Source organism: Populus alba, chromosome 15 (assembly GCF_005239225.2).
Source record: "Populus alba chromosome 15, ASM523922v2, whole genome shotgun sequence".
In the NCBI taxonomy this organism is placed as follows: Eukaryota; Viridiplantae; Streptophyta; class Magnoliopsida; order Malpighiales; family Salicaceae; genus Populus; species Populus alba.
In genome coordinates, this window is record NC_133298.1 from 7792501 (window position 1) to 7864589 (window position 72089).

At 30.0% G+C, this 72089-nt stretch overlaps 3 protein-coding genes and 1 pseudogene across 5 annotated transcripts; all 4 read right to left on the reverse strand.

The window, feature by feature from the left end:
- Positions 1-5140: 5140 nt before the first annotated feature.
- On the reverse strand, positions 5141-6831 carry LOC118051021 (protein BASIC PENTACYSTEINE2). Of its 2 annotated transcripts, none has more exons than XM_035061527.2 (2): positions 6669-6831; positions 5141-6383 (listed from the first exon to the last, which is right to left on the reverse strand). In XM_035061527.2, the coding sequence occupies exon 2, from the start codon at positions 6310-6312 to the stop codon at positions 5458-5460; it is 855 nt and encodes a 284-aa protein (XP_034917418.1). In that variant the 5' UTR covers positions 6313-6383; positions 6669-6831; the 3' UTR covers positions 5141-5457. The 2 variants fall into 2 exon arrangements, with proteins under 2 accessions (XP_034917418.1, XP_034917419.1); XM_035061528.2 differs by having other exon boundaries at positions 5141-6393.
- Positions 6832-11556: 4725 nt separating this feature from the next.
- Positions 11557-13138, reverse strand: LOC118051022 (protein BASIC PENTACYSTEINE2). Of its 2 annotated transcripts, none has more exons than XM_035061529.2 (2): positions 12961-13138; positions 11557-12645 (listed from the first exon to the last, which is right to left on the reverse strand). In XM_035061529.2, the coding sequence occupies exon 2, from the start codon at positions 12584-12586 to the stop codon at positions 11720-11722; it is 867 nt and encodes a 288-aa protein (XP_034917420.1). In that variant the 5' UTR covers positions 12587-12645; positions 12961-13138; the 3' UTR covers positions 11557-11719. The 2 variants fall into 2 exon arrangements, with proteins under 2 accessions (XP_034917420.1, XP_034917421.1); XM_035061530.2 differs by having other exon boundaries at positions 11557-12655.
- Positions 13139-22548: 9410 nt separating this feature from the next.
- LOC118051023 (protein BASIC PENTACYSTEINE2-like) lies at positions 22549-24748 on the reverse strand (annotated as a pseudogene).
- A 16753-nt stretch (positions 24749-41501) lies between these two features.
- LOC118051024 (protein indeterminate-domain 16) lies at positions 41502-44298 on the reverse strand. Its single transcript, XM_035061531.2, has 3 exons — positions 43739-44298; positions 43244-43643; positions 41502-42597 (listed from the first exon to the last, which is right to left on the reverse strand). The coding sequence occupies exons 1-3, from the start codon at positions 43848-43850 to the stop codon at positions 41742-41744; spliced, it is 1368 nt and encodes a 455-aa protein (XP_034917422.1). The 5' UTR covers positions 43851-44298; the 3' UTR covers positions 41502-41741.
- Between the last annotated feature and the right edge of the window lie 27791 nt (positions 44299-72089).

Consider the following 72089-nt stretch of genomic DNA (forward strand, 5'->3'; position numbering starts at 1 on the left):
CCAGACATAGATTGGCTGGAAATTCCATTGCAGTCAATGAACTTGGTTACAGAATCAGACACCATGCTGGCACCACTTAAGAGAACTTTAGTCTTGAAAGGGAGATTAGTTGAAGGCATGCAAAGGAAAGATTCTGAGTTCGAGATCAGTAGCTACAACCTAGCTAGACGATGAAAGAGGCTTTTGATTTTGCCTGACTAGGCTCTCCCAAGATGAGATTTGGGGAGAACAATTAGCTCTTCAATCTCGAGACATGGCGGATCCAGATTGCAGATGACCAGCTCTCCTTCAACTCTCATTTAGATCCTGGACATTTGTTACTAAAATATTTATATCTGATCATGTGCACATAGCATCAAGTACAGAATTTGAACATGTATCTAACCTTAACCAAAAAAATAATTTGGAACTTTAAGATTTGCTTCTCTGCCTTGTAAGATTTTTTGTCAAGGAAAAGATTACTTGGAGATTAAATTCAAAACCCACTTGAGAGTTAATTAAATGGGACCATAACTGACTGCTAAATTATGAAAATGCTGCTGTTGACTAGGGAACCATGAGGCGAGCTTTGATTTTGGCATATTGATGACTTGGCTGGACAATGTTGATCTCCTCCTATCTGGCAGGCAGAGCTTGGACGGAAAATTCATTTGATCTGTCTGAGTGCCTCTATCAGTCTAGTTTAGACTTCAGAATTTGGAAAGAACAAGTAACGGAGAAAGGTCGGAGAAAACTATCTTTTGAACGAGCAGCAGCAGTGAAAAGATGACTGAACTCGGATACTCAGCTCAAAATCAATTGGGTTTTGGAACTTCTGGCTTTTTGTGTCTTTCTTCTGTTTTGGATTATTATTTTTTTACGAGGATGGTCAGCAAATGAGCTTTACAATTAGGTAATGAATGACAAAAAAATTGCTTTACCACCTAATCAAACAAGCAAACGCCAACACTTCCATTTATAACTAGCTATTGCTTTGGATTTATTGAAATACATTCACCCAATAAAAATAATAAATTTATTTTCAAGGATTTGTTAGACAGATCTAGAGTTCTTTAGATTTTATATAAAAATTATATGATGACCAAATGTTCTTTTTAGCTTTGCTTCAAGGTTGAATTATTACAAATCACAAATTATTCAAGTATTTATCCTCTAACAATAATCCACACAAACCATTAGTGAAAAATCTTCTAGATTTTTTTAGAAGAGAGGGATTGATATACCTTAGAGTGCTAACTCTTTTCTTTTATATTTTTAGTGTTTCTATACTATACTCTACTCACCTTCTGTTAGTAAATAAAAGACATAGCATTCTATTTATAGAAAAACTTAAAAACCTTATATATGATAAAATATCATTTTACCCCTTAAATAGTATCACATATATTATTTTAGACTAATTTTAAAAATTTATTCAATTCAAGTCCTTACTTGATTGTTTCTAGATCTAAAATTGTAATTCCCTGTATTAATATTATTTTAATCCTCAATTTCTAAAATTTATTTACAATCAAGTCACACTTGATAAATCATTTCATTTTAATTTATAATCAATGGTTCTTATGTGTGTGACCCATTAAGTTCCCTAACAAGTTGATATCTAAATATAAATTATAATTCTAAATAAATTAAACCATTTAATTTATTATCAATTTAACAATTAATTGACATATATTTGAAGATTAAATACAATGTTTAGCAACATGTTATGATCCTTTAAATATTAGAAAAGACATAAGTAATTTGAGTTAATCTTTCAGTGACTAGTTTTTCAGTGTAATCTTTTCATCAAGAATATTCTGATTTAGACATTATAGTATGAAATATGTCTGTTTTGTTAAATTATATTAGTTCTCAACATTATAATTATTGATTCTTTTAATAAGATTTTGAAACCCTTTTCAAAACTTATTCCACATTGACCAATAATTTCACAATCAATATTATTTAAGAATAAATGAAATATTTTTTCTAATTCATCTAGGATGATAAATTCATTTTTGTACTTAAATATCTTCATGTATTTTATGTTATAACAATATTTGCTCGTTTATTATTCTTAATTAAGATAATATGTGATTAGAATCAAAACATAACACTCCCTATATAAGATAAATTAGTAATCTCAAGTCTAAGAATCAATTACATAACTATCATATGGGTCTTTCTATAGATATATATGACCTCTCCATATAGAATTTTCTTACAGGTCAATTTAGTGTATATATCATCTAACAATCATTAACATATTAGTTTTATGTATCCTCTATACCTCATTTTATGAAAGGAATTGTTTATTTTTATATAAAAAAAAATAAACATAATATATAACGGTCTCAACAACTTTAATTAATATTTATTTTTAATAGAACATTAACAAATAATATTTAGAAACAAATACTTTGATGTAATAAGAATCTTATAATTATAATAACTTTATAATTTTTTATTTTGCAAAGTATTTGTTTTATAAATTTTATTATTTGTGTAAATTCATTAATTTTTTATTAATCATAAACGAATTAATTACAAGACACATTCATTACCATCACCAGCATGCGTACCTGCTGCCTAGAAATTCAAAATTCATCGTACAAAGTATATAGTAGGGCAACACATGAAAGTTGAGTTTGAAATTTTTAATGTATATCACGCAAAAGTATTTCAAGTTCAATTATGGCTAAACCAATCCAACAAGAGGCCCGGCACAACACTTATTCAAGCTGTACTCCAACAACTCCATGGGCAGCAGAATTGCCGCCGACTACGAGCTTTTTTAGTTGTTTAAGAATGTAGCAAAAATTAATTTTAAAATATTTTTTATAGAAATATATTAAAATAATTTTTTTAATTTTTAAAATTTATTTTTAATATAGAAAATCAAAACAATCTAAAAAAATTTTAAAAAATAATAATTAAAATTTTAAAAAAAAAATCATTTTTTTTTTAAATACAGTTAAATCACAATACTAAAAATAACAAATCAGTGCTACAATGTTAGACACCTCTGCTTGGAAATAGCTTTGAAAATTTGATTTCCAGTTTCGCTCGTGTAGTCTGATACAACTGAGATTCCAACCTCCACTGCAACCTCGTTAAGTACTTTACTACTGCCATCTCCATTCATCAAGCAGAATTTGCTTGTACTGATGCAAACACATCGCCCCTGCATGGTGGCAGCATAACGGCTGCCATCAAACTACCAGCACCGCTGCCGCTTTCACCGTCCCGTCACAACCATCAGCAACCTTAGCTCATCTTGTTGAACACGGCCATGTCTAACTCCACTTAATGTGATCATCTTGTTCTACTGTCATCACCACCATGTCACTACCAAATCAAGACATCTTTGGTAACATTATCATCACCACCACCAAATTCGTGGAAATGCAATGCCATTTTTATGCCTAGTGTTATCGTTCCCTTTAGTGTCACCACCTTTCTAATCTATAGCAGCAAAGCATAGGATTAAGTGGCATTTCAAGCATTCAAACAATCAACACTACAGCTGTTTCCAAACCCCTGCTTTATAATTTCACCAAAATCCGGCCAACTCTACCTTTTGACATTCAAAATCATAATAGGAAAATACAAAACTGTGAACCTTCAAGATATCAAAAGTCCAAAAGCTCAGTGTCTTGAAACTTTCACAAACTCAAAGCTTGAACTTTCATACAGAGGAAACCTAATATGATACGATATTTACCGTTGAATGCCAAGGCATTGCGCCACTACATAATTTACTTCTCAATATAATGGGGCGAGGGAAAGTGGGAAACCTTCTGATTGTGTTGGTAAAGCACCTAAACCTTCACATTTTAACTTCATGCAACTCTTAGTGCAAGTGAATAACCTACTGCTCCTCTGGTAGGTTCCCTGGGTGAATACTACCTTGGTATTAAGTACTAAGTTGCTCTGACATCCAAATATATCTCTCTTGACAAGAGCAGATAACTACACCAATCATTTTCACCAAATAGCATAGCCTTAACTTACACAGCACACCGTGCAGCCTGTGTGAATCAATTGTGGCACAACATAGTATCAATTGTCAAGATGAGGGATTTAAAAGGGTATCCTTCCTTTATTAGAGAGCAGATAGATTTTAAAACAGATTCCAAATACTTAATTTTCTAGGTTTATTTCACTCTAATTTCAACCCCCTTACAAACTCCAACCCTGCCAACAAATTTTCAATTCTATAGCTATCTTTCAGCAACTGAAATTTAATTAAAAATGTCTTTTATCCGTTTCAGGACTATAAGGAAAGCTCTTAGCTGTCCTCCATCTTTAAATGGAGCAAGGGACGTAGCATAAACTGGCCTAGCAAGTAGCACAATGATGGGCATTACAAAAATGGCAAAAAAGAAGAAAAAAAATTGCTATTTACCATCCAACCTAAAAATGAAAACTACCAGGAGAGACCTATGAATGATAGAAGACCATTGACACATGACTACTATGCATTCACCAGACAATAAATTACTGTCACATGCAACACCGCACATAAATCATGAGGACCTAAGTTATCATGTTATTAGAACCTCTTAAAGGGAAAAGAAGAAAAATATTCTCTAAGTTGGTTATCCTAGAATGAACAGACACAGTTGGACTCTACACCAACTATGATGATTAAACTACAAGTTCAACGATGGCAGAGAAAATGCAAAAAGAGCAGGATTGGCAGGTGATATGAATTCATGTAAGAGAGCTGAAAGATTTCCTGTTTATTCTAAGTTAGATGATGAGACACCAGGAATCATTAATTGCCTCTTAATCCACCATCTAACTAGCAAAACCCATCCACATATACTAATTTATATTTCAAAACAGTAGCAAGAATGCCAACTGATTGTTTGACTAAACCTTACTATCCTTCAAAACTTAGACTTGCTAGTAAATAACAAATTGCTCACTAACAATGTGGCAATCCTCAAGAAACTAACTCACAAAATCTGCGACTACGTCATAGGTAAGCCATGAACAATCAATCATTTTCACAGGTGTCCATAAAGAATGAGGCAGCCAGATTCATTAAAAACAGGTTTTTATTTCAAACGCATGCTGAATCAGATGAAATTGAATAAGCACATACATAAATAATAGAAGAATAGAGGAAATTTCTTAACAATTAACAATAGAAGGAAGAAAAATTCAATTACATAAGATTTAAAAGATCAAGAAAAATACACTACAAGGCATGAATCTATCAAATAAATCTCATCTACTACATCATTTTCCCTGGAATAAGTTTGAAACAGCTAAGACTACATGCAGAAAGACCATAAAACAACAGTCAGTGCCAAAAAGGCACAACTTCAAAATAATCGAATGCGACGGAAACTCATCAACTACAAACTACAATGCAAGCCCCTGCCAAGACAGGATGCATAAATATACACAAATACAAACATGCTGGGTTGCAATGTATGCAAGAGAAAGATCCACATGGTACATCTACCTGATAGTGACAAACTTGTTTGTACCGTGTTTAGCCCAGTGAGTTCTCAGATCAATGGGATTAGAAAAGTCATAGCCTTCACCAGCAAGTTTCTCTAAGACTTTCTTAAAAGCTCCTAAACTCATTTTTCTCCCTGCTATCCTTGCACCACGTCTTTTCATACTCATAGGCAAGGGATACACAGATATGCATGTCGTACAACATGCTGATTGCCACCCACCACAACCCCAACGATAGCATTGTTGAGGATTGCCAGTACACGAGCACACTGGTATAGGAATGACTGAAATGTCCATATTGATCCCATTTATCATAATTTCAGCAGTTTTCTTGGCAGACCTTACTCGTTGAACAGAAAGAGTATCCTCAGGCTTGGGTACTTGAGGGCCCCTCTTACCCTTCTTTGCTTTCGGGGATTTTGGGGCTTTCTGACGCTGCCTCTTTTTATTAGGACCATTTACCTTTTCAACAACACCAGCCTCTTCAACTAGCTCCAGCGGTTCATCCTTAGTTGAATAAGGTGGTTGAAACACTTGCATATGATGAGCTGAAGATGTTTCAGGAAAAACAGCCGCATAATTATGGTTTCCAGGCAAAACATTGATAAACTTTTCTCTCTGGCCAATCCAAGCTCCCCTCATATACTCCATAGGGTGCATGGGCTGCGAAACACCAACATCTTTATGGTTAAAACCTCCATTCATACTTGTCATGATTGCGGCACTACGCGAACCCAAAAAGGGTTTCTCAGGCATTGTTGGGGACATGAGCTGCAGACCCAGATTTCCTTTAACAGGTGTTGGTTCATAGTAACCCCAATTACGAATATTCAAACTGTTATCTTCATCCATTATTTCAAACTTGGACAATTCAAGAGAACTTATTTAACCTTAACACAATTAGTTGTCAGCATTGTGTTCACCTGAGAAAATCTCCAAAAAGATTACAGACGCAAAAATTAATTCAAACCCAAATCACAGAAACCAAAAAATTAATAAGCAGATAGTCAAATCACAGTAAAGTTTGTGCCTTGAAACTAGCAGAAGTCTCAATTAGCAGAACTAGTAAGCCAAAATAAATAATAAAAACATATGAGTCATAGCCAGAAAGTAAGATCTTCGAATTTTTGGATTTGTCTGATAAAATTTCTTTTAAAGAAAATAGACAGCCATTGGCGTAGTATTTTAGGAAATATAAAGCAACTTACTTGAAAGAAGACGTGGAGAGCTTTTTAGGGTTCTTGTTCTATACTGAAGAAGCACGATAAAAGAAGTGATGCACGCCAATTTTTTTATGTATTTACTTTTTACTCATTTTTGAAAGTGCTCCTTATCTAGGAATTTGAGAATGTTGGTGCGCACTTGCTAGTGTTTTGAGATCTTTTCGTCTCTGTTTCGTTCTCAGTTTGAATTTATTTTTCATTAAAATTTGAATTTTTTTAAAATTAATTTTTAATATTTTAGATGTTTTGATATTTTATGTTCAAAAAAATTAAAAATTAAAAATATTATTTTAATATATTTTTAAATAAAAAATATTTTAAAAAATAATTTTTATCAAACTCTCAAACACCCAAAATAATAGCCAAGCTTCCACACAGGTCCTATTATTTTTTTTTAATAGTAAAAAAGTAATATTTAGACATTATTAGTGTGTTTTAAATAAAAAAAATTCATAATTCAGGTTATATAACCCAGTAAGTCTAGTAAAATATTTTCATTTAATTATATAATAAAAAAAAGACAATAAATGAGCTGGATTTAAAAAAAAAATGATAACAATGACAAGAAGAAAATAAGGCTTATCAAAAAGAAAAAATAAAAAATCTGAATTTTAAAATAATTTAATATTAAAAAATAAAATTTAAAAAAATAACAAAATTAAAAGGCTCAAGTCAACAACAATTAACATAACAAACTCACAACCTGAGTTGTGAGGTTAGACCAACCTCATAAAAAATAAATTGAAAAAAAAATAATGCCTAAAAAAATAAAACACGTACAAATCCTGGTAAAGCTGTAAAACCTCGCAAGTTGGATCATACAAACAAAATAGAAGGCAAAACATGAAAAATAACAAAGTTAAATTTTAAAAAAGAATCTAATTTTAAAAGAGACAACAAAAAAAATATATAGAAAAAAAAGGTCTAAAAAATATACCCGAGTTAATCATCCATAATTATTGTCTCGATTATAAAATTGAGATAACCTAATTAAAAGGAAACCAAAAAAGATCATAAGCCTTTTATAAGTAATGTCAAATGATGAAATTATAATTAAAAAAAATAAATGAAAAAAAAATATCAATTTGTATTAACTTCTCAAACCTGTAACTTGAGTCATTAAACTAGAATCATCTCATCTAAAAAACCACAAAACCTAATTCCTAACAAATAAAATATTAAACGATGAAATTAAAGAAAAAAAAACAATTATACAAAATGATTCAAAACAAAAAAAAATAACAATTAAGAGAATGAGAACCAAATTAAAAATAAAAATAAATAAATGAGATGGCAACCTAGAATTTGGAATTGAATAGACAAATTGAAAAGAAAAATGAAATTCATATAAGAATCTAGAAAAATATCAAAATCAAAAGAATAAGGATTACATTTGAAAAAAATACAAATTACAATTATGGATTCAAAGATGAAATTAAAAACAAATTAAAATTTGCCAAATGAACCAAGAACAAAAATTAGAACAAAACATGAGGACCAAAGTTCAAGTAACAGTAAATAATAATAAAAAAAAACCTTTGAATGGCCGGTGCAAATTTCGAGGGGAGGAAAGAGAAAAAAAAAAGGACCACTAGTGACATACCATCACATAAATGACGAGAAATGTTGCTCCACGTAGAGGAAGACATCTCGATACTTCCAATGTCTTCATGGAAACTATCATTTAGATGTTAGAAGGCTCTGTACTATCATTAAAGGAATGCGGGTGCCTCCCACCCAAATTGCATGTTTTAGCCAACTTTGATTTTTAAATTATATTTTATAGTTATTAAAATATTAAATTGTCTCTTATTCAACTTGATAATAACTAAAAGACTAAAATGAAAATACAAAAAAATAAAAATCTCTAGACTCTAGTTAAATAAGTTTTTTTTTTAAGGGTAATTTAATTATTTAAGTGTATTTTTAAAATTTTAAAAGACTAACTTATCCCTTATAATATGACAATGATTAATAAAAAGATTATATTACCCTAATAGCCAATTCATTGATTTTTTTTAGAACCAATTCATTGATTTTTTTAGAAGGGTAATGATCCGTAAATCCTCTCATAACAAAGATTGTTTTTCCTTTTCTAATTAGCTTTTGTTATTAATATGACAAAATTACTTGTTCGATATAATGAAAAAAAATCTAATTTGACAAGGGTAAATATGTATGTAAAGATAATAATTTAATATGAATATAATAAATATTTATTTGAACTAATTCAAATAGATAAGTTAATGAATATTGTTAAACTTTATTGAGATATATGTATTATTATATGCTATATATGTATACTATTTATATTTTTTTGAATATATAGATGTATATGTATATTAAATGATGAAAATAAATATATAAATATATATATATATATATAGATTAGTTTATGTTGAATAATAAATAGTACTTGAGTAATAAATATTTAAAATTTTATGAATAAGATATAAATATATAATTTTTTTATCTAATAAATAATGAATATAATATAATAAAAAACCTTACTTTTATGTAGCTATTGTTCTCCCTAGATGAACGACACTCCTCTTACATAAACAAAGAGAGATGATGACTAAGAACATGCTTCTTTTCAAGAATTATGAACTCAATTACAGAAAAAAAATGTATACATATTATTTTTTATTTCATGAAAATTACTTTTACATAAATTTTTTCTTAAAATAATATTTTTATTAGTTATATTTAATTATATACGAAACATATCGTGAAATCCAATATTTATAGTATTATAGTTTTTTTTTTTTTTAACAAAGAAGAACCTTGAGACTTCCTCAAACCCAAAGGAGAAAATATGCTTTCACCTCAATCAGATTAATATTAGGCGAGGACGTGTGAAATATAACCCACCCTTTATTATCGCTACTTTTGGGTCGTTGGAACATTTTTTTTTCACCATACTGTAATTATATACAGGATTACTTATTGTTGTTATCGATAGAATATTTATGTCAATTAATATTTTAATTTTTTTATAACTCATTTGTACCTTTAATATTTTTTTAAAAAAATAGCTAAAAAAATATTCAAAAACAAGAATCAGAAAAAATATTTTCAAATAAGCTTTTAAAAAAAATTCCAAATTTAGTTGGACATGCCAAGTTTTTATTAATTTATTTAAGAGGCACTTAGAGGGTTAAATTGAAGAAAATAGGCTATAATTGAAGGAATTAACAAAGCAAGGATCAAATATAAAAATTGGCATGGCGTGAGAGCTCTTGTTAATTCAATTGGGGGTCTAATTGATATAATTTGATGTTTTAATAGCCAATTCTAAAAAAGGTTTAAAAATTAGAGATCATTTTGAATTTATTTGGGATTAGGCTTGTGTTTTGTTTCCACTACCTAGGTTAGGGGATAGTGCGGTATCAAGGAAACATTTCTTTTCTTAGTTGATGCTTGGTTTATCAAAATAAAATGAAATTTTATTGGTTAAAACAATAAAAACTTTGGAGATCAAATCTGAAGATTGGACAAATACATAACTCTTTTTTTTTTTTTTCTAGAAACAAGGACCAAATTGAGCAGGAAGAAGGGAATATTCATCTCTTTTCTTATCACTTGATTTTCTTTTCTAGTTTGATCATTTTATATTGATTTTATTTGAAATTTGATTTAATGGTTTGTTTTTTTTATTGGGTCCTTTTTTTTTTTCATACTAATCTTTTTTATCAGATGCTTTTGCTTTCCATTTAACAATTATAGTTTGATTTTGTAAAATTAACCCTTGTTAAATATAAAATGATGTTTGGAATAGGATAATGTGAGATGAAAAAAATATTTAAAAAATGACAAAAATACAACATAGCAGAAAAACACAATCCATAATAGGTTGCAATAATTACCTATAATGTTTGATTTTTTTCTTAAATTTTTTTTAGGTCACTTAACTTTTTTAATGTTCAATTTAATTCTTTCTTATTAAATTAAATTGAAATTGAATTTGATGTTTTATTTCAATTGATTTTATATGAAATTCTCAAGATGTTAAGAATAAATTTCAATATTAAGTTCATGCTTGATTTAACAAAATAAAATTTAATTTTATTAATTCAAACCAATTTCAAACTAGAATAAATATTCAACCTTTTTGTTTTTTTTTTAATATTTTTATCTCAACTTTCAGACATAATCTTTTGTTGGAATCTATAACTCAGTTATCATTTATTAACATAAATAATTCTCAATTTATTTATTTGTCTTTTCCAAGTATAAACAATTAATTTTTTTTTTTTTTGTTATAAAAATAAAAGTTAACAACGCCTGATCCTGCAGCGCGGGGCGTTGTTAAATAAATGGTACCAAAAACAGGTCCTTATTTTTCTAGTTCTATTTCACTCCAAATTCAACCTCCTTACAAACTCCAATCCTGCCAGCAAATGGCAGGCAGGACAACCACGGCAAGAACAAAAAACTAGCTATCTTTGTTAGACCATCATCCACATAAGAACTCGAACAAAAACGACGAGAGGCCTATGCATGATAGAACATCACCACAAGAGTAAAATGCATTCGTCAAACAAAATAAATCACTGTCACAATCTACACACCACAGTAGCCATGAAAGGACTTAGAACTATCATGTTATTACAACCTCTTAAGGGAAAAAGAAGCAAAACATCCTCTAAGTTGGGTTGTCAATAACAAGTTTCTCACTAACAATGTGGCAAGCCTAAAGCAACTACCTCACAAAATCAGAAACTAGGTCATGGGTCCATGAACTGCTCATTCATTTACACATGCTGCAATAACTTCAGAAAGAATGAGGCTGCCACATACACTAGAATTAGATTTTTATTCCAAATTTATTCTAAATCAGATGAAATAGAATACGCACAAGTAAAAAAGGTAAGAAAGAATCAAGGAATCACTTAACAATTAACAGTAGAAAAATCAGTCACAAATGAGGCAAGAATCTATTGATAAATCTCATCTATTACATCAGTTTCCCTAGCATCAATAAGTTTGAAACAGCTTAGAGTACAAGCAGAACAAGGATCCATATGGTACATCTACCTAATAGTGACAAACTTGTTCGTACCGTGTTTAGCCCAGTGAGTTCTCAGATCAATCGGATTAGAGAAGTCATAGCCTTCACCGGCAAGTTTCTCTAAGACTTTCTTGAAAGCTCCTAGACTCATTTTTCTCCCTGCTATCCTTGCACTACGCCGTTTTGTACTCATAGGCAAGGGATACACAGAAATGCATGTTGTACAACATGCTGATTGCCATCCACCACAGCCCCAACGATAGCATTGTTGGGGGTTGCCAGTACACGAGCAAACAGGTATGGGAATGACTGAAATGTCCATGTTGATCCCATTTATCATAATTTCTGCGGATTTCTTGGCAGCCCGTGCTCGTTGAGTAGGAGGACTACCCTCACGCTTGGGTACTTGAGCGCCTCCCATACCCTTCTTTGCTCTTGGGGATTTCGGGCCTTTATGACGCTGCCTCTTTTTATTAGGAACATTTACCTTTTCAACAACACCAGCCTCTTCAACTAGCTCGAGCGGTTCATCCTTTGTTGAATAAGGTGGTTGAAACATTTCCATATGATGAGATGAAGATGTTTCAGGCAAAACAGCTGCATAATCATGGTTTCCAGGCAACACATTGAGAAGCTTTTCTCTCTGGCCAATCCAAGCGTCCCTCACGTACTCCATAGGCATCAGGGGCTGGGAAATCCCAATATCCCTATGGTAAAAGCCTTCATTCATACTTGTCATGATCGCAGCACTTCGCGAACCCAAAATTGGTTTCTCAGGCATTGTTGGGGACATGAGCTGAAGACCCAGATTTCCTCTAACAGGTGTTGGCTCATAGTAACCCCAATTACGAATATTCAAACTGTTATCTTCATCCATTATTTCAAACATGGACAATTCAAGATAACTTATTTAACCTTAACACAATTTGTTGTTAACATTGTGTTCACCTAAAAAAATCTCCAAAAAGATTACAGACACACAAAAATGAATTAAAACCCAAATTACAGACTAAAAAAAAAAAAAAACTAACAATCATATTGTTAAACCATAGTAAAGTTCATGTCTTGAAACTAAAAAATTCACTATTAACAGAACTAGCAAGCCGAAAAATCAAGATAAAAAAAAGAAGAAAGAAAGAAGCATATGGGTCATGGTAAGAAACAAAGATCTTCGCATCCTTGGATTTGTCTGAGATTTTTTTATAAAAAAAACTGAATAGACAGTTACTGGTGTAGTATTGAAGCAAAGATAAAGGGACTTACTTTGAAGAAGACGGAGAGAGCTTTTTAGGGTTCTTCTCCACCGCTAAAGAAGCACAAAAATTAATTAATTCACGCCATTTTTGTATGCAATTACTTTTTACTCATTTTGTAAGGTGCACTTGCTAGTCCTGTGGGTCAATTGGAACATTTTCTTTTTCTCAAATGCCGTTATCTGTGTAAAATATTGATGCCTATTAACTATTTGAATTTATTGCATTTTTATATTTTTTTTTATTTAAATATAGTAATTAAACTAGCTCATTGTTCAGCGTTAAGCCGCAAATAATAGTAAAATTTCTTTTGAGCAAGAAAAAAATGTCGTGCTTTCTTTTTATAAAAAAATAATTTTAATCATGAATTGAATAATATTTCAATGAAATACTAAAATGAAAAAACATTTGTTCAGTATTGGTTAACTTCGACTTACTTTTGTAACTCACAGAAATAATCTTGAATTTTTTTTTGTAAAGTTTAACTAAATGTTAAAAAATAAAATAAGTAAAAAATAATATTTGAAAAAAAAAAAAAACTTAAGTCAATGATTTGTTTTATCAAAATTTTAAACCAAAAGTAAAATAGAAAGGAAAAAAAAAAAAGCTTGGCCATGTAGACTTGGGCATTATATATATATAAAAAATATATGGGACTAAGATAGCAAAACTAAATCGTTGATAATAAAGAGTAAAACAATATTTTTTAAGTTAATTATCAAAATAGATAATCAATGATAAAAAAATAAATTTGTATTTAAAAAAAAAATTGAGATACTAACAGTTCATTAAAAAAAAAAAAAGCAATAAATTGAATGTTATGACTTTACTTGTTAAACTTGTAATCCAAGTCATAAAACTAATTGAGTTAATTTTTTTTATATCTAAAAAAAAAGACAAAAAAAAAAGACTAGCCTACGACCAGGTATGCTAGGCCTCTAGAAGAAACAACTCAGGTTAATGGGCATTTAAGCCCAAGCCACACTTGGGCTTTTTTTTTTTTTTCTTTTCTTTTTTTTCTCTTCTCTTATTTAAAAGGGCAGACTACTTGCCATTTGCTCCTTTTTATTTATTTCTTTCAAAATATGAAGATGACTCATTGCCCACCAAGATAGACAACGAGTCGTCTCTCAGCCCAGATTCCAACCATCACTATGATGGTTAGAAAATTAGAGTTATGAGTGTTTAATCTACCAAACCTGTTTTCAATTCATTGAAACTCAAAAACCAATACTAAAACATGTAGAAACCAATTTAGCAACCAAATATGTCTAAAAAACAACTCAAATAACAAAATCGAACCGAATAAATTTTCTTTTCCTCGATTTAGATATGTTTTTTTTAGGAAAAATCAAGACTTCAAACAACCATTATAAGATTCTCCTTACCGAATATAACTCATTGACACCAATTTCAACGATTTTGGTGGTCAAAATAGGAATAAACAACGACTTTCTCTTTATAAGTCGGAATCCAGTGAGATTCTCTCTCTACTCTAACATAAATGGATTGAAAAATAAGAAAAATAAATTTGATACCAAAATTGAATTTCTAAAAACTAAAGAGATGAATCCTCTATAAATAAAAAAAGATGGGGGACTAAAGTAAATTTTTTGTAAGAGATTCAAAGTCACCACTTATGTTACTTATCATTTTTATTTTGTTCATCTGATTTTCAATCCAACCATTCCCTCCAAAATAATATGCAATTGGATACAAATTTGGGCTCATAAAGGTTTAATTGTACAAAAGAAAAGTTTAAAAACTAAATTGAAATTTTTATAAAAATTAAATATTTCAATCCTAAAATTATAAGAGAGTAGAGTGAAAATAAAAATAAAAGCCTCACATGCTTTAGATTTATACTTAATTAATATAATTTTGATGCTCGATTACAAACTCATCTCCATGCATTGCACCTATCAAGAAAGAAGTAACTAGTGGTAGATTTCACAAAAATATATATTGTCTTGTTAAATAATTAAAAACAATATTACATAAAAAAAAAAAAATCTCGCCCCCCCTCCCTCCTCTTAGCATACTCTCAATCCCTTAACATGTTCCTTTTCTCAATCTCTTTTAAAAATAAAAATTGATAAAAAAAAACATTAATTCTTTTTTTATGTCCATTGAACTTTAAATCTCACTAATATAAATTATCAACTTATTTAATTGTGTTTAATTAAAATATTCAAAAAACTAAATAAAAAAATAAGTTTTCATCTACCTTTGCATATCCTACTTATAATTAGCTATCTTTATTAATCAACAAGAAATCTCATATCCAAAGTGGTTTAATTTCTTGGTTTTTCATTTTTTATACCAAAAAAATAAAAATACTAAACTAATCAAAACCCATTTTTCTTAGTCAAAGTTTTGTACCTACTTCTAATTCATTAATGGCTATTCTTTCTTTCAATGTTTTGTATATGAAATCAAAACAACCATATCATTTTTACACATTAACAAAAGAGAGTTTGTTGTATATCACACTTAAATTTTTTTTTTTTTTATTGAGTTTAAGATAAAAGTAAAAATCATCATCAAACTACTATTTAGAAATTCCCACACTGAAATTCATAACAAAAAAGAGTGAAGAAAATAAAAATAACCAAATCGAGTATAATTTTATAATACTTATGGAGTAATTAGTGACTTTTATTAGTTAGTTTCCATGATCTACTTTAAAGAAATAAAAAGGTACAATTAAAAGGGAGAAATCACATGTGAAGATATTTTTATTATATTTTATGGATAATAAATTTTATATTCTTTTTTCTTTGTGTCTGTCTATTTATTTAAAATGGATCTGAGGGAGCAATACCGCTAGTTATCTCTAAATATCATAAAATTTCCCCTAAACTATATAAAATAAAATAAAGTTATAAAATCTCTAGTAAAATGTAACAATTAAGTGACACACACCCACAAAGATATATATATATATATATATATATATATATATATATATATATATATATATATATTTGCATGCTAAAGGTTTAATTAGCAAAGAACACAAGGAAGAAATTAAAAAAAAAAAAAGTTCCTAATATGATCATTAATTACTTATAGACAAATAAAGAAAAAACAATTGATAAAATCTGAAAAATTAAAATTAAAAAAAAAAACCTATTAACATTAACTCTGAAACCCTTCATGCACTTGCAATATTTTTCAAACAAATAAATGCAATGCAACATAACCCAACCCATCTAAAATCATAAACCAATTTTGTTCTTCCACGAAATCACAACCAAACAATTCTATTTTTGATAATCTATGTTCATTTATGATCATATCTCATGGAGATACAAATACTCGAAGACTAGGGCAAAAAGAAGAACACATTCGTGCTTTTCTTTTATAGAAAATGCATGTATATAATCTAATATAAATTCAGTTCTACTAAATGCCTCGAAGACTACTTGAACACAAACATTCAAGTGCTTTGAATACAACCTAAATCATTTAAGACACATCTTATTCACACAATTTAAGCAAGCTTTTAATAATTAGGTCAACCCTATATGAGTTATTTTTCAAGAAAAGTGGAGTGCATTGTTGAAATCGACATGCAAATGCCTTCATGAAAGAAAAGAAAAAGAAGAGGAGTTCTTGACTAGAGACAAGATACATATAGTTAATAGATTATTTAAAGAAATGGGTTAATAATATTACCACTATCTTTTAGGTTTAACTTTGTATATATTGATAATATGTGGTTCGTTGATCCTTCAAACTATACAACAATGGGAGCACTCTCTCATTTCTAGTTCTTATCTTACCGTTCTTGAAACTTGAACACGAGACTTACAAGTAGAAATCTTAAATCTTAATACAAAATATATTAATTCAAACTTGTTTCATTAGGGCTTTTTGCTCTTAGTTTTACACTTTTTTATTCATCTACCTGAAGCTGTCGAGAGGAATGTTAATCCACACTAATGGTTTTTTTGTGACAAGGAGTTTGTTGAGTTAAGGATGGTGGTGTCTCCTGCTTTGATGGTGGTCGGAGCTCTTATTGGAGCTTTTAGCCTTATGCGATATATTGTATGGCAAAGGAGGTCACGTCACCTTAGTTCAGATTTGGTATCTTCCCATTTCCCTGTGCTCGCTTGGGTGGGTTTGGATAGCTAGGTAAATCATTAACTTACCTTATATTATTGGTAAAAATATAGTTTTTTTTTTTCAAAAAAATAATTAATTATTTTTTAATTATTAAGATAATAATATATTATGAAATTTAATTTTCAATCACCTTAATATTAAAAGATAAAATTAAAAATAATTCAATTAAAAAAATTAAAAAAACTTATTGAATCAATCAACTTAACTCGCTAAATCCATGACCTATGACATGAAACCATGCTAATCTCACCGAAAGCAAATTGATAAAAATTTTAAAACTTAATTCTCAATTAACCTAATGTTGAAAGAAGAAATTGAAAAAAAAAAGAAACTCAATCGAAAAAAGAATCTAAAAGAACTCAAATTAATTTGGGTTAACCCATGATCTGAATCATGAGAATGAGATTATCCTATAGAAAATAAGTCAAAATAAATTATAAATCTCAATTCTTAAACAATCTAATGTTCAAGGAGAAATTGGAAAAAAAAAAATCAATTTAAAAAAACACAAAAAAAATGAGTAACATAGGTTAACTTGCCAAAAATGTAACTTGGATCATAAGACCAAGATAATCTCTTGAAAAACAAATTAAAATAAATTTTAAAGCTCAGTTCTTAATCAACTCGGGTTAATTCGCCAAACCCATAATTCCAAATCATAAGACCAAGATAACCTTATAAAAAATAAATCAAAATAAATTATAAAGTATAATTCTCAAATCAATCCAATAACTCTTCAGTGCTGTTTGTGGCAACGATCTTATATTGTCATCCATATGTTATCTGCTCATATGACTATTAAATTAACACATAATGTTCTGATATGTTTGTCAATGGATTCTTTAGTTATTTCTATTTAAATATTTAAATATTTGATTTTTTATATTTTTATTTTAGTGTATATTTTAATTTTTTAAATTTAAGTGCTCAATTTTAAATTTCAATAATATATCAATCGGATTTGTTTTTTTTTTTTTTTAATTTGTTAGTTAATTGTTAATGATTTTGCAAGTGTCCGTTGGAATCCTTAAATGGGAAAAAAGAAAAAAAAATGGTGATGACTGATGAGTTTACTTTAATTAACCTTAGTTTTTGTTCTTAGTTTGAAATTATTACTTTGTATATCTAATTTGAGTGAAAATGAAGAAAATGAGAGGAATCAATGTTCTATTTTTTCTTTCTTAAAACAGATTATGTTTATTATCTTCTTTTTCTTCTTCTTCTTCTTCTTCTTTTAATTTGAATCAATACAATTCATCCAGTTTTTTTCCCAAATTTTTTATTTCATTTTTTCTCCGTTGCTAAAACAAATAAAAATAGATAATTGACATGTGCTATGAGAATCAAATATAAAAATTTAATCTAAAAATCGAATATCTAAGACTTGGATTGTGGACCAGACTTAGTTTAATAAGTTCTTTCTATTTTAATTATATGATAATAATACTAATAGGCATAATCACAGTAGCCCAATCGAATTAATTAAATAAAAAAAATTGACCATGATGATTTGTACAAAAAAAATATACTTTTTAATATTTCTGAAAAGATTTCCATAATATTATTCGATAACAAAATATAAATTAAATGAGATTTCATAAAAAAAACAATATTTAAAAAGTATTTTTAATTAATCTAAGTATTAAAAAAGTATACCTAATATAACAAGTATTAAAGAACAAATATTACTTTACCATCTAAACAAACAAACAAACTAATATTTCATATTTAAAACTAAAACCTGCAATCATAACAAGGTATTGCTTCATCTGCATGCCTTCCTGCTACCCAGAAATTATTAATTCATTGCACAAAGCACGAGACACTGCAAAACATGAAAGTTGAGTTTGAAATGTCATTTGATTGCAAAGTTATTTCAAATTCATTTGCACTGATGCAAACACACTGCCCTAGCATGGAGCAAAATGGCTGCCACCGTATCACCCTCCGGCCCATCACCGCCACCAGCAACTTCAGTTCATTTTGTTGAACACAACCATATCTAACTCCCACTTAACATGATCTTATTGCTGTATCATTGTAATCATCTCCATCATGAAATTACCAATGCAAGATATTTTTGGAAACATTATCACCACCATCACTACCACCACCTTCATGGAAATATAATACTGTTTTTATGCCTAATTAACCTTGCTAGTGTTGAAAAATTATTTTAACTAAAAAAATTATTGGTAAATAAAAAATTAATCTTAAAGAACCCTTGGTTTTTCTATTCAAAGAACACTTAGTTTTTATAGATTTAATTCTTGATTTATGGTGGCTAATTAAAGGTTAATAATGATGAGGATTAATTCTTATTAGTTTCTAAAGAAAAAATTTCTAGCTTGATTTATTTAGATTTTTAAACACTCTTCCTCACTTTATTTTAAATGTTCTTCTTCTTCTTTTTATGCTTTGATTTTTCTTCTAAATCTAGAGTTTAAATTCATTTTATTAAAAGATATGTGAGTTACAAAATCTTTAGTTCAAAAACCTTGTTTATAAGTGCATCTAAATCATTATGGTGTTGTTGGAATATTGAGAAGCATATTGCAAACATTCTAGTTGTATAAGTGAGGAGCTATAAAGTTTTAAGGACAAATAATTTATCATTGACAAAAAGAAATTTATTATTTTTAAGTGCTTCACAAATTAATTACCCTTCTTGTTTTAATTTAAGAATATACATTTTTATTATTAGTATGCATATAGAACTTTGGATTAATATCATTTATTAGTTTGGATATATGTTTAATATGCACATTAGTATTCTATTATTATATTTGTGTTAAGAACATGTTTGCTATGAGTTATTTTTTCCTTGTTTATAAATTTAAACTTGTATAAATTGTAAGTTTTTCTTGAAAACTTTCTTATGTATAACATGCTTTATTATCATAAATTAAACATAATATATATAAACTTTGATTCTACAACTATTGCCATGGTGCTAGCAACTTTGAAATTCAAATTAACATTATGTCAAATTAAAAACATATTTATGAGTGTGGTTGTGGTTACTTTTCAAAATACTTTTAATTTAGAAATGTATCAAAATAATATTTTTTATTTAATTTTTAAAAAAATTATTTTTAACATCAACGCATCAAAATGATCTTAAAACACTAAAAAAAATATTAATTTGAAATAAAAAAAATAAAAAATTTTCAAAAACACTTTTAAAACACAAAAATAAAAAAAAATCCCAACCAAACTCTACATATTGACATTCAAACTCATAAGAGGAGACTACAAAATTCAGAACATTCAAGATACCTAGAGTCCAACAGCTCCAAATCTCGAAACTTACACAAACTCAAAGCTTGAATCTCAAACAGAGGAAACCTACTATCAAATGATATTTACTGCCAACAGCCAAGGCATTGAGCCACTACATGGTTTTACTTGTCAATATAATTGGGAAAGGGAAACCTTCTGCTTGTGTTAGGAAAGCACATCAACCTTCACATTTTAACTTCACACAACTCTTAATGCAAGTGAATAACCCACTTCTCCTCCTCGTACTACGTCTCTCCGACGTCAAAACCTACCACTCCGGCAGGAGCAGATTACTGAACCAATCATTTCACCACATGGCATAAGCTTAACATCCACAACACACCATACAGCCTATGTGAATCAATTCTGACACAGCAGAGTACCAGGAGTCAAGCCGCGGGATTTAAAAGAGCATCCTTCCTTTCTCAGAGAACAGATTTTATGTTCAGTTTTTCATGTAAACATCATCTAATTCTAAAATTTCAATGCTTCCAATTGCTCAGGTGAAAATTTTAGACCACGCCACTGGTGACCCATAAACTCAAACTGGGAGGTTGTGTATGTCCCTTCACTATTAAGTACAGTTGATCAGTAAGGGATTTTTCAAGTGTCTCCTCACAGACATGCTTAACATAACTACAATCCAAAGGGTATACTTGATAGCAACAAAAGAGGTGATGCAGAGCACAGTAGGTTCATAAAAGAGTAAGTTTAAATGCCAGAGAAGTCTAGAATTATATTCTAAATTCAACTAGATTTCTTTTAGATACCAAGTCTTGAAGTTTAAAATGAGTGGAGCTCTATTTCTGTAATGAATATATTTTCAGGAAACAAGCACCGAACCAGGGGTGAAATGCATGATTCAAGCGAACCAACTCATTTGGTTACTCCACCAATGAAAGCAAAGCAATCTCCTAGGGCTATTTGAGACACATCAGGATGCTCACAGGAGTGTTAGAGCTAGCATTGTAGGTGATAAAACACAGGCTGGTTTGAGAAGCCACCTAAGGAAGAGACAACAATGTCATCAGGATGCTAGTATTTTATTTTATTAGTCTTAAATATTATTGGATTTTCTATTCTAAACAGAAGCAATTATGTAGGAGGTTTAGGAATGCAAGTTCTTATTGGATTTGGAATACTAAAGCTCTAAATAAGCAAGTAGTCTTCCAATATTTGGATTACAATAATATCAAACAATTTCCAGTAACTTTGATTTTGATTATGTGACTCAAATCTTCCCTTCGATGCGACTCCTAAAACCCCTAGTGTGAAATTAGGCTTTTCTATACTCTAGGCTTGACTCCTGAAAAGCTTACTATTGTGAGCATACAGACCCAATCAATTTAAACCTTAAGAACTCATCAATCATCCCTAAACAACCTCGCACGCATGCATAAATCAACCCCACAACTGCAGCAAGATGCTCAACAAGAGCATGAGTGGCAGGTGATTTGAATTCATGAAAGGGATCTAAACGATGCCCATATATTCCAAGTTAAATGAAGACATGAGAAATCATTAATTATTTTTCAAAACCCAGCAAGAATACCAACTGATTGTTTGATGAAACCTTACTATCCTTCCAAAATAACAGATTTCTAACTAACAATGTGGCAAGCCTCAAGCAACTACCTCACGAAATCAAGAGACTAGGTCATAGGTAAGCCATGAACATTCATTCAATTACACAAGCTGCAATAACTGCATAGAGAAAGAGGGAACCAGATTCACCATCTAAAACTAGATTTTTATTTCAAATATATGGTAAATGGATGAAATTGAATATTGATGGAGGAAAAAAAAAAGCCAAAGCATAGCCACAGATAGTTTAACACATTCAAAGGCTGGTTGTCTGGGATGAACAGCCAGAAAAGAGAACAAACCTCTTATAAAATTATCAAAAAATCAAAGTTGTTTCTTATTATAGTAGTAGCAGCCCTCAAATACTACTAAAAGAAATCCTAGCCCTTGAAAATAAATAAATCTTAGCCATCTAAACTATCAGAATAAATAATACATAAATAAACTATTAAAAGAAAAACCCTAATTATATAAAGGCTACAGCAGTTTTAGCTCCAGCATCAAATACGCATACATATAAGAACCAAGGAAATCTCTTAAGAATTAACAGTGGCAGTGAGAGAAATAAAAACTCAATCTCAAGTAATTCAAAAGGTCAGGAGAAAAAGAAACTATGATGCATGAATCTATTAAGAAAATATCGTTTACTATATCATTTTCCCTGGCATCAATAAGTTTGAAACAGCCAAGACTGCCAGCAGAGAGAGGATAAAACAACAGTCATAGTGCCAAAAAGGCACAATTTCAAAATCATCGTATGTGACAGAAACCATCAACAACAAACTACATTAGAAGCCTCTGCCAAGACCAACTGCATTAAAAAATATACAAAAACTTGCAGAGTTGCAATACTTGGGCAATATAAAGATCCAAATGGTACATCTACCTGATATTGATAAACTTCTTCGTACCATGTTTAGCCCAGTGAGTTCTCAAATCTATGGATTAGAAAAGTCATAGCCTTCACCAGCGAGTTTCTCTAAGACCACCTTAAAAGCTCCTGAATTCATTCTTTTCTCCCTGCTATCCTCGAACCATGCCTTTTTGTACTCGTAGGCATGGGATAATTAGATATGCAAGTCATACAACATGCCGATAGCCACCCACCACAAACCCAACGATAGCATTGTTAGGGGGTTCCCATACACAAACAAACCGGTATAGGAATGACTGAAATGTCTATATTGATCCCATTTATCATAATTTCAGCGGTTTTCTTGGCAGACCTTACTAGTTGAACAGAAGGACTACCCTCAGGCTTGGGTGCTCGAGGGCCTCTCATTTCCTTCTTTACTTTAGGAGATTTCAGGGCTTTAGGACGGTGCCTCTTCTTATTAGGAACATTTTCCTTTTCAACAACACCAGCCTCTTTGACTTGGTCCAGCATTTCATGATTTACCGAATCAGGTGGTTGAAAACATATGCATATGATGGGCTGAAGATGTTCCAGGCAAAACTGCTGCATAATTATGGTTTCCAGGCAACGCATTGAGAAACTTCTCTCTCTGGCCAATCCAAGCATCCCTCATGTACTCTATATGGAACATGGGCTGCGAAACCCCCGTATCCCTATGGTGAAAACCTCCATTGACACTTGCCATGATCGCAGCACTGCGTCACCCAAAAAGGGTTCTCAGGTGGGAACATGAGCTGAAGGCCCAGATTTCCTTTAACAGATGTTGGTTCATAGGAGCCCCAATTACGAATATTCAAACTGTTATGTTCATCCATTATTTCAAACTTGGACAATTCAAGATTAACTTATTTAACCTTAACACAATTTGTTGTCAGCGTTGTGTTCACCTAACAAAAAATTAAGACAAGCAAAGTAATTCAAACCCAAATCAGAGAAATAAAACAAAATTAAAGTTGTCAGCATTGTGTTAACCTAAAAATCTTCAAAAAAAATTAAGTCATGAAAATTAAATCAAACCCAAATCAGAGAAATAAAAAAAAATAATGCTTAGATTGTCAAATCATAGTAAAGTTTGTATCTTGAAACTAATAGAAGTCACAAATAGCAGAATTAATAAGCCCAGAAAATAAAGAAAAAAAACATATGGGTCATCGTCAGAAAGTAAAATCTTTAAATTCTTGGATTTGTTGATAATTTTTGTTAAGGAGAATAGACAGTCATGACAGTCATGAGTGTAGTATTAAAGGAAGGACTTACCTGGAAGAAGACGAAGAGAGTTTTTTCGGGTTCTTCTTCCCGTCCACCTAACAGCACAAAAAAGAAGTTTTCTTTTCTTTTGAACAAAACAAAAATGAAGTTATGCACGCCATTTTTGTTAAGTGCTAATTACGATGTCACCATTTTCGATTGTATCCCAAATCTATAAATATTAAATCCCAAGAATTTCTTACATTTCTCATTCGCACTCCATCTACTTTTTACTCCTTTTTGAACTTGCACCTTGTATGCCTTTAAACGTGCACAGGTTAATTGGCTACCTCCTTTTTTCTGGCTTTCTGAGAATATATATTTCTTAATTAGGTTTGCATGGTAACTGTGTTCATGAGTATGGTTTCTAAATGTTGACTTTGAAGGGTCCAAATTCATCTAGAGCAGAGAGGTTAGTTTTTGAGAAACCCGCAATCAATAAAAACAGGAAAAAAAAAAAAATTCATAAACTCGTACATAAAACAGAACATGATGAAGATAGACAAAGACATTCATGAAGAATAATCGAGTTCGTTGTCAATTTGGTTCCAATTAAGAAACCATGGACTTAGGTGACAACAAATATGTCTTTGCAGAGATTATAATAAATACTACCTACTACCTTCAAGGAAGAGATTCTAACATGAAACCTATAACTATATAATTAATTGTATACACAAAAGAACATGAAAAACAATAATGAAACCACTTAATTAACAAAATATAAAGCTTGTTGAGAAAACATTATAGTTTTGTATTTTTTCTTTTTTCTAATTATTGGCCTCTGGCAATTCTGATGCATTTTAAAAAAAAATTATTATGGTCTTTAAATTTTTTTCTTTGCACAATTAAATTTCAAATTAGCATTCAATTACATGTTTTTTTGGGAAAGATTATTAAATTGAAAGATAAATGATTGAAGTGAAAAATATAGACAATATAGGGGGTGCTTTAGAATTTATTTGAAAAATACATTTTAGTTCCTCATTTTTTTTTTTAAATCTATATGGTTCGTATCCTTTTAATTTTAGAAAAAATTAATTTTAGTATCAAATTTTATTTTCATCATTTTTCAATTTCTTTTTGGTGGGAAGAGAGAAAGTTGTCATTGCAACCACCTATAACATTTAATTTTTGTACTAGATAGTTCCATGTGATGAGAGGAGTTCAAATTATATGTTTTTTTTTAAACCTTGAAAGTGCCTGAAAAAATAGATCTAAGCTCGAAAAGATTTTTATTTTGGGTTAATTTTGGATTTTGAAGTGTTTTTTTTTTTTTTTTTAGAGGTTACAAATTGGTTTATCAAGTTTCCTAAGGTGTTTTTTTTTAGGTGTTATAAGCTAGAAAAAAGAGTTGAAAATAAGTTTTTAAAAGAAAAAATCTAGCAACCTTGTTTTTCCGACAACTATGATGGCTGGATTCCGGAGATTCTAGATGAAATTTTGTTTAGTTTTTTAAAGCTGAATCATTTGCCCCATTAACTTACACAAAAATAAAAATAAAGGCATGCATGCAAAGGCCTAACCGTATAAGCCTGCGCTATATGCTTGGCTTGGCTTACCAGACCCAGCAATGCCTGACTTCATTCTTTTCATTTCTTTTTATTATTATTATTTTGATTTTTTAATTTAAACCTTTTTTATGTCTTTTTAAAAACATTTTTTAAGCTTGTATTTTACTTCTCTATATATTTTTTTTCTTATTTAGCATTTTTTAAATAATGATTATTTTTTAATTATATTGGATATGTTTAATTTTTAAGGGATTAGTATGATTCATGTGTAATTTTTTATATTTTATATATATTAAATTTATTTTTTTAAAATTAAAATGTTTATTTTTTTATAATATATTTGATATGTGTAGCCTTGCATAGTATTATTTTCATTTTATTTATTTCAATAAGTTTTATGTATGTGTCAATTCCTATTACAAATTGATTTTAATAAACAAAATCATTAAATACAACTAGTAAATGACCCGTATTACAAATTGATTTTAATAAACAAAATCATTAAACACAAATAGGTAAATAACTCAAGTTGCTATATTAAATATCTTGATCTATATTTGTCTCTATTATAGAATGTGGCATATTATAGGATATATTGTGCTTAACTTATATAGAGTTATTTTGTGTAGTATGATCTACCTTGTACTTTGTATGCTGTCTTTTTATATATATATATATATTATATATATATATATATATAGAGAGAGAGAGAGAGAGAGAGAGAGAGGATGACTGTCATATTATGTTAAGTCTCCTACTTTATAATAAAACTTTATTTTATTATTTTTTTTAATTTGATATCAGAGCCTTTATCTTGATAATTTTTTTTTTCAAGATTAATAGATCTTATCTCTCAGCCAATTTCTACTATTGTTGCACCTTACAGCCTACCTATTAGTTCCTCTTCTCCTGATCATTCTTCATTAAGGGTGGTGTCGCTTACCAACACGTCTACCAACACATTTCAACCATCTTTCTCTATGTTCTTTGTTGCTTCTACGATCATTATCCCTATTCCCGTCCTGTCTGCAACTGCTGTTCCTAATCCATTAGCAACCATCATTCCTCTTTCTAACATGCAATATGTGATTAATCTCAAGCTCACCAATATAACTATCTATATTGGCAGATGCAAATGAAACCAAATCTAATTGGTTAGGGTGTTTTTTTTTGTTGTTGATGGATCATTTCCATGTCTTTCTCCTCACGTTATGTTGCCTGTTGATTCTGCCAACTCTACCACTTTAAGTTCAATTATTAATCCAACCTTTCTTTCTTGGAAACAACAAGATTAGCTCATCCTCAATGCTCTCCTTTCCTCTTTTTCCATGGATTTCCTCCATCTTGTGGTTGATTGTCTGAGTTTTGCTAGTGTCTGGATCACACTTGAGCATGTTCTTGCTTATCCATCTAATTCTCAGATTGTGGAACTATATGGCTATTTTCATGATCTTTGTTAAGGTGATGACATTATTACCATTTATTTGTAAAATTCAATAGTTTATTTAATGAATTAGCTGCAACAGGCTGGCCACTCTCCCTTGCAGATTTCAACTTGTATGTTTTTCAGGGTCTTCGTGGTGAATTTCATGATTTGGTAACTAGTATATCCACTAAAGCTGAGCCTTTTCCCTATTCTAAGATGCATAGTCATCTCCTTACCTATGAATTTTTACACAAAAGCTCTCTTCAATCCATAACTATTGTTGCACCGTTGTTGCCTACCCCTACGTGGTAGAGGACGTCGTGGTGGTTGGTGGAATAACCACTAATCCTTTTTTGGTTTGAGCAACTATAATTACCATGGTAACAATAGTGGTTATTAGTAACAAAATTGTGTTAGAGTGGACAATATAAGGAAATTGGTAGGAGTAGAACATACATAATCCTTCACAAGATTAGTGGCCTCACACATACCAAGTTAGGTGTCATGTCTATAGTATTTTTTGTTACTCAGCGTAGTAGTGTTCTCAGTTAGTGACCCACATAAATCAAGCTATTGCCAACTACTCCTTTAGTGATGCTCCAACAGCCAACTTTGTCACTTGGTTCCCTAACACAAGTGTGAATCAACATGTTACACTGGACATTGCAAGTATAACAAGTGCATAACCTTATCTTGATAATGATCAATTGCATGTTTGTGATGGTAAGGGACTCATCATCTTTAATATAGCTTATAATACTTTACATATTCCAAAATACATATTTACTTTGTCTAATATTCTACATGTTCCTCAAATAAAATTAAAAAAACACTACTTTTTGTTCAATAATTTTATCATAAAAACTATCTTTTTCGAATTCCACTCTTTTGTTTTTTATGTCAAGGATCTCATAACCAGGGATCTTTCTGGTCAAAGTAAAGATGGTCTCTATGTCCTCTCTAAGTCTTCTGTAATGTTTCCGCCTCAAGTTTTTTGGTATGTTAGAATGTTTATCTCTGCTTATGTTTGGCATTGTTGGCTCGGTCATCCTAGTTCACATGTTTTGAGTCTCTTAATGTCAAATAAAAAGGTCATTTGTACTTCTTAACATTTACATTTTCAGTGTAAAGCTTATACATTAGGAAAATCATCACATCTATAATTAGGACTAACATGTTATAAAACCTCTACTCCTTTTAAGTTGATTTTTAGTGATGTTCGAGGACATGCTCCCATTTTATCTTTTGATGGTTTTCACTATTTTATCATTTTGTTGATATGTATACAAAATTTATTTGGTTTTATCCTATTGTTGTCAAATCTAATGTATTTAATATGTTTAACTAATTTAAGTTCTCGTTGAATGACAATTTTCTTGCAAAATTAAATCTATTCAAACTGATTAGGGTGACAAATATTGCAAATTAAATTCTTTTTTTTAAACCATTGGTATTAACCATTGCTTAATTTATCCACATACCCTTGAACAAAATGACATTGTTGAGTGTCGTCATCAATATATTGTTGAAATTGGTCTTACTCTTCTTGGTTAATGAAAAGCACCTTTAAAATTTTAAAGTTACATTTTTAAAACCTTTATGTATCTCATTAATCATATGTCATCCCCTATCTTGTGTAATAAATCACTATTTAAGTGTTTGTTTAATCAACCAACTGATTATAGGTTTTTTTATGTACTTTTGGGGTTTTTCTGTTTTCCTTTTGTTCCTTATAATACTCATAAGTTAGACTATTGTTCTACTCCGTATGTGTTTTTAGGCTATAGTTTTTCTCACTCGGGTTATCGTTGTCTTGACTTATCTTCTCATCGTATTTGTATCTTTCATAATGTTTGTTTTCATAAACATTATTTTCCATTCATTAAGTTTAAATAGGTATCCCACACTTTTACATCTATGTTTCCACCTACATATATTACAAACCTTTCTTTCCTTACTACTTTTGTGATACCAGTTTGTCTCTGTCTGATTCTCTTACTGTTGTTGCATCTCTAATTTCACTATCGACTAGTTTTTTTTTTCCAGCACCTCTGTTCAGTCTTTTTTTTCCAGCACATTTACTTAATTCATGCTTGATTTAGACTTAGTTGATGATCTATCCAGCTACTCCATTCCATAATAGTCCTTATCTCTCTAGTTTGTTGTTCCTTCAGCCCCCCGACAACATCATATTGTTATGCGTTCACGCCAGAATAGGTTTGCTCATCTGAGTTTGGTCTATACCACTTTATTGTCTTCAAAACCACAGGTAACCTCTCATCCTAACCGTGAACCACTTAATTTTCAGGAAGCTAATGGTTTTAAGTGCTAACATAATGCTATGAAATTTGAACTTGATGCTTTATATGAAAAATGATAGTTGGTCATTGGTTCCTTTTGATCCTACTATGAATATGCTTGGATACTAGTGAATGTATAAAATCAAGTGTTGAGTTGATGGTTGTATCAACCACTACAAGACTCACTTGGTTACGCGAGGATTCACTTAGCAGAAATGGATTGATTACTTAGAAACATTCAATATTGTGGTTAAACCAACTACTATTTAGTTAACTCAGAATTATCATATCTAAAAATTAATAGATTCATCACCTTGATGTTCATATTGCATTTCTAAATGGCTCATGTCGAGAGGTGGTTCTCTCATAGTCTTGTCACTACTATTTGGTGCAACAACCTGGTTGCTAATTATTTCTATGATAATTTGATTTTTCATACTTGTACAAAGCATGTTGAAGTTGATTATACTTTGTTCGTTATAAAGTAGCCAACAAGGAAATTCAAATTTTCTTCTTCATTATACTTTTGCTCATTTAAGGTCTAAACTTCATGTAAACACCCCACCTTTAACTTGAAGAGGTGTATTATGGAATATGTTATATTATAGGATATATTGTACTTGACTTGTATAGAGTTATTTTATATAGTATGGTCTCCCTTGTATAAAGTTATTATGTGTAGATGCTACATTATGTTAAGCCCTTTACTTTACATAAAACTCTATTCTATTTTCTTTTTTAATTATCTCAAAGTTTTTTCAATTTTTTTTTTATCATTAATGACTTTTTTAAAATTTCTTTAAATAGTGGTTCTTAATTTATTTAATTAAATGCATGCATGAGTTTTTTCAATTTACATTTAAGAATTTTTTTATGTCAAAAAACATGTTGAGAAATTCTATATGTTCTTTTTTTTTTTTTTCATGTATTGATGTTTTCAACTTGATCTCTATTATTTAGTTTTTTTTTCTTGACCTTTTAATAAAAATTTTATTGTTTTAAATTTCACCCTACAATCCAAGTTTATAGTGTGTTGTTTTTTATTTTTTATTTTTATTTTAGTCCTCATTTTTTAATTTCTTTTGTTAATATTTTTATTATTTTCAATTTAACTCTCAAATTGAAAATTTTTGTTGCCCCTTAACTTATTTTTTTATTTTAATCTTAACCCTCAACACAAACCCAAGCATTATCTATGAATCAATATTTAATGTTCAAATCAACATAAGTTTAAGCATAATATATGAACCAACATTTAATATTCAATTAGCAATCAGAACCCTACAAATACACTCATAACCCAACATAAATTACCAAACCATCTCAAATAAAAAATACACATCAATCCAAATCAATAATGTCCAAATATTAAAAAAATTATACATAACAATGAGAATTTTGTCCTAAATTTCACAACATTTTAATAATTTATCATAAAAATGATTTAAGGCTATGGATTAACCTTCTGAGGTGTTTAAAAGCAAGCCTAGAGACTATTGAAGGTATAAGAACAATGATGACATGTGGGTCCACGCACTGTCATAGATGAAATAAAAAACAAATAGGTGAACCTAAAGCGGTTCCTCCTCTTTTTTCTCCCTATGCAATTGTGAGTGTCACTACTATATGCAAAAAAGGAAATCCATACACAAATTTTTAGCTTTATTTCTTTCTTTTTTTCACAGATTCTCTTCTCTCTCTATTTTCCCGATCCTCTCTCTCTATACTTGGTTTGGATGTTCTGATTGTGGTTGGTTTGATGATGAAAGAGAGTTGTGTATTCAAAAGTGTATAGAGGTTGAGTTGTCAGTCAGTTACTAGAGAGGCAGTCATAGGCGACCTAGGTAAGAGAAGGGTTATTGTCGATGTTGGTGGTAGTGGTGGAAACTAGTGTATTAACCATAAATAGGTGAGGGAATGTCACAATTCTCTCTCTCTCTCTCTCTCTCTCTCTCTCTTTAATCTCAATAGAGTCTGTAAAGGTGAAAAAGGCTATGTTTGAAGGTTGTCATGAAAGGGTTAAAGCTTATAGGTTGTTGGATAATGGTTTATGGGATGTGGTCATGAAGTATGGAGTGACTAACAATATTGAGGTGACTCACAGTGGAATCAATAAGTTAAAAAGGTTGTGACCAATGTGTGTTAGAGAAAAGGCTTTGAAATGGATGATTGTTATATTTATTGACAACTTAAGTCAATAGGTTTTGTTGGGAAGGTTCGACTAAAAGTATGGGTGATACAATTACTATAAGAGGTTGCCCTTGCTGATAATGATCAAGAAAATGAATGGCTGACTGTTGTTGGTGGTTGGTTAAAGGTTGATGTTGGTGGTGTTTATGATGGGATTAATGTTGGGTATATATTGGTTTCAATCTTGACAGCGAAGATGATTATTGTTTTGTGTGGTTTTGGGTGTGAGTGAAGGTGAAGAAGAAAATGAGTGGTTTTTAGGTATAATAGACAATGAAGGAGAGAAGTTAGATAGTGTGGAGAGTTAAACCCTTATGGAATATATGGAAGCTAGAGTGAATCTTTGCTATCAGGGAAGATAAAGGGTTTCAATAGCACTAGAGGTCGACACATGGGTTACAATTATTTTTTATTTTTATTTTTTTACTTTTACTTCATTTTTTGAGAGAGTGTTTAGTGTGTATCGAGTGTTAATGTGTGTGGGAAAGGATGATGAAGAGTGTTTTTGGTGTGGGTTTTTTTTTTTTTTGGCTAATGCTCTAACTAATTTCTTCACCCTTTTAGATGTGTATAACCACTTATTTATACTACACAAAATATTATTTTCACATTTAATTTTTACGATGTTCCACCTCAAAATATTATTTTCACATTTAATTTTTACAATATTCCACACCCATCTACTGTTTTCTTGATTTATTTCAAAACTGATACCATCTTTCTAGCTTCTAATTTTTAAAATTCCTTCACTTTTAAGACAAAATTAAGTAATTAAAAACGTTTTTCTAAATTATTCCTTATTATTTTTCACTAAAATTTCTTTTTTTCTTGATTGATTCTCTCTCTCTCTCTCTCTCTCTCTCTCTCTCTTTCTTTTTCTTTTTTTTGAGAAATTTATCAATAAAAAAATAATAAGAGATATGATCGAGAATTATGAAATAACCAAAAATTGGCTAAATCACATAAAAAACGTACTTTGTAAGAATTTTGTATTTTTTGTATTTTTTTGGAAACACTTTTGAAATAAATAGTAAAAATTTGGGTTATAACACTTAAGATAACCGATCATACAACCTACTAGGAACATATATTGTTATACATCTTAGATATGTCTCTAAGCATTGGTTAACCTTCTTAATTTGTCCATCTATCTAATGGTGGTAAGATGAACTTAGTAGTAGTCTGACTCCTCACAATTTGAATAATTCTTTCCAAAACAAGCTAGTAAAAGTTTACCCCTGTTAATCATAATAGTTGTAGGTATTCCATGGAAATTGTAAATGTGATATAAGAATATATGAGCAATCTGTTAAGTAGCGTATAGATGTGTAATTATCAAGAAATGCATATATTTAGTGAATTTATTCACTATGAATTGTATAACATTTCCCTCCCTTGACCTTGATAGTCTTTCAATGAAATTGAGCATGATATTTCTCCAAATACCTTCTAAATTGGTAGTGGATAAAACAATCCAAGATAATGCACTATTTTCATCTTGGTATGTTTACACATGTCATATTCTTCTATGAACGCTTTTACCCAAGTCTTCATGGAAAGTCAGTAGAACACCATCTTGAGCCTCTTATAAGAATTTTATACTCCTACATACTCTTCCAATTGAGAATCATATGCAAGGCTGGCTAATTTTTCTCTTAACTCCTTATTATTGCTAATGACAATTTTGTTCTTATATCTTAAAACTCTTTTTATTAATGAATATTCATGTCAATTTCCATTGTTAGTCTTACTAATTTAATCAAAACATTTTGGATCAAATATAGTAGTGATTTCCAAACAACCATTCATATCTCTTTTATTAATAATACCAATTTTTTCTTCAACCCATAAACCTTTCCTCTAAGTTGGAGTATGTATCATTTGCACTAATAATAATTTCAAACTCTTATTATAGTGTTTATATCTCTTTATTGCCATCAAAATTACCATATACTTATTTTCATAAATACACTATCTAAGATGTTTTTTACTCAAGGCTTTGTTAAAATAAGCTAAAGTTCTTCCTTTATGACAAAGAACAACTCCTAATTCATTAAAACAAGCATCGGTTTCCAAATCAATTGAAATCTAGAACAACTAACTAGAGCCTCATATAAAGCATTCTTTAAATCTTTAAAAAACCTTCTATGCTTCTATATTCCATGACCCCACATGAACCAATATTTAATTGTATAATTTTACAAAGAATCGATCATTTATAATAGAAAAATAAATTATACCAAGATAAATTAGTTTATTCGTATGAAAGCATAACTAAAATAATAAGCATTTCTTTGAAAATATGTCATGCTTGAATAAGAATTTCAAATTGTAATGATAAATAAGTAATATAAACCTTAGAATAAATCATTCAACTAAGTATTTTAAATAACTTAAATTTAATTTTCAAATCAAATATGCATTTGTGCAAATAGTTATCCAAGAAAATAAATCTATACCCTTAAATTTATTAATGAAAAAGGATTGAAGCCTACAAAAAATAAATAATTAATTAAAATAAAAAAAATTTGAAATAGAGAATCACTATAATCAAAATCATCTATATATCATTCCTTTCATAATTCTTCAAAAACACAATGAAAAAAGAGAGATATATACCTGGAACTCTTCTCTTTATTGGTGTGGAGGACATTGATGGAGTGTAAGGGGAAGAGATTGAGAATGAAAAAAAAAAAAAAACAGAGAAATTAATTAACTTAACAAACTTGGCAAAACAAAAAAAGAGAAAGAAAATGGAGATGGAGATTTACCTAGTGTGGAGGAAGTTTAGCGTGAGGTTGGAGTGAGGAAGGAAGAGATGAGAGAGAAGAATAAGAAGAAGAGAAAGGTATAAGAGAAATAAGTTTAAGAAACATTAAAGAGATGAGAAGAACAAGCAGAATAACGATGTTGTTCTAAAACTTAGGGATTCTAGCCTTTAAATTTGGAGCTTTTTTACCGATGGAATTACCGATACCAAATAAATATTAATATCTTTTACATGTTCATCGGTGATTCTATCTGTAATGAACAGTAGTATGTGAAGTGATTTTTTCCAACCTCTTTGGAATATACTGACAGACTTACTTTGTCAATGATTCCATTTTTATGTTCCAGTGGCATTAATTTGTTGATGATTCCTTCTGTAAATCTCAGTGGCAATACATGTAATTTTTTTTCAATTCTCTGGAATTTTCTGATAGACTTAGTCCGTTAGTGCATCTATTGGTATATTACATGTTGTTAATAATTCCATCGGTATAAAATATTTTCTATGTCAAAAAATTATACGTATTCCTTATCTATCCATTCTACTAAATACATTAAAACCAAAGCACAATAAAGATCAGTTTTGTGTATAATAATAAAATTGTAAAATATAAATGTTACCTTGTCATGTAATAATAAATTCTCATCATTGTAAAGGAACATCCAAAAATATTACATTGAAGTTAATTTCATTACACATTCATTTTCTTATAATTTAATCAGAATTGTCTTCTTCTTCTTCTTCTTCTTCTTTAATTTCATCATCGTCATTTCCATTACAATCTTCTATATTGATTTCATTGCTATCATCATCTTCATTGACTTTTATATGTCCACTGATTCTCAAAACATTATTTAATTCTTCAACGTCAACATTAATAAAAGTATTCTCAATGACGTGAAAATTTGAATTTTTTTCTAAGTCAATAGACAGAGAAACTTGATATGGATCAACTAACTTATCAAGTTGAAAGACATAATTTCCCACAGTTACTTAATTGTTACCATCTTGAACAATTTGAATACGACTCTTAAGTTTAGTTTTAATTATGGACAACCAATAAACTCTAGAATGATTCTTTCTAAAAGAAGGAGTGTTTGTATAATAAACTTGTGGCGTTGCTTAGTGAAAATAAAAACATTATTGACGTTGTGATATCTAGTCTTTGTATTGATTTTGACCAAACCATGATGAAAATATACTATGATTCCTCTTTCGGTGGTATCATACTAATATAATTTTAATAAAAAGACTATATTATGCTCACTATGATATTGCAATTCAATGATCTATTTTAGCTTCTCATAATTGTTAACTTCGAACTTATTAGAAGTCGATCTCTTAACACAAACCCTATTGTTATATGTTTTATATCCTGACCATACTCTTCAGTATGAAACACATGTCTATTGATGAAATACCTGTTATATCACTTCATCTTTCTTTCAAGACTCAGACATAGTAAATTGAAATTAACACTAGCATTTCCTCCCAATTAATAAACTTGATACATGAATTACAACCATTAACATTTAATGACCAATGTGTAATGAATTTAAAAACTAGAAGAGATAAGAATAATTACATGTGTTCTGAGCCATATGAGAAATTATTAATCTTGTAATTGAAATATTTGAGATTCAGTTTACTATGAATTTTAGGATAGTAAAAATTGATGATGTTACCTACTAGAAATTATTCAATATATTAGTTTATGATAGTATAAGAGAAAAATTATTTGAAAATAATGACATGTTAATTATTATACTTACTGAATAAAATATCTCAGTCCATCGTAGTTAAATAGCACATAATCATATGCATGTCTAAATTCTATTTCAATCAATTATCTTCCCCTAATAATACTTTTTTTATATAGATAATTTAGGATGGGAAAATATTGACAAGTTCCCACTCGAAAGAACTTTCATACCGTCGTTATGTCTTGGAAGTTAGTTGATTCTTGTTCTCAAGCGAGACTTAAAATAATATGAGATAAATATTGAGATCTCTTTAAAAATGTAATCCTTGCATATCGAAGCCTCGATATGCACCTTGTTTTTACTTTCCCTTTAAGGCTAAACAAATATTTGCATATAATAAAATGCATGTTTTGATTTTTTTTGAAAAGACAATAGAAATTAAATAACGATGCATGTGTAATCTCTAACCTTTCGAATGAATACATCCATCTATAGACAAGGCCTCCAACTTTTATCTCAAACATTAAATGTATGGGTAGATGTTTTATCGAGTTAAAGAATGATGAAGTAACTATCATCTTAAGTTTGTAAATTATCTTAATGATATTCATTTCAAGCCTCTTTATGTGTTGGGTATACAACTTGTTAGAGTATATATCTCTAAATAAATAATTGATCTTCATGATAGCATTTTATATCCCTCTTGGCAATAAATCCTGGTAAACAAGTGAAATAAGTGTTTGCATAAATATATGGTAGTCATGATTCTTCATTCCATACAATTTGTAATCCTTTAATTCACCAATCTAGATATGTTCAAAGCATGTGTGCATCAAGAAAATACAGAGTCTTAAGCCATTGGTAGATAAATAGGTATGAATTCTTGTCTAAGGCAAAGTTGGTTTTACGACCCGTGACCTATTATAAACTAACTCCATATTTTTACGTTAACAAAACAAAGTTATATACATTATAGTCTTCATCTTGTCATTTGTCTTCCCTTTCACGTCCGTAATCGTATTAAAAATATTTTCAAACATGTTCTTTTCAATGTAAATGACATCAAGATTAGGGCTGATGAGATTGGTCTTCCAATAAGAAAGCTCCTAGAAAATACTTTGTTTTGCCCAATTGTGGGTCACACAAAAAACAAAAAACTTCTTCTTATCGATTTAAAAACCAAACACAATGTCATCATACTGCAACACCGCTTTATACAATTCTTCACTTAACGGTACCGATGGTCCAACATCCCTTTCAACTTTACCAACAAAGAAGTCCTTTTATTTTCCACCATTTATAAAATAAACATCTATAGTCCGACCTAAACTATTAGGACCAGATATGATTGTAAATAAAAACATGAATTCTGACCTCATACGCATCTTAGGTGACAAGTTATAAACTGCGAGTATGACTGGCTAACAAGAATATAGAGTAGCAAATGACATGAATTGATTAAATTCATCTATATACTTATAATATACATTCCTTGAATCAATTATAAACTGAGGATACACCTTATTAGAATGTTTATAGCCTTCACCATTGGATGGGTGCACCATGACTCCATCCACAACATCATTTAAATGATATTATGTCAAGTGTTCATCAATCTTTGAAGACATGAATAACTTTTACAATCTAAAAGTGATTGGAAAGTATCTAGGTTTTCTATGTGAGATAAGAGTCATTCCTCTACTAGTTGTGGGTTTATAACAAGCATGCTGACATGTTTTGTACTCGATCAAATCTGTATTTTCAAGGTAGTACAACATCTAAAAGTTTGGGCGCATCTGTATTTTCAAATCTCTATTTATTTCATTACAAAACATCTAAGTCAAAAAATAGAAATTAATTTCATCAAATTAAAAAAAAAAAATACAATTTCTTAAAATCTGAAATAAACCCTAACATGTACAAATCATACATTCATACAACAAATATCCATGGGAAAAAGCTAAAAAACAATTAAATACACAAACAAACTACATACACTACAAAAATATGTAATAAAGATTAATATTTTAAAATTGAGTTCAAACAAAAAATGAATAGTTTTGCCTACTTGATGTGGAGAATAAAAAAAAAAATGAATGAAAACAGTGATTTTGATAGACTGAGTGTTAAGGTGGCAAGATTTGTGGTGGTAAGAAATTGATTTATGATAAAATGAAGGGAGGGGGTCTGCAATTTTTTGCAGTGGAAATGGAGGAAGAATAAGAAGGGGGGGTTCGCTCTCTAGGTCATAACTTAAATATTACTGATGGATTCACAAATGGATATTTTCAACGAGTTAATTTCGTTAGTATTTTCATATGTAAAAATGACATGTCATTGTATCCTTTTGTTTTATTTTTAATTCATTATTTTTTCACTATAATTACATTGGTATACACCAACATAAATTTTTCATCGATGTTTACCGATGGACATAACAAGAAACTATTTCGTCAATAAAGTTCACCGTAATCTACCGCTAAAAAAATTTCCGTGTGTATTTGTCAATTTTTTGGTAATGGATTCATGATATTTGGGCCAAGCAAATTTCAAGAATTTTTTCTAAAATGGAGTCCATCATGAAACTAAGTTCAAAGAAAAATAAAACCTTAATGAACATGATCCAAGCAAAATATGAGATTGTTTAACATGTGTCATATATGCGAATTGGACCTCATGGACTCTATTCTTATTTACTTTTATACTTAAATTATTTAGTTATATGGATTTAATGTAAAATCATTAGCTGGTTAGGGTTTATTTTGTAAGCTATATCATGTAAATAGTTGCCATCATTAAGAATTGAATAGCATAAATGCTTTTTTCTTTGGGTTTTTCATTAAATTTTCAGAACTAATCAAATATATATCTTTGTGATGTTTTAACCATATGCCTTCTGTTTTTGGTTAAAGAAATCACATTGATGAAAAATTTCTAATATAATTTTATCTTTCTTGAATAAGTATTCAATTATTAATTGTGGATTCTAAAATTTAACCTTTTAAATTCGCTTCAGAGGCTATTATGAGAATATATATCTTTTATTATCGAATAAAAAAAAAACTATTCTCTTTTTCTTGTAGACAATGGGGTAATAATTGATTTTCAAATTTGAGATTATGAATTGAGCTTGATGTTTAGAGATTTCAGTAGGGTTTTAATTACTGTCCCTATCTGTTCCAAATTAAAGCCTGGAACTTCTGACGAGTATACTCAGAACATATGAAAAAAGACAAGCCCCAGCAGCGTATAGGGTCCTTTTAATAATAACAAAGGATGAATATATTGGTTGGCTTAGGGTTTTTATGATACCATGGAAAGATGAGGTCCATACAGACATGAAGGTAAGCTCCTGCAAAGTTATCTCGTATTTCGCTTTATAAACCCTACACTACACATTGTTTTCGCTTTTACAGAAGTAGAGAAAAGTCATCCACACCATGCAGGTTTTGGCACCACAAGAAAATGAACCTCTGATACCATAAACCTGACCACCTGCTGTATTTAGCTTCTTCTTTTTCCAGTTTTTTCAATATCATCTGGATATTTATAAAAAAAAATCCAAGTGTAGAGAGGTCCCCAAGATAGCATACCATAAACCACATGGCTGTTACTGAAACTCTATAGATTATTTATTGTTTAGAATATAATAACATAAACAGGTTAGAAATATTAATCTTTTGTGAATGTATGCCACGAATTCTTTATGGAATTATAGATATTCAGCATAGTAATTATCTCATGTGCTCGAAGCTTGTCATTTTTTTTCTCTCTCTTTTATTAGAAAGATCAGGTGGGTATAATAATCATTTTGTTTTTGTTTCAAGGGAGAAGGATTTAGAGAAAGTGGGTTAAAAATCGGGTTCTTTACAGAGGCATTTTTTTTTTAAAATAAAACTTAACCAATGTATAATTCCAATTTTTAGATTAAAATGACAAAATGAAACTCTTCAAATTATTTTTGAAACCAATTCTTTCCTCCTTTCTCATGATCAATATTCATTTAGCATTGGATTTCAAATCTGGGAAAAGCGTTTTGTTTTTGAAACTGGCTCGAATGTCTTCACAAAATTATTGCCGCCATTGATGTCCTATATTATTGAAAGGAAGAGATGGGAATAGCCCACCAAATAGTTACCTCAACATGACCTCACTTTTGACTTGAAGGGCATATTATACACAAAGCTGCAAAACCCATTAGATACTAGCTACAACCTCCATGAAATGATTTCTGTGGTTGGCCAGCCAGTTGTGATCTATCAGAGAGAATGAATGTAACAAAATCTTGAGTCACAGAGCCACTATCTCATGAACTTTGACTGGTAAGGTATAATAATATACAAGCACGAGCTTCCTTTTTCACTGATGAAATAATTAAACTTGCCTAAAGTTCTAAACTCTATGATTCTGCAAAAACAATAAGACAATAATATTCGAAAAGAAGCCAACCTTGTCAGAAGGCAATTAACCTCGAACTTGCCCTAAAGTACTCAAACATGGGTGTTAAGTTAATGTCAATTAAAAGAGGGAACGGAAATAAATAAATAAATAGATTGATTTAGATGGAAGTTGTAGATTGAAATTAAGGCAATAATATTAGGTTGTTTTTTTTTTAAAAAAAAAAAAAAGAGAAAAGAGAAAGAAAAATGCAGCACATGCTCCCACGGCAAAAAGCAAAATAAATTTCTTTTAAAAGGGAAAAGTATGTCTTTTGAAAAGCTCAGTTAAAGGTCATCCCTTTGCCTTTTTGTTTGGCTGAAGTTATGAAAGAAAACATGAACCAGAAAGAGTTTCTTAACACCAAGAAATTTAAAATCCAGCTAAAAAAAAAAGAAAAAAAGAAGAAAAAAAAGAAGAAGCTTTGAATGTCTGCATAAATGGAAAGATGCTTTGCTTAGCTCTTCTTAAATCTGTGCCCCACTGGCCCCCCATGGGGCTCTGATTCTTATGCAGGGAGAGAGAGAGAAAATATTGTTTGTGAATGGAGTTTGTTTGTGTCTGTGTCTTTGGAGACCTTGAGAGGGACGAGTGAGCCTGTCATTAAGCCTTACAACTGTGGCACTGAAAAACATGGCGTTCTTACATTTACATTTATATGAGAAGACCGGAAGATCAGTGATCAAAACTCAAAAGGACTATCTGACTCCTCTCACTCTCGTTGTTTTGTGTTGATAATTTTTTTGAAATTTTTATGGGCTATAAATATTGGTCAGCAGTACTTTAGCCTATATTAATGGTGTGGGAAGGGTCACCTTCATTTTCTGACTTAGGCATGCAAACATATCCGCATAGTCCAAATAGAAAATCCAAAACTACCAAAAGTTTGAAGGAAAGGAGTTATGATTGTCTCTGAGGTTATTCAATGAAATAGTTTCAGAGTAGGAAACCTAATGAACAACTCATATTTAGCAATTTCTTTGTATATATATATATATATAAACTCCATATAGCAAGAGAGGAACAGGTCCACAAATTTGAATCAGAAAATTGAAAACCCATTATCATAATTTCCATTAATTACCAAAATTAACGAACAAATAATACTTCACACATACTGATTGATATTACAACACTTCACTAATCCACTTGAGATTATAACCACAACACTCGCTTGGTATAATGATCAATAGATAGAGGAAAAAAATTATACGAAAGAGAGAGAGAGGTGGACGGGGTTAATAATGAAGAAACAAATACATAGCTAGATATATAGGAGGATTAATTATTTCATCTGTTAGAAGTTTTTGCGAGACCAATCCCATTATTGTGCTCTACTTCGCCTTCTGTTATAGATGATGACATGTAACTGAATACCAAAGAGTTTTCATCTGTTGCTGTTCTTGCATGGAACTTCTGTTTGCAAGCATGACAAGTGATTTGTAGAATAGTGGAGTTGATTTGCTTTATTGCATGCTGTCTCAAAGCTTGTGCTTTGCCTAGTTCCGCTTGAGCTTGTTGCCTGATTCTCTTAGCATTGGCGAATTCTTGCTCTGCCAGTTCAATCTGTCTTTTCGCTTGCTGTCTTGCTTCTTCAGCATAAATCTTATCCGCCATGGCCATCCTCAACTGCTCCCGTGCCTGTTCTTTAAGGTTTGAAGCACCCAGTTCAGGTTTCGGACTGTTATTGCTCTCTCCAGGAAAGCTTTTGCCAGCATGATCTTTGTTGGTGTAAGTGATGTTTGATTCATTTCTGTCACTAACATCACTTGACCCAATTGAGAGCTGCAACTGAGTGGAATGATTATCATCTCTCTTGGGAGAAACTGAGACCTCAGGGGGATTTCTTGATGTGGTCGAAAGCTGAAGCTCCAAATTCTGGTAGTGTGCAGCACTTTTTGAAGAATCTGTTTTATCCACAACATCTGTAGCCATAGTAGGGCTAAAGAACATGGCATGATCACTCGTTGTTGTTGGCCTTGGTATTATCAAAGGAGGCCAAGGAGCTGTACTAAAATTGTTCTCACTAGATGGACTTGGACTTGAAGCAGTTCTAGACAAGCATGCAGCCGGTTGTAGCGACTGTGATTCTGATCGGAGTCGCCCCATATTGCAGCTATCTTGGTGTTCAATAAAACTCTCAACTCTAAAAAAAAAAAAAAAACCGTTTTAGCACCAATAAAGAAATACAGAATAATAACTATATTGAATACCAATCGATGAAATTGGACCAGATGTCATGCTCGTACGTTGTGGTAAGAAGATACTGAAAAAGGGTCCTTGTTGACGAAAGGAAGAGATCAAGTAATAAGTGCACTAAACAAAAAGTAAAGAGAATTGAAGGAGTGATAATTAACTAATGCTTTTGAAATGCAATTGACTTAGTGGAAGAAAATATTAATTAAATATTTGGATAAAACCATGTTTATCACAACTTCAAGCTAATCATTTACCAGAATAGTTACAACTTACAAGAGATTGAACAACCAATAATAAATAAATAAATAAATAAAAACTGTTTTTGGGTCTTGAGCAGTCGATGGAAGGAATTTGAGGGAAGAAAACCACCTTCAACAACTAATCTTTGGGAACCGTGCTCAACAACTGTCAATAAATGGCAGTACTACTTATAAACTTGGATTAATTAAGGTTCCATCAATCAAAAAGAATCTCACCATCCTCTAGGAAGAAAAATACATATCTAGAAATAAAAATATCGATGGAAAAAAAGAACAGCAACCTGAGAAAGTTAACATGGATGGATCTATAATAAATATTATTAAATAATTAACCTGGAAAAAACACGGCCGCAATCACAAGAATGTCCACGGGTGCCACAGGTTTTGAGATGAGCTTTGTAATCAGATTGAACAGCATAACCCTTAGAGCATTTTTCACAAACCCATTGTTTGTGATTGCTGTGTTTTCTTCGAAAATGTTTCTTTATTCCAACAAGATCACCAAGCGCGTGACAAGGGTCATGGTGCAAGCAACTAGGCTCTGGACATACGAATACACGTTTCCTTACAACTGGGGTCTCTCTCTTTAGTAACTTCCATGGGACCTTATGCCTTCTTCTATGCATCTGTAGGTTTTGGTCTCTTTGAAACCCTTGGTTGCAGATCTCACAAACGTAACGATCGGATTCCAATAGTGTTTTTGGCGATAAAGAAACCACCTCTGCATCTGGATCTATGCACACCAAAACAATCCGATGAATATGTTTATTCATGTACCTAGAAACACTGGACAAGAATTCAAGAATATATATACATATAACAAATTACCTGGTGTTCCCGCTGGCCTCCTTTTCCTCTTGTTATTGCTATTCCCATTTTCCAAGCAAAAAAATGGCTCAGGATTTGACGGAAGTGAAGAGGGAGAGCTATTGGCTAACATGGATGAATTCTTTTTGATTCTATCTTGCTTGTGATTATAAAGAAGCAGAGAAACAATCCGCTCTCTCTCTCTCTCTCTCTATCTCTCTAGAGTGTATTTTTTCAAGTGCTATGGATGTGTCGGGGAGAGAGAGAAGAAATAAGAGAGCTATAGAGGTAGCTAAGCTAAGCTATAGAAGGAGCAGTGGCTAGAGGAGGAAGAAGGAGGAGAAGAAAAGCTATATTTACTTTGGTTTGCTTTGGTTTTCTTTCGGTTATCATCAGCTTTCTTTATTATCTCAGCTTTCTATCAGCTTTCTTTCTTTCCTTTCTTTTCTTTGCTGCAACACTCATCTTCATCAGGTATTGTTCGTAGAGTCTTCTTCTTAAAAAGAAAACAAGGGAGAGAAAGAGAGAGAGGGGAAGGGGGAGAGAGAGAGACTAAGACAGAGAGCCAATCACATTGATCGAAACTTGATCCCACAACCAGAAATATGGGCCAGAAAGGAGAAAAAAAAAAAAAAAAAAAAAAAAACATCCCCACAAAGAAACAACCAAAGTCTTGTAATTATTTGGCTTCAAAAACAGTAAAAATTTTGCATGCATATATACAAAGGCTAGGAGGAGGACATCTCTCTCTAAATACACGCAAGCTACCTATTTTTGTCACCATTTTATATCTTCTTCTACTGCGACCCCTACTATTCTCTCTCTTCCTTTCGTAACTTGAGGGGACTTGAAGATTCTCCATTGACCAAAGTGCCCTTTCGTTAGAGTAACTCTGATTAATTATGGATCTGAACTGGAGCAGCTTTTTCAAAAAGGTGACGTTGAGGATGATCAGTCACCCTCATGGGTAGATTAGTCAAATAGAAACTTGTATCTCTAAGCAAGATGGTTATCTTTAATTAACTGGGATCATTGGCTTATGTTTGAGCTTAAATATGAAATTTATCTATACTAATATATAAAATCTTTCATTATTATATGCTTGTGCTATTAATTACTTTTTATTAGAAGAGGAAGGGTAAGATTTAGACTTGTAAGCTCTTTGGTTAAAGAATCAGAAGTTATTGATTACAAGTTTAAGCTATATATTATATATTATACTGTTAAATAAGTATTATTTTTTTATATATAAAAGCTGATAAAAAACGCTACTTAATATAAAATAAAATAAAACGAAAAAAAAAGTAACATTGAGCTAGATGGTCAAATAGCTAATTTCCAAAATATTTCTTAAAATTTTCATGTTAAATTAATGAACTTACAATGTTTTGTGATTGTTGTGCATTAAAATTACTATAGTTTGGTAAAAATGTAACTCCAACTCAAAACTTTATTATAATATAAAAGTGTTACTTGAATTAAAAACATTTATTTTTAATTTGTTGAATAATGACGATGGATTGAGATATGTATGTATTTTAAATTTTAATTGAATGTTTGTTTCAATTTTTTTCCAATAATATTTTCATATAAAAATTTTAATTCAGAATTTTAATATTATATATATATATATATATATATATATTTTACAATCTACTAAAATATAAGCTAAACAACTCGATTTATTTATACTAGTTTTAGATCTATCTTAAAGTAAAGAAAAGTCCTAATAAATCATTATAGAGTTATTCTAGAGATTTCTAGACTAAAATGAAGAAAAAAACCATGATAAAAGACATTTTACTATACTAAATTGGAGTAAAAATAAATACTCTAAGAATCCTCCTAAATCATTAATTTTTATCAAATCTTAGTATTTTATTTTTGGTTTAAACTGTATGTTTTCGAGTAAAAGAAAGAATCACTATCAATCGAAATTAAGTAATACATTTAAAAAGAAAAAAGAAGATCTTAATTGCATGCTTGAATATATAAACTAGAGATTTGTCAAATTAGAACAAGCTAGCAAAAAGAACTTTCTCTGCATTCTTTTGGATTCTTGCTCGCCTAATTTTAAAAACCTCTACTTATGCTAGCTAGTGATTAATTATTATAACTAGCTCCGAAAGCAGAAACCATATCTAAGTTAATTTCCAAAACCATGCTGTCCTTCAAATATTAATATGATTTTGTATTAGCCCATTAGAGACTTGTCGTTTCCCATCTCGCCTCAGGCTGTGTTAGACAAATTAAATACATTTTGTATAGTCGCAAAGTAGTGATCCGTTATGGTCGAATTGGAATTATTGAAGGCTATTACTTGTTTGTTTTTATGTTTTAAAATTTTTTAAAAAATTAAATATTTTTTAATTTTTTACTTTAAATTAATTTTTTTAATGTTTTATATACTGATGTCAAAATTAATTTTTTAAAAATAAAAATATATTATTTTAATTTATTTCTAAATAAAAAACATTTTGAAAAGCGACTGTTACCATACTCCAAACACTCAAATACATGTATAATCCATATTCTTGCATGCACTACATACGTACGATTGAAGTTGATCCTTCCTAATACATGATTAATTCAAGTGCTTATAACCCTACGTAGCATAATAGCTCTAAAAAGGGGAAAAGTACTTTGCAATTCAAAATACAAAGGGCATGGAGGGTGCATAACATCATTGCATGACACGTACCACTATACACAAGAATATACCATGTCATTGGGCCCCCAGATCTAGGCCTTTTCTACTCCCAATCTTGGCCCATTTGGAATGATCCCTTGCATGTTGCCATAAAATCAAACCGCCGTGATCTATTGATCTTAGCCATCGAACGCACGAGCTACTCTAATCAAGAGATTCAAGCACCTCAAGGAATGGTGGGGATGATATTGTGCAAGGTAAGATGATGCATGGAAGGAGCATGGAAGCATCTCTCGGTGACAAAAGAATCTAAGTAAAGGGGAAACTCCAACACAAGAGATGTGGCCTCCTGTTTGGTGGCTGCCGGGGGAAAGTTTGGGACCCGCCTCCATGCCCTACCATAATTTCACCACCTCACCACGCATATCAACTTTATCTGTATATGGATTAGTATAATGAAGATAAAAGGAACCTTATATAGCATACAACTAGAAATTAAAAAATATATACATATGTATGCACATAAAAAAATCACCAAACCATGAATATATACAAAGCTTAATAATGTCAAATATATTTTGAGAGAGAGAGAGAGAGATCTTCCTTGATGGGTTGGTGCTCGTAGGTCGATTAATTATGCTTATAAAAGAAGGGAAGGACTGCTATAAAACAAAAGAAAGTAGATTAATCTAGTCATTAGTGTTAAACAAAGTGTATGAATAAAAGATTCGGGATCAAGAACACAATTGGGGAAGATGATTGCAAAGGACATTCACTTGCGATGCTGCATGTGTTTGAGAATCCTACTCCCATCATCCCCCCATTCCTTCCAACACAATAAACTATGTATTATACTATAATTAAGCTAAGCAGCTTTGCTTTTTATTCTCATTATTATATTTCCTGTTTGCATCGTGAACAAAGTAGCCGCAGGAAATATATATATAGAGAGAGTTAAGATGGGGCCAAGCTAGTATAGTCATTAACCTTATTTTCTTGGACCTGCCCGATCCCTAGAAACTATATGTATTGATTAATTAGGTTAATAAAAAGAAGTCTAATAAAAAAAAGTGAAGATGAAACTTTCGGTCTTGACCACCAAAAGGCTACTAGAGGGGAAAAACAATGTTTCTTTCTCTCTAGCAATGAAACTGAAGTCTTGTTCATAGTAGAAAAGAGAAATCAAAAGTAAATTTATCGTGCAAATCATCAATCCACAGGCAATTAACTTGAATCTGTTGGCTATTTTGGTGCTTGAGTGGTATGTACTTGCATCTTCTAATTAACTCAATTTAAATCTCGAGCTCAAGTGAAGATTAAAAATATGAGATTTTAAATCACTAGATTTGAAGGGTTTTATTAAGAATAAGTACTAGATTTGGATATATTTTAAGTAAAAACATTGTGATCTTTAAATAAAAAAGTATATGAGAACTTATGCAATGCAATTGGGTTAAGGAAGCTTAAAAAGTAAGACCCTTTTCAGTGGATGTGTCTTGATAAGCATCTACATGAACCCTAAATTAATCTCGTTCAAGTAGTAGCCTTTTGTCATGTGCCTTTGCATGTGATCCTTACTTAAACTACTCGTCTTCTTGCTTTTTAATGTAAATGTTACATAAGCAAAACTCTCAAAGAAACAATTTTGATTTATCAAAATAACCCCATTTGTTAGTTGTTTCTTCATCCTTTATATAACACCATTCATTTTTGTTTTTTCTCAGGCAAAATTTTTACCAATTATATAAAAAATATTGGAGATCATGAAGTACCAACTATGTATGCATACGAACAATATATATTCTTACAACACATTCTTTAAGCCAAATTATTCATATGATTTCTACAAAAATCAATTATATTGAAGAACAAATTTTATAAAATGTAAAAATTAATTGCAACCTCCAGTTGCAAGTGAGCATGGAGGGGGGGAATCTAATGGAGTTCTGCAAGGGGGAAGGTTATGATTGGAAAAGTATGCTTCATACTTTGCCATGATTTCCTTTAGCTTCTTTTTTTGCACTTCATACTTCGTCTCAATACTACATTATACAATTTTTCATACGATAGCACCGATAGTAAAATATCTCTTTCATTTTTACCTTTCAAGAAGTCATTTATGTTTTTTTTTTTTTGTATTGATGACGACTTGGCAAGAATCTCTAGTAAAAATTTTAAAAATAAAAGAAGTTTTATCACTATTATTGAAGATGAAGGCCTTATTGTTTTCCATATAATAGGAACAAGCTAATTTCTCAAATATGCTCCATCCTGAAATCATTTTATATGCAAGAAAATCATTTATAATCCATATTAAAGTTGTTTTTTTATTTAAAATATTTAATTCTTTAAGACATCATACGTGAAATTCCTGGATGAAATGTCTCAACTCATTAATCAACGGTTGAAGATAAACATTTATATTCATACATGAAATGTAAGAATCATGTATTATTGTGGATAAGAACATGAATTTCAGTCTCATACACATCCTCGAGGACAAATTGTAAATTTTTAGTATTATTGTCCAAAAAGAATAGGATGCAATAAATGATCCAAATGGATTGAACTTATCTATATACAAACCAAGACACATGTTGCATGGTTCCATTAAAAACTAAGAATACACCCTATTAAACTGCTTCCAGGCTTCATTGTAAGAAGAATGTATCATTACTTCATCCTTCATATAATAAGAATGATGTCATGTAATGGGCACGGTTGTTTTTTAAAACATAAATAATATTTGTTGTCTAGAAGTGATTGAAAAATATCTTATTTTTTTATATGTCATAAGTCCTTCCATTACCCATATTGGGTTTATACCAAGCATGCTTACAAGTTTTGCACTCGGTTAAATTTACATCTTCACCATGGTACAACATGCAAAATTTAGACACAAATCATTTTTTTAGTATCCCCGGCCAAATAGTTTCACCATGGATTTTACAGTATATAAGTTTTTTTTTTCCTATTCCCTTCAGGTAAAATACTTTTTGTGCATTCAATTATGCTATCATAATCGGCTTCACCCATATCATAATCTAACTTTATAGAAACACCCATGCAATGATCAATAATTTATTGTGATTTGTATACTCATCTCATAATGGTTCATTAAAATCTTTTAAAAGATCGAAAAACCTAGTTGTATCTACACTTGGTTCTTCATCTACACGTGAACATTTACATGAATAACCTTGATTTATTCGCATTCCATCCATCACCATGCTCCTATAACAATTATTATTATTATCGACAACTTTTTGTTTGATGTTAGAACTAGATGTTGAGCTAACAATTCTTTCTAACATGGTCTCGTAAAGAACATAAGGTTCTTTATATGCAAATCAATACAAGTATTTCTTAACAATTTTTTTTTTTTTTTAAGATGCATCATCATAATATCTGGTTGGAGGAACTTTTTGTTTTTACGCTTAACACAAAAACATCTAATTCATCCTCCATTAATATTCATCAAATTTGAAAGTGCAAAATTAATAAAACTTGTACCCATCTAATTCATATTAAAAATGTACCGTTTAAAATTAAAAAAAAAAATTAAAGTTTTAACTGTATGTATTAATTGACAGCCGTGTCCTCTTCTTCTCTAAAGAACCTCTGTTTTACTAAAATTCCTTATAAATAGCTCACTGTTGCAAGCGACATTTTACATAGTTGACAATAATTAAAACACTATTCAAAGACACATAGTTAAATTCAGACATTATCACCAAACAAAATCTAATTAATGGATTTGGTCACACGACAATTTTCAAACTCAAGTACGACCATTTCAATACTATATATAATATATTAACTTAATTATTTAAAAGTCGTTTTTAATTTTTCAAATAAGATGACTTATTTTACTTAGAATTCGATTCAAAATAAAACTTTTTATGATATATATGCAATAAATAAAAAATAGAATAAACTTATCTCTTAGAAGAGTATTTCTTGGTGCAACAACCAATCATACCCAAGCGTGTATTCACAAGGTATATGCACAAGTAAATGCTCAATTCCACTCCTCGAAAGAGAATTATATTTGAAAGTTTTTAAAACAAAATAGTATTTTTTTAAAAGAAAAAATAACATTATTATTTTATTTATCTTCACGTACGAATGTTCATTAATGCTTGTGCTTATATAAAGTGAGAATAAATATTAAAGTAATTATTAAACTACAACTATTTTTTTTTAATAAACTTAAATGGCTATAATGACTATATAATGGCGAGTAATGATTGTAATAAATATTATTAATAATTAAGATTATTTAATATTAGAATGGATTATTTATATTAATATTATTACACATATTCTTTCATTTAATACACAAAGAAATATTAAAATCCAATTTTCAAGATATCAAAATAAATCTCAGTCAATATGTGTTAGATGTTAGAGGTATCACATCTCAAAAATTTTATTTTACAATTATTGTATTAATTTTTTAATAAATTTACAATGTCTAGTAACGGTTGTAATAAGTATCAATATATAGTAGTTAAAATTATATATCACAATACTATATTTATTCTTCCATTTAACAGCTAAAGAGAATCGTGTTTGAAAACTTTTAAAAATAAATCATTATTTCCAAAGAGAAAAAAAATTATTTTATATATCACAATGTTTATATTTATATAAGAAGAGAATAAATGATCAATTAATTATTTAACCATAATTAATTGGCACAGTTATAATAAGTAATAATAGTAGTAATTACAATTTTATTATATCATAATGATTAATTGTATTAATATTACTATAAATTTTCCAATTTGATAATAGAAAATATTAAAAGGAAACAATATCAGTCAGCATCACAATGCCAAGTGTTGAAGGCATCAGATCTCACCATATCCATTTTACTATTATTGTATAGAGGATAAATAGACTAGACTAATATGAATATGAGGAAGTGACAGTACAAATGAAAATGAAGGAAACAAAGAGGATCATAGAAACACGATCAGATTTGCCCCAAGATAATGTTGAAAAAAAAAAAAAATTAAAAAGCGAGAGGGCCGGCATTGTTTAAAGGAGAGGTAATAGCAAAAATAAAAATAAAATAGTAATAAAAAAGAAGTCTGTCAACCTCTCCACCCTCATTCTAGCTGCAATTTTAATAGGTATATTTTTTCTATCTCACTGTCTTACCCTATTATTTCTTTATATTAGTCCTTTTTTTAATATGATGGTATCATTTTTATATATATAATTTGAAGGTGTTTAATTACTTTTTAAGAGAAAGGTTGAGAAAGATAATTAATTAGAAATTATCATAATATATAACTTGGAAAAAATAATATCGTGTATGTTGGAAAATAATATAAAACTATTCTTTGAATTTCACTTAAAATTTTAAACTATTGAATTTATATAATTTTTTTAATATGTTATCAAAATTTTGTTGATTAAACAAATAGTTTAAATCTTATTATTTTTATTTTATTTAATAAAAATTAAATATTAAATAATATAAATTTATATAAATTTCAAAACCAAAACACTTGATGATTGTATTAGAGTTACGTGTAAGAAACATCAACTCTCACTATATTCCTTTTAATATTATTTTATAGATGATGATGAAAATTAAAAGAAAAACGTAACACGAAAAAAAAAAAGTATTTGTCAAATGTAAGTGAGGAACGAGTAAATAGGAGACAATAAAAAGTAAAATATAAAAAAACTAATAAAAGCCCGGAAATATCCAAGTTGCAATTAAGTTTCTAAATTACGAAAATCAAGTATTGTTAATTTAAGCCATCATATAAATATCAACGATAAGCTTATATACTACATATTTATAGGCAAACTCTGCTACGAGCTTCCTTACTTATAATGAGAGTATCTAATTAAGAGGTTTAAACCAGTAGGTGGCTAGGAATAATAGTTTAAGATTAAAGGATTTTTTATTTTTGTGATTTTAAATTTAAATTATGTGGTTGTTAATATAATTATTAATTTCAAGGTTTATAGAATTAATTGTGATGCGTGTAAATTGATCCAGATATCCATGTTAATTAAAAAAAATTAAAAGGTTTAAACCTTTCTAAATTTCTAAAAATGGTTAATTAATTTTTACAAATGATCTTGAGAAATAAATAAATGAGTTTCAAATCCATTAATTATTGATGTTATGGTTCTGAATCTCTTAATGTGAATAAATAAACAAACAAAAAAGAATTAGAAAAGATGCGAATTAATAGAAGCAACATTTAATGAGCTTGTCCCAACAATTTACGACCAGACATTTCAATCAAGTATAAATATTTCTGTAAAAGTTTTCATTATCACTTAATGGCACTATATGCTCATGAACCTGGCAAAAAAAAAAAAAAAAGAAGCCATGAATGCTAATAAATAATAAATATTTTATTTTATTTTATTTATATTTTCTCACAATGGGGCTAGCTCCTTTCCTATCATATATATTGCCTGCCTACTCTTACTATATGATTCCAAATAAATCAGAAATACGGAGACGGAGAGGGTATGAATGTTGGGTGCATAATGGTATCTCTGTCACCTCATAATTTCATGATGGGAAGGCAGAACGTAAGGGCCCTCCCTGTCACACTATTCTCTGATTCCTTTGTCTATTTCATCTTTGTTCGTATTTAAAAGGCTTCACCAGTACATTCACGGATAAAGCCCCTTTTTTTTAATTATTTTTTTTGGGTTACAAAAGCTAATACATGTTAAATTAAATTACAATTAGAACAAAAGCTAAAAGACATAAAGGATTCACTGTGGACCAAGAAAAAAATTTCTTGTAGATTGAAATAGTAAAACAATATTTTTTATCATTAAAAAAAGGGATAAAAGTTGTTATTGGATAATACGATTTGTTTTCATGAGATTCATTAAACATTACTAAATTTATTAGAAACAAAAAGTCTGTACATATCTTTTTAACACAATAAAATAATTTTAATATCCTTAAAGCAAAATGTTTTTTCAAATTGAGATTCATAGGTGTTTCGCCTTTTTATGTTTTGTTAGCATAGTAAAATAATTACACTACTTTTAAATGTAAAAAATTACAAATATATGTCCAAGGGTTTCTTTGTAATTTCATTATGGTTTTTTAGTTATAAAGACGTTGAACTCCACCTTTCGTGACAACATTGAAAAGCATTATATCATTCTCTTAACAGAGGCTAGGGCCTTGTTTGTTTCCCGGAAAGTAGTTTCCGAGAAACCATTTTCCAAACTTTCCTGTGTTTGTTTGTCATTAGAAAAGTTGGTCAACGGAAAACACTTTCCGGTCAACGGAAAACATTTTCCAGTCAATTTTAGTCAAAAAAAAAAAATTGACTTGGTTTTCAGGAAAGTGTTTTTCTTTTAGCTGTGTTTGTTTTCCGGAAAGTGGTTTCCGGGAAAGCACTTTCCAAACTTTCCTCTTGTGTTTGTTTGCCAGTAGAAAAGTTGGTCAATGGAAAACACTTTCCAGTAAAAGAAAATTTTGGCTTGGTTTTCAGGAAAGTGTTTTCCTGAAAAATTTGAGGGGAAAACACTTTCCGGAAGTTGTGAAAAATTTAGAAATGTCATTATTTGCTGATTATATCAAATTTGATCCTCAAACTTTTGATTGCTATATATATTTTGTTTTGAATATTTATTTTTCAATTTCATCTCTTAATATTTTATTTTTATATTAACTTTGGTCCTTATTTTTATAATTGCTATTTGCTTTTTTCTTATCATTTTTTATTGAAATTTTTTATTTATCAAATTTGATCCTCATTCTTTTGATTATTACTTATTTTATTTGAAATAATTTATGAAATGTTGATTATTATTATTTTAATTTCTTCATTTTTCATTTTTTTTTAATTTTTTAGATTTGATCCCTATTATTTTGATTATTATTTGTTTTATTTGAGATAATTTATGAAATTATATATATTTTTTTTCAATTCATTCTCATTCAACTTTTTAATTTGTAAGATTTGTTCCTCATTATTTTAATAAACTTGAGAAAAATAAAATATTAATAAGTTATTTTCCAGCTCATTTTCCATGACATAACCAAACACTGGAAAGTGTTTTCCAGTTCATTTTCCATAACACTACCAAACATCGGAAAATACTTTCCCGGAATTCACTTTCCCTGAAATTCATTTTCCAAAAGGAATTCACTTTCCTGCAAACAAACGGAGCCTAGATACGTGTACACATAAGAGCATCTATTGGACTCTAGTAAGTTTTTTTTTTTTTTTTTTCTCTCTCACCTTGAATATATATGTATACCGAGGAGCAACTATTGGGCTCCAATGAGCTTTTTTCTCTTTTCCTCCTTGTTTTTGCTCTTATTACCTTGAATATACAAATATGTACAAAGAAGAACATCTATTAGGCTCCAGTAAGTTTTATTCTTTTTTTTTTCCTTCCATTTTTTTCTCTCATCACCTCGAATTTTGTGTCCGCCTTCCAAAAATTAAATGTCATATAGTTTTTATTTGTATTAATTTTGGTTCTTATTTTTTTTATTGATATTTTTTTTGCCTTTAATGCTTTTTTATGTTGACTTTTTTTTTTCAATTTTGTCCTTAAACATTTTATTTCATTTAATTTTTGTATCGAATTTGGTCCTTAATCTTTTTATTGCTATTTTTTTATCCTTTTCTTGAGTTTTCTTTCAATTTCATCCCTCAATATTTTATTTCATTTTTGTATCCAATTGGGTCCTTATTTTTTTATTGTTTTTTTTAATCATTTTCTTGATTTAGTTTTTTTTTTTTTCAATTTTATCCCGTAACATTTTATTTTTTTATCCAACTTTGTCATTATTCTTTTATTTTCTATTTATTTTATTTTTAATATTTTATGATTAGGAATCTTGCATCATGATTTTTTCTTGTTCTTCTTCTATGAGGTAATCTCGGTTTCATCACCTAGGTTAGCATGATTTAACTTTGGTCTTTTTTAGGTCTCTTTTTAAATTGATTTTGTTTTCAATTTCAACATTTGACATAAGGTTATTGGGCCTTGAGCTTCATGATTTCTCTTGATTTTCTTTATTTGGGTTTATCTTGATCTCATATCCTAGATCACAAGTTAGTCGAATTAACCTAAGTTGACTCAATTTTTTTTACTTGATTTTTTTTAGTTTTTCCTTTTATTATTTTGTTTGATTGAGAATTGAGCTTCATTGTTTTATTCTATTTATTATGTATTGATTTATCCCAATCTCAAGACCATACCGTGGATTTGGCATGTTGATTCCAACCATGTTTTTTTTGTCCTATTTTAAAATTGATATTTTTTGTTCATCATTTAATGTTTGATTTATTGGTAATTAAGCTTCGGTTTTTTCTCTCTATGAGATTATTCCATTCTCATTTAGTTTTTTTTTTTTAATCAAATAAGATCATTGATACCTTTTAGAATATTTTGAGGGAATCTTATCATAATATTGGCAAACGTTCATTTTTTCAATTGGTCATTTGCACTTTATTTAATCATATTATTAAATTAACTGAAATTATTGAACATATTCAATTCAATAATTATGATCCTTATTATAGAATAGGATTCTAATATAGGATGTTATAATCATTACAGTTACTCATGTATCTATCATAATAGAATTCTAATATAGGATGTTGTAATCATTACAGTTATTATAGTGTTTTGCTGCCTCTATATAAATAGGAAGGTTGGCTAAGGCACAACCCAACACATTCCATTATTCTCAACTTGGTATAAGAGCTACAAAACCCTAAAATAAATTAAACCTACTTTTCTTACAGCCTCCTTTCTTCAATGGAACAACCGCCACATACATCTTCAAATTCTATAGCACCAGCAGTCCAGCTTTCTTCTTCTCCGACAGTGTAGCCCTCTTCTCTTGCAGCGCCTCCTCTGCTTTCCTCTGCTGCATCACCGCCTGGATTCTTCTTTGCCATGGCTGGTAAACGCCTCCTCTTGCAGCCCACGTCTATTGCCTCTGCTGCCTTTACTGCCGCAAGCATTATCTCCCTTTCTCACACTCATCAAGTCATCTCCCTCAAATTAAAAAACACCAATTATTTATATTGGCGTATGCAGATGCTGCCTTATCTCCTAGGCCAAGGAGTTTCAGGTAAATCCGCTTTTTCAAACCCAGAAACAACAGGACCAACTCATTCTAAGTGCTCTTCTTTCCTCCCTATCTATGGAAGTTTTGCATCTTGTTGTTGGCTGTCAAAGTTTTTGTTCAGCTTGGGGCACTCTTAAGCGAGCTCTCACTTCTACCTCCAACTCTTGTATTATACAACTTCACGGCTCTCTTTAGGATCTTTGACAAGGTGATGAATCAGTAACTCAATTTATGCAAAAAGCGAAGGCCTTATTTGATGAATTGGTCGCTACTAGTCGGCCAGTTTCACTTGAAGATTTCAATTTATATGTGTTTCGTGGTCTTCAGGGAGAGTTTAAAGACTTAGTTATCAGTCTTATTACCAAGGCTGAACCTTTATCATGCCATCTCCTCACACATGAATTTCTTCACAAATCTTCTGCTGCCATACAAGCTCCTCTGATGCCCACACCCAGCATTCCATCTTCTGCTTTTGTTGCGCAGCGCCAGATTTTTGGCAATTCTGGCCTCAGCAGGGGTTGCTTAAATGGTGGTTGGCATCCTAACCAGTCCAACATCAGAGGCAACCGATTTGCTAGCTCCAGACCTGATCATCGCAGCTTCCAAAACTCCTCCTTCAGTGACAATAGGCAGGGCTTTTGGCAGCGCAATAAGGGGCAGAATCCACACTGCCAACTATGTCAAAATTTCAGCCATACAACCCCCCATTGCCCTCAATTCCAGCAGCGAGCTTATAGCCAACAACCTACTGCCAACCTAGTGCAGCGCAATCTCTCCTCAACTGGTTCTGTTGATTGGTTTCCGGTGCCAATTAACACGTCACACCTGATCTTGCCACCTTGACCGCTTCAGAACCGTATCTTGGTAATGATAATTTGCATGTTGGTGATGGTAAAGGTCTTCCTATATCTCATCTTGGTCATACAAAAATATATACACCACATTGTTCTTTCACTTTATCTAATGTTCTTCATGTTCCTGCAATCACGAAACCTCTGCTCTCTGTTCAAAAAATTTGTCTTGATAATAATGTTTATTTTTAATTTCACCCTCGTATGTTTTATGTCAAGGATTTTAACACCTATGAAGTCCTTCTCTCAGGTCAGAGTAAAGATGGTCTCTATGCCCTGACCAAGTCTTCCGCCGTTAATTTCACAAGCCTATTGGTCTCCCTGCACTTCTGCCTCTACCAATTTATGGCTCATACTAAGCATGTTGAAGTGGATTATCACTTTGTCAGTGATCGTGTTGCCAAGAAAGAAATTCAGATTCGTTTTATTCCCTCTCGAGATCAACTTGCTGATGTCTTCACTAAACCGCTTCCTGTTGCATCCTTTACTGCTTTTCGATTCAAGCTTCGGGTTGATCCCCCACCCTCAGCTTGAGGGGGCATATTATAGAATAGGATTCTAATATAGGATGTTGTAATCATTACAGTTACTCATGTATCTATCAGAATAGGATTCTAATATAGGATATTGTAATCATTATAGTTACTGTAGTGTTTTGCTGCCTCTATATAAATAGGAAGGTTGGCTAAGGCACAACCCAACACATTCCATTATTCTCAACTATCCTAGATTTTTCTTACTCTTTTAAAATTGTTATCATCGCTTTGGCATTCTTTTTTTACATTAGGAAAAATCTAACATAGCCAATAAGGTAGTGCAAGCCACCTATTTAGTAAACTCTTATAAGGGGTTACCTCTATAGTCTATTAAAACTAAAATTACATTAAATAAAAATTTAAAAATAAGAAGGTTTAGTAAGAGGTGAGATATTCTAGATTCACAAAGTTTTTTAGTCCTTTTTTTATTTGGTCTTCAATAATTTTAATCAGTTTTTATCATTCAATGTTGTTTTGATTGGGGTTTGGAGTTGATAATTTGTTTTAAATTGTCTTCTATATGATTATTATGGTCTCAAAAAAATATCCTAACATCGGATTGGTACTTGATTTTACAATAAATAATTTGATGTTATTGTTCGTAAGAGATTGAAAATGAGGGGACCAAGCTTAAAACAAAGAAAAAATGGTAGCTGTTTTATTTTAAAAAAACCTATAGTGTCAATTGTTGTCTTCTTTTTTTTAGCTTTGGTTATTATTTTTTTTAATTTTATCATTCAATATTGTGTTGTTTGGGATTTGAGGTTGATAATTTATTCCTATTTACCTTTTATTATGGTCTTGAAAAACAAACCCTACATTGGGCTAGTACTCAATTTTATGAAGAAAAAAATCATGACACTGAGGGGATCAAAATTGAAACAAAGAAAAAACATGAGCCCTTTTTTTTATATAAAAATAGACATTATGGTGTTTGTGCCTTTTTGGTAAATTTTCCAATAAGATATTTTAAAATTTTCTTTTTAGTTCTTTTAGTTTGATGATTAAATATTTTAGTCCAAAAACTTCATTTTATTTACATTTCAGTTTCTGAGTTTGAGAGAGAAGAAAAATTGTTGGAAAACAGTATATGAGAGATTTCCACATCTATGACTATACTATATATATCTTATTATTGATATGGCATCTAACATGGAAAATAATTTTCCTTTTCTTTTATAACTCATCCTCTTTAACTTGAACACTCAATGCATAAATAACTCTAAGTGACTCACCCTTGAATAAATACTCTACTTCTTTATCACTAACATCTTCAAGCAGTAATATCTTTTCATCATCATCATCACTTTTGTTCTCCACATCCTTATTATCATCATGCAAGATCATATCTTTTTTGTTTGAATACTAAAAAATTATGTGTTAAGAATGAAAATATTTAATATTATAATTATAAAGTGGTTGAGATTCAAATTTACCTTTAATATTGGTGGAGACTTTTTTCTTCCTCATTATCATTCTTCTTCTAATTTGGTCTTTATAAAAAAAAAAAATGAACTATAATTTTAACTTAACCTTGAATTCCCTTTTCTCCTGAGTTTTGTTCAACCTTTATAGTCATACATACCATGTCATCTAATTCTATATTGTTCTATAACTTCATAACATTTTCTATTTCTCGATTCAAATAATTCAAAAATCTTGTCATAATAGCATCTTTATCTTCCTTTATATTTGCTTAAATTATAACTATTTCTATCTCTTTAAGGTAATCATCTACACTCTTAGAACCTTGAGGTTATCATTGTCTCATGACCCATGTTAAGGGTTGGCGGGTTAACCTAAGTTGATTTAATTATTTTTTGTGTCTTTTCTTATTATTTTTTTCAATTTCATCCTTGAAAATTGATTTGATTAAGAATTAAGTTTCATAATTTATTTTAATTTTATTTCAATAAGGTTATCCTAATCTTATGACCAGGGTCATGAGTTTGGCAAAATAATCAAGGTTGACTTGAGTCATTTTTTTGTGTCTTTTTTTTCAATGATTTTTTTTTTCAATTACATCTTTCAATATTTTGTTAATTGAAATTGGTTTTCATAATTTTTTTTATTTGCTTTTTTATAGGGTTATCATAATCTCACAACCTAGATTGTGAGTTTGATAGATTAATATAAGTTAACTCAAGTCATTTTTTGGGTAATTTTTTAATTTTTTTTTCAATGTCATCCTTCAACATTGGACTAATTGAAAATTAGGCTTCATATTTTTTTTTATTTACTTTTTATAGGGCTATCATGGTTTTATGACCTGAGTTGTGAATTTAGAAGGTTAACCTGGGTTGACCTGGATCGATCCAATATGTTATCATTTTAAAATAAATTAAAAATAGATATCATTTTTTATTTATTTTTAATTAAACTATGCTTTTTTTACCAGTAGTCTGAGTTGTTTTTGAACTTTCTAAGTTATCCTAAATCACATCAAATCAACTTTCAGTTTAATTTTTTTTTACTAGAAAAAAGTGTTAGCAATACCCAAATATTTTTTTAAGTTAAAATAAATTTGATCAAACCCATAGCATAACATAAGCCAATGATGTAGTGCTCTTATAAATGCCATCAGTATATTATCTTAATTTTACTCCAAATACGTTATGTTTGAGATAAAGGTATGATTGACTATTTTTTAAGGTTCAACCCTCTTAAAACACAAATCACACATCACTAAAAACCAAAAAAAAAATAATAAAAAAATACATGATTTATATTATTTTTTTCTAAAGATAAAAAATAAAAACATTCAACCATATCTCATCACACCTCTATTCCAAACACCCCTAACATTACTTTGTACTCCACCACACGAAGCTTAAGCTTCTGCAATTGGTTTTAACTCTTAAGGCAGAGAGAGAAAATAAATATTTGGAGTAAGGGCGTGAGAATCAGTTTTTCTTAAATACTTATTTGTTACACATAGAAACAAAATTTCCATAAATACAATATAAACTTTCTTTTATAATAAAAAGACAATACAAAAATATTATTAATGTTTATTATATTTTATATAACAACAAGTCTTCTTTATAGAGTGGAAACAATATTTCGTATCAATATGATCATTAGAAAAAAACAATGATGACTTTGCAATTATAATATTAGAAAAAAAAAACAGTTAATTAAACTGCAAAAAAGCTAATTCATTTTAGTTTCAACAGTCAAATCTATAAACTAATTTCTTCCAATTGGAAATAAAAAGAAATTTAAAAAAATATTGGTGTTTTTCCTTTTTAAATGGTGGTTATGAGGCCTTGATTTCGACTTAATTAGGCGTTGAAAGTGAAAAGATGTGAAAATTATGAGCTCCGTTGCTGGCTTTAAAATATAGTTTAATGAGAGCTAAAAGTTATGATGGTTTTCTTTTACAAGGTCCTCCTCGTGTAATATATCTTCTTCATCCTCCAAATGCATAAGAGTCAATTATAGCTTATATAGCCATTCGAAACGTGGTTCTATTTATGTTTTTAAATATTATAATTTTTTTTGTTAAAAATTAATTTTTAAAAAAATATTTTGGAATCATTTTGATGCGTTAATTTTAAAAATAATTTTTTTAAAAATAAAAAAATATATCATTTTGATGCATTTCAACATAAAAAATTTTTTGAAAAAAAATCGCAACGACATTCTAAAACAAGCAATTAGTCTATATTGCTTAATGAAACTAATTAATCAGTCCCTATTGGTAAATAAAATAAATAATCACTTCATAACAATTGACTTTTCTCAATTTATCACTTTTATTTTAAAAAAAGCCTTTCCTAATTAAAATTTATTTTCTTCCGTACTTATCTCCTTTTTTTTCAAAAAAATAAAAAAACCAAACATCACAAAAGATCATGGAACTGACGGAGATAAGTTATAAATTGGATTGAAAATATAAGAATTAAATAAATAATCTTTAAATTTATGAGGAGTTATATAGATCAAGTTGAGCTTAATGATTTTAAGACAAGAATTGATTAATATAATGGTTATTAAAATTTTATATTGTTGTTAATTTTAAAATTTATAAAATTATTAAAGATATACATAAATTAATTCAAATATTTATATTAATAATAAAAAAAATATGGTTAAATAATGTCGCAAGTTCGACATACTCTGTTTGATTTCAGTATAATAATAATAATAATAATAATAATAATAATAATAATAATATGTTAAATTATGTATCTACAGACTTAGCTTTAATATAAATCCAAATACGATGAGAAATTCAGCACCACTTCGGTGACTTGAATGACTGACAACATGCAATCTTTGTCATGTTGAAAATAATTTTTAGCCATCTTCATCAACCAACGTCCAATCTAATTCACAATATCAATCAGTTGATAATAATAATAATAATAATAATAATAATAATAATAATAATAAAAGAAAAGGTTGGTCTTTAATTATTTCAATTGGCATGTGGAATCATGACCTCAGACATAAAAAATAGTAGCCATGTATATTATTGAGGTTGATGATTTTTATTTATTTAGTTATCTTTTCATAACTTAGTGTGTTTGTTAATGTGGCAAGGTATTAAAATGATTTTTAAAAAAATTTAATTTTTTATTTTTAATATTAGTATATTAAAACTATATAAAAGTACTGAAAAATTATTAACCTAATATTTTTTTAGGTAAAAAATAATTTGAAACGCTTTAAAAAAGCAAAAACTACTGCAGCTTCAAACAATGATTTATAAAGAATCTGTTTGTCTTTGCAGCTTTGCTGTATTTTTCAAAAACTTTGAATTTTTTTTATTTTAAATTATTATTTTTTTGTGTTTTTGAATAATTTTGATATGCTAATGTCAAAAATAAATTTATAAAAATAAATAAAAAAATATTATTTTGATGCATTTTCAAGTGAAAAACACTTTGAAAAACAATCAATATCACAATTTCAAACACTACTAGAATTTCCCTTTTTTAAAAAAAATAAAAAACCTTTTCCTTTGATTAGGGGTAATTTTATCCTTTAAAATTAATTATTTTGTAGTTATCAGGTGTCACTTAGGTGCAATAGGAAACTTTGATATAAAAAAAAAAAAAAAAAAAAAAAACAAACAAACAAACTAGAGGAGAATGAACAGTGCTTACAGAGTTAAGACGACACAAGTGGTTCCATTCAATGGCCAAAACCCTACTTCTAGGGTAGTAAAATAAGCGTCTCGATATCCCTTCCACGTACAAGTGGCACATGTGGTATAATTATTTCTAGTTGGTATGTGTGACCTTTTTTTTTCCCTTTTTCTTCTTCGTTCTTGATTTTTGTGCTGGCCTTCTAAAAATTCAAATCAACCCCTAAATGTTATTATTCTTAAGATTGTTTTCTTAATTTTAAATAATTTATAAAATTAGAGATTTTTTTTCAATATCATTTCCTCATGAAGTTTTTCTTCTGTCAGGTTTGATTCTTATTTTTTTAATTCCTATTTGTTTTATTTGAGATGGTTTTTGAAATAAAAAAAAAAATTGTCATTTCTTGATTTTCTTCCTATCAAATCTAATCCTTGTTTTTATTGCTATTTTTACGATCGTAGATTTGAGAGATTAACTCAAATTTACGAGGTTCACCTAAGATTGCTTTCCCCCCCCCCTCCATTTTGTTAAGCTTATTTTTTCTAGTTTCATCCTCCATCATTTTGTTATTTTTTATTTTTATGAGATTTTTTAGTCGTTTTGAAAATAACACGGGTTACTTTTAACTTTTTTTTTTTTTGTTAAATTTAGTATTTTTTTCAAGGAATTTTTTTTAGATTAATTGATTTAATCCACCTATACATTTAATTGGTCAGGTGTTTAGCTTATTAGTTTACCCCAAGGTTTACAATTTAACAGATTATGAGCTTGAAAGATTAACCATGGTTTATGAAGTTCATCCGAGTTTGCTTGTTTTTTTTTTTTTAAGTTCATATTTTTCTTCTGATTTCATCCACCAACATTTTTGCTATTTTTTTATTCACTTTCTATGGATTGTTTTTTCATTTTGAAAGTAACAAGGGATAACTCGGATTTTTTTTTTTTTTTTTGCTTTTGTTGAATCTAGTTTTTTTAAAAGGAATTTTATTTTTTGAATTAATTTAAATTAATTGAGTGAGTGTAAGCATGGGGTGCTTGCTTTATGGTGTTTTTTTTTTTGTTTGCTTTTTAGGTCATTACTCTGACAGCACATGTGATTTTTTTTCAATTATCAAATTTTTAGATTTTTTTAATTCCTCTTAAAATGTTGATATCACACGAATATTTTTTTTTATGTTGGAAAACAATTAACCTAACCCGCAGCGTAAAGTGAGTCATGTAACTAATATCAATCATTTGATCTCATGACTTAAAAATTATGTTTGGATTTGTTTTTTTATCATGTTTGTGTGGCTAGATCAACTAATAAACAGGGTAATCCATGATTATCTTCTTAATCAAACCATTTATTTTGACTCATATGCTCAAATAATAGCACAATGGTTAATTTATCTTATTGTTGAGTGTATATATGTTATTGATAAAGAGAAAAATACGATTTATAAATGTAAGATATATAGATTTATATACAGCGTACGTACTAGTTTAGATTTTTATTTTTATTTTATTGGGATTGGTACGTCTATATCATTATATTTTCAAATATAATGATAGACACCAAAATGCATTCTTGCCCCTTAAGTGCATGTTATTTTCAAATTAACCAAATTGAACTAAGTTCTGGAAAAAACATTTAGGTCATGCAAACAAGGCACTATACCACACCTTGTTAGGTTCTCGCTGCCAAGTGACCATGATCGTCTAGGGGATGTACCTCTTTCACAAATACAGTGACAAATCCACTTGATGCATCACACGTAAGAGCCGTCAGATACCTCCCCACTGTGATGCTGGGACCCATTTTGGGGAATTTTGATATCCAGCTGTCGACATCATGATGGGTGAGACATTGGAGTTAGGGAGATGCTTCTCTCTTGGTCTGGTGATTGTCGAGCAAATACAATGGCCTGCATGGACCCCTACCAAATTCTCAAATACGAGACCTTACTTCCTTGGCATTTCTTAAATTTTCAGAAGTTTCCCTTGTCATTTTCGTACTCCACACACGTATTATGGGATTACACTAGATTTCCAAATGCTAAAATATGAGAGGGAGCTGCTTCTTCTTGTTTTCTCCCCTCTCTAGTTGATTGCCAATTAGCAAGATAAAATGGATTGGTGGCTGTCTTAATCAAATTTCCTGAAACGTCAATTTGTTGTTGGCGGATTCTTCTCTCAATACGTAGAGCAGGGATTCTGAGCTCAGATCCCAAATCCCTGATTATCCATCATAATTGACATTAGCTAGGACATTTCGGGATATTATGAGCACAGATGGTGTTTTGAATGGTTTGATTGGATCGGATGTTCTTGCTCGCATCCTAGAATTAGAAAACAAAAAAACAAAAAAGTGTAATAAAGAAGATCAAATAATTAATCAAGATTGCTGCTTTTCACTTAAATCCTCCATCTATTGTATATATTTCTCACCTAGCCCTCATCATAGAGCTCTTGCCCTCGAAATCATAAAACAAGAGTACAATATTGACACTTATTTTCAAAAACTGTAATGATGGGGTTAATTGGGCAAGGCTTTATGGCTAAGTGATCCAATCAGGAATTTGTTTCCTTTGCCCTTACTGCTATAGCAAGAGGTCGATCGGAAGTCAATCGATTCTTTTTTCTTTTTTTTTTTTGGTTGTTCGACGATCAAAGTAGGTTTCATGAAAGCAGCACCGTAAGGCAACGAGGCAGAGAAATATGAGCAAAACTTGAGAGATGGTGATGGTAGAGTCAATCGATGTTGCTCTTACGAGACAGCTAGGGAAGAAATTAAGGAGAGATGGGGCAGAACAGCCCGTTATGCAGCCAAATTATTGGAAAGAGAAGGAAATAATAAGAAAAACAAAGGTTATTACTGTGATGGGACTTGGTTATTAATGACATTTATGGATACTATTAAGGAACCATAAACTAACATGACCAATAATGTTAATAATTAGCACTGCCCATACCTTCTCTCTTGCTTAATTAATCAATTATCTTCCTTAATCTTGTTTAGTCATGATCAAATTCATGAAAAATACTGGCAGACAATGAGTGGAAATTAGATGGGGAAGGTGAAAGGGGAGGGAGTTGGGGATATAGAATTTTGGTAGAAGTGAGATCTTCAGAAACATAATATTCTCAGATTGTCTTGTCTCGAAAGGGCCCTCAAAGCTTTCATCATTCATTTCTGCTCTTCTCTGTGTATGATATCATTGTTTTTTCTCTTGGAAGTATGTATTGATTGAAGCCAAATGTCTCTCATGTTATTGACAGCATCCCTTTCCTTCCTGCTCGTCTTCCTTCTATTGTTCTCTCCCTGGTAGCATTAATGGATGGACAAATACAAGAGATATCTCTGATCCAGACAAATAATTATGCAGACCTTGTCAATATCTTTCACATGACGAATGTATATTGTTCACCATTGCATCAAACCCCTCTTGACAAAGCTGAGGGGGGGAGGCGTGGGATGTTGGGCATGGCCATCCATGTCTGCAACCCAAGTCGCCTCCTTTATAATCAATTTCTATATCTTAATAAGTTTCTAGGGTTAATAAAAATTCACAGAGCTGCTCAAGGGATGTTGCAGATTAGATGGGAAATATTCTCAATTAATTTTTCTAACCTACAACAGATTAATGAACCTAAAGGGGGGGAAAGGGGACTGGTTCATGTGGATGTGTAGAAGGGAAAGGTACAGGCTAGCTTAGTTGAACTCTCAGCATCACTAACATCAATGGATCACGAATATCGTGTAAGAATTATCTTGAATGCGCCCACAGAAATAGCAGGAGGGGGCAGCTTTGAAAAACCATGACGTGGGGATTTGGCCTCCGCAAATGTTGAATGTGGTACAGGACTTTACATGTCCAATTATTTTATGATTAATTAATTTATTTATTGGAAGTTCACCGGGCTTTCTATCAATAAACAATATCGATAATCATGGCATTAATCGATGATTTCCTGTATTGGGATGTCGCTGAGGTTTCCACTTTTTATACCCCCTTGAAGTTTTTGTCTTTTTTTTTTTCTTCTTTAAGGGCTTAATTAGGTTTAGTGTGTTGTACTGAAAAGAAGAAAACAAAATAGCATTTTATAAAAAAATAAATAAATAATCTACAACGTTTTTCATTAAATTGACTAGGCACAAAGGGATGCATTAATCAAGAAATTTCTACGCAGCTTCACTAATCTTGAAACAGAAGAAAAAAAGATCGGAGATACAGATGGTTACATGATTTTCATGCACGCACTCTCACGACGTGGAAGCATACAAACACGCACGATGAACAAAAGAAAACAAAGAGTGAAAGATAAGTCATCTGAATAGCTAAAAGCTTAAGAGAGATGACATAGATATTGAGATAAGCCAAAACAGATAGAGACAATATATATCTATATATCTATATATTAAGTGAATTCCTTGGAAATGTCTGTCACTCATGGCGTCTCAAACAGAAACTAGTTGGTTTGGTTCTGTTTGTGTTTGTGCTCGCAAATTCCTCTCCCTATCTGCTTGATTCCTTTAATCTTATCTTACTTCCAAAATAAAAAAATAAAAAAACAAATAGGGTTAATTAAGGCACTGCAATTATATATATATATATATGACGTACACAGACGGATACTGAGACATGGAGCGTGGGGTGTTCTCCTTTACACGACCTTTTTAGTATACATGTGCCTTCATCACCTTCAACCTAGGTAGTGTGGATCGTCTCACATGAAAGACAAACAGGTAAAAAGTATGGTGATCTTCTGACCTAGGAGTGCATGAGTTCTCTCAAAAACGAGGTGAAGGAAGAAGGAGAAACACCTTCAAAGCGTGCGGTTTCCTGCGCGTGTCACCATCTGGCTGCAAAAACATGGAGCTTTAGTGATATCTTCTGTTCTGAAGCACTACGGGAGAGTAAAACAAACAAAAAGTGACCAAAAAGAAGTTATTAAGTGGTAAGATGTCACACACTGGAAAGAATAAAGATAGCAAAGGTCCTTTTTACACACACAAAAAAAAAAAAAAAAGGTCTCTTTGAATTGACAAATGCTTTGCAAGGAAGGATCTAAAGAGCTGGGATTTGTTATGTTATTTCATTAATTTTTACTCATAAAACATATAACTGATGGGGAAAAAAAAGTTAGCCAAGCAAACCCTAATCATCAAATGAGATGTCGGCCCCCCCATAATTTAGGCATCTTTTCATCCACAGCCAAGCTTAGAAATTTCTCCCAAAGTTGAACAGTGATGGCTCAAGAAACAAACCATGTGAGTGGGGAGACTTATCTTTAATTCCAAAAAGAGAAGTTTGCCTGTGCAATTCCAAAAGTCAAAGCATCAAATCCAAAAGATCAAGAGCCCCCTTCCTTCACAGAAGAACCACTGTGCAATTATATATATAGATGAAGCTTAGCATGGACCTAGCTCTCAGAATAAAAGAATTCTGGTCTGCCATCGTTTTTATTTTTTTTAATCCTTGGAAGACAAGAATTTCTTTCCTCGACATTCCCACCAGGATTAATATGATCATGTCATGAACATATTTTTGATGTTCTACACATATCAGGATACATGATTTTTCTTCTTGTTCATATTCTCTTTCTCCTATCGATCAGACCAAATCCACATTTGTTTTGCTCTTCATGTTGGTATATATCCACTAGAATTATGTCTCAAAATTCTATCAACCCTATCATTTCCAAGGGTTTTCAATACTATTTTTCATCAATGAACAGATCGAGAGGGATCCCTACAGTTCCTACAGAGAAATGGAGATTAAAGTAGCCCAAATGATTGAGCTGGTGATGAGCTTCATATTAGCATTTTTTTGTTAATACTATTCTAACTCATCTAGCTAGCTTTTTTTCGTTTTCATTTTTTTGTAAATCATTTTCATATTAAATATTGTGGTTGAATTAATGAGAAATTAGTGAATTACACATTCAATCAAGTGTAAAGTAGTTAGATAAAATAATTAATTTTTACCACAATTAAATAAATAAATAAACACTCAGAAAATAAAAGATATCATAGTGTCTTTTTATATCATATGATAAATTATATAAAGCAGGAGTGTAAGGTATAATTTTCTATCCTTTTTGACAGGCACAACTGACATAAAGATGTTATTCACTTTGATTTCTAGCTGGTAGGGAGACTCTCACCTTTAATAACTTGACATAACACAATAAACAATACTCAACTTGGCCCCTTTGAGATTGAGGTTCAAAAGAAAGATAATTTAAATTTAATTTTTTTTTATTGTTTTTAAATTTTTTAATATACTGATATCAAAATTAAATTTTAATATATATTTGTTAACAAAATAATAAATATCACCCTTCTAAACACCGTACTATGGAATTGTTAATTTCTCTGCCATTTTAGTTAAATACTTGTCCAAATTGGTCCTAAGGTGTATGTCAAGAAGGCAATAATTGGTAATTGAAGAATAGGAGAAATCATCCATCGACAAAATCATGGGCCTGTTGCCTGTAGGGCATGCAGGTTTCTGGGCTATATTGTTTTTTCCTTTTTCTTCTGTAAGTAGCATTGGATTCGATAACAACTAGCATGGTTCCTGGGATCCAAGGGCCTCTTTCGTTATATAAAATAGTTTTTTTTTATTTATTTATATTTTACCTTTTCATTGTTTTATGGTTTATTTAAGGTGGAAAAGGATATTTTGAGTTTTAAGAAGAGGTATTGCTTCCTACTATTCTCCTTATATGTTTTGGAATTTGACTATTTCTAAAATCCTTAAATTAATTTTTCCATTATATTTATCCAATCTGGAACAAATATAAAATGTTAAATGTTACTTTTTGATAAACATTTCTAGATTTCAAAACAATACTGAAAAAAAATAAATGCATACCTCATCAATTAAATGGTGTAATGTAGTTCTAAAACAAATTCAAAAAAAAAAAAAAACAAGGTTTTAATGATTTGTTTACCACTTTCAGTAATAAAAATGGGTTGATAACATAACATTCATAGCATCTATCTTCGTATGAACTTTCTTCATCAAATATTTATGGCTTTATAACACTCATTAGGTGTCTCTTCCATCATCCTTGCCAATCACTTGTTATGTTGATAATGGATCTTGGAAGATAGTTGAATACGATTTTTCTTTCAAAAATTAAGTAATTTACCATGCAAAAAATTTAAAGTACTAAAAATAACTTGGATTTTAGTTTTATTTTTTTTCTTAGGGGTAATTAAGTAATTTTACTATGCAAAGAAGCTAGAAAACTATTTTGTCTCATACAATTTGAAAATGACAATTAAATCATAGTGAAAATATCATCTTGCACGCAATGCCTAGTTCAAAGGTTTTATAATTGAAGAAAAAATTCATCATCATATTATTATAATGATAATTACGTAATTTTACTATGTAGAGATGCACAATAAATTTTTTTTTCTTATAATTAGTAGGGATTTTAGATTGATTATTGTTGTGTTGTGATTTAATTATAATATTATGTTGTGTATTGATGTTATAGCATTAACAAAATAAATTAATAATTGATTATTATGTTTTTAAATGTTTTTCTTTGGTTGAAAGGAGAGGCATCCTATTTTAATTTTTAAAACAAATTAGTTTTTTTTTTTTTAATATGATGTGTTGACTTTTACCAAATATTTCTTTTAAAGCAAATTGGTAGTGCAAGCCCAAAATCGACTCCATGTAATGGAAGGGTTGATTAAATGCACATTAGGTATTTTATAACTTGTATAAAGGAAAGTATACTTATTATATGGAAGATTGACAACCTTGCTAATGGTTAACTAAATATCAAAGAAGGATCTCTATGTACTAGCTACTAAATCAATGATAAATTGAGAAAAATATGATGTTAAATATTGAATTTTTTATAGCATGATTAAAGTATTGGAAATTTAATTATATTGAAAAAATGGACATGATATGATTGGTCATTGAATGGTATTATAAAAATAGGTTATTATATGATTGGATATTAAATTATATTATGAAAATGGAGGGTGATATGATTTAGTAAAAGTGATAAATAGACCAAATAAATGTTTTGTGTGCTAAAATGGGATATTTTTTTGGAATTTGAGAACGATGTCAAAAGTGAAAACGCAATAAAAGGATCACATTCAACAGGAGCTCTTGGTGCACATTCATCACCTAACTCAACCTTATATACCAACACATTACCCTAGTTTTGACAAATAACATACAACCACTATACCTAAGGTGGTATGATTCAAGTATCAAATGTAAATATATTGACAAGGCTCTGGATCATTCAACTAAAAGCTACAAAAATTTTAGATATCAAGTTTAGAAGCTGATGAGTAGGGTCATTGTATTTGTGAAGAATAATAGCATGTAAATATCAAGTTGACTTATGGGCATTTTTGTATTTGATTAAATATTAATAATTATTAGAAAAAGAACTTGTTTAGGTAGCGAGTGTTATGTCGTTTGGTGACTAAACGTCACCTCCAGCAAAAGCATTTAGATCGCCTCGAAGTTCTCATCAATGATAAGGCAGTGTGTGTGACCAACACCCCCTCCAATTTGATGATGGTAGCTTTTTTTTCTTCTTTTCTTGCTCTTTCTCGATGTTTGTGTTTATTCCCCCTTTAAAAATTCAAAGCAGTTCTTCAATTTATTATTTTTTTAGATTTAATTCATGTTTTTTTTATTATTATTTTTTGTTTTATCTGTAATAATTTATAAAATTTTGAGTTTTTTTATTTTATTTCATCCCCCTTCAATTTTTCTTCTTTCAAATTTAATCTTTATTTTTTTATTACTATTTATTTTATTTGAGATAGTTTTTTAAATTGATTTTTTTTTTAATTTCATCCTTCAACATTAAATACGTTGGGAATTGAGCTTCTTTACTAAGTCTGGTCTAGAAATTTCACAAGTTGCAAGTTTTAGAAATTAACCAAGGTTTAGACGTTCTCATAGACTTGCTTGTTTTTTTTTTAAAAAAAAAAAAAAACTCATGTTTTTTCAGTTTTATCCTTCATTTATTCAATTGGATATTGGGCTATGTTATTTTTATTTATTTTCTTTCTATATAATTTTTCATAAATTTTAAAAATGACTCAAGTTATCTCGATTCTTTTTATTTATTGTTCTTTATTGAATTTACTTTAG

Coding starts and splice junctions, on each gene's coding strand:
- LOC118051021 (XM_035061527.2), bottom strand. CDS start 6,312: ATGGATGAAGATAACAGTTTGAATATTCGTAATTGGGGTTACTATGAA.
- LOC118051024 (XM_035061531.2), bottom strand. CDS start 43,850: ATGTTAGCCAATAGCTCTCCCTCTTCACTTCCGTCAAATCCTGAGCCA. Junction 43,644..43,738: donor GAGGCCAGCGGGAACACCAG/GTAATTTGTTAT, acceptor TGGTGTGCATAG/ATCCAGATGCAGAGGTGGTT. Junction 42,598..43,243: donor TGCGGCCGTGTTTTTTCCAG/GTTAATTATTTA, acceptor TTTTTTTTTTAG/AGTTGAGAGTTTTATTGAAC.
- LOC118051022 (XM_035061529.2), bottom strand. CDS start 12,586: ATGTTTGAAATAATGGATGAAGATAACAGTTTGAATATTCGTAATTGG.